Genomic DNA, 72,089 nt, shown 5'->3' on the forward strand with positions numbered 1-72,089 from the left:
AATTTGCTAATAAATAGATGCATATTTGTCAATAATTTCAAATTCCCAGATCATTAACTGTATTTAATATCCTTAAAGGAGAACAAATAAACAGTGTTTCTCCATTAGCTGCTTATATGTTTTTGCTTATGTGAATATTTTAGAGGACAAAAGAAAGATTGTGCAGAGAAAATTTTTTTTGATGAAATTTTCCCCCATCACTGCCAACAGACTGATCTCTTTTTTATGTTCATTTATTTGGCAAAACGCTGATTTAACCGCTGCCAATTTTTTTTTTCATGAAGAGCTACAAGATAAAGCTATTCTTTAGTTTTCTCATTTGCAGATGGCATCTCCTGGGTCCTTAGCAAGGCACTGCAATGAATTTCACAGGCACCTGCCATTATTAGTTTACTGTGGTCCTTAAAATGAAGCAGTCTTCAAAGTTGTAAATATTTTTATCCAAATGTGATGCAGATTCATTATCTAATTGAAACAGTGGTGAAATATTTAACTACAAAAGAAAATACCATGGTTGCAGACATGGTGTTATCTATATAATAGTCTATTTAATCAGTGATGGAAGAAAAATACAACCTGTATAAGAAAGCTTTTCAAAGGATAATGGTATAAGAAGGATTAACAGGAAGTGGATTTACTCTCTTGCTTCAAAAAACTAAGAGAGTGGACAAAATGCATAAAACAATGCTTTGCAAGACACTTTGCTTCAGGGAAAAAAGGACAGTGATCCCTAAGAGATCAGCAATAAATAATATGAGTGCTACAATCCAGGTCATGGCATATGCAGAGGGAACCCAGTCAGAATCCCGTGGAATTCTTGAGTTGGGGAGAAGAAGATCAAGGTATGTTGACTTTTCAGGACAATGTTCTAGAGAGATGAGAAAGTAGACTGTAATAAATTAACATTGTGTATTAAAAACACTAAGGTAACCCATTGAAGTCATATAAAGTGTCTTATCTATTAATAATTAATAAAAGAAATAGAAAATCAGTGAGGACATAGAAGACCTGAACAATCAAATTAACCTAATTGACACACATAGAACATTCCTCTCAACACCTGCAGAATTCATATTATTCTCAAATTCACATGTAATGTTTACAAAGATAGACCATATTCAGGACAATAATACAAGTCTTAATACATTTAACATAATTCACTTCATGTAAGATATATTCTCTGATGAATATAAAACTAAACTAGAAATAAAAAACAGGAAAATCTCTGGAAATGTCCCAATTATTTGGAAAGTAAATAACATTCTTCTAAATAATCCATGTGTCAAATGAGAAACCAAAATGAAAATTAGAAAATATTTTGAACAAAATAAAAATGCAGCATATCAGAGTAAGTGGGATGCTACTAAAGCAGTACTTCAGGTGGAATATGTAGTACCTGACCTCCATATTGGGAAAAAAAAGGCTTCAAATCAGTGATTTGACTTTCCAACTTAAGAAACTAGAAAATAGATACACAAATTAATCACAAAGTAAATAGAAGAAAGTAGTAATCAAATAGTAATCAATACAATAGAAAGTAAAACACAATAGAGAAGACCAATGAGCTAAAGCTGTTTCTTTGAGAAGATCAATAAAATTGATAACTCTCGAGAGAGAATGATCTGGAAAAATGTGGTAGAACCAAATTACCAAGTAACGGGAGAGGTGACATCACTATAGATACCATAGATGTTAAGAGATAAAAAAGAAAGTTATGAACAACTGCATGCCAAGAAACTTAGAAAACAGTGGATAGATTCCTTGAAAAACACAACCTACCAACATTCACTCAAAAAAAGTGCTTTATAGTGTAGTTAAAAACCATTCCACAAAGAAAAATTTCAGCCTCAGTGGCTTCACAAGTGATTTCTACCACGTATTTAAAGAATAAATTCTGTTCAAACTTTTATGTTCATTCTGTCCAAACTTTTCCAGAAAGTTTAAAAGGTGGAAACACTCCCCGACATGTTCTATGAGATCAGCTTCATTCTGATATCATAACCAAAGATATTTCCAGAAAAGAAAACAAGAATAATATTACTTAAAGGGAAAGATGCAAACTTCTAAACAAAATTTTAGCAAATCAAACACAACAATATTCAAAACAGGTAATACACAGTGAAGAAGAGGCATTTATCCTAGAATTAAAGTTCAGTTCAGTTTAATATTTGAAAATTAACAAATGCAGTTTTGCATATTAATAAATATGAATATATTCCTGATAAATACTCTTATCAAAGTTAGAATAGAATTGTCTTGATCTGATAAATGTCATCAAAAACAAGCAAACAAAAACAAACCTACAGTTAACGTAAAGCTCTAGTCCGTGAAATCAGGAAAGAAAAAAAATCGAGATTAGAAAATTATAGCTCTTTATTTATCAAAATTCCAGGCTATATTTTGGTAGAAGTTGATAAATGTTCTAAAATAAATATGGAAATGCAAAGGATCTAAAATAGTCAAAATAACTTGGATAAAGAAGAACAAAGATGGAGAGCTAACACTATCTGATTGTAAGACTTGTTACAAAGCTGTAGTAATGAAGGTGCTGATGTACTGGCATAAAGACAAATAGATCAAGGGACCAGAATGGATGTTCCAGAAATAGACCCTTACACATACTGACAACTCAGGTTTTACAAAGCTTCATAAACAATTGAGTGGAGAAAGGATTGTCTTTTAAACAAACAATGTTGAAATAATTGGGTATCCACATGTTAAAAAAAAAGATCTCTGATCAATACCTTGCCCCATAAAAAATATGAACTCAAAAATTGTCATAAACTTCAAAGTGAAACCAAGAACTATAAAACTTCTAGAAAAAATGCTTTGTAATTTTGGGTTATATGCAGATGGCTTAGAAATTACACCAAAAGAATGCTCAAAAAAAATAAATTGGTAAATTGGAATTCATCAAAATTAAAACTTCTGCTCTTCAAAAGATACTAGGCAGAAGAAAAGAAACCAAAGTTTAGGAGAAAATATTTACCAATTAATTTATCTAATAAAGATCTTATATCCAAAATAATAAAGAACTCTAAAAAATGAAAAAAAAAACCCAATTAAAAATTGGCAAATGATTTGAACATACACTCTACCAAAGAATATATATGGGTAGCAATAAGCACATTAAAAGATACTCAAAATGGTAGCTGCAGTGGGATACAGCTGTACACCTATTTGAATAGGTAAATTTCAATGCACTGGCCATGGAAGTTTTGATCCAGGATGTGGAGGAAAATAGAACTCTCATACACTGCTAGTATGAGTATAAAGTCATGCAGTTATTTTAGAGACTAGGTTGCCAATTGCTTAAAATTCTAGGTATTTCCCTGTAGGAAAATATATGTACATACATACAAAGACTTGTACAGAATTGTTCACAGCAGTTCTTTTTGTAATCGCCCAAGTTTGGAATCATCACAAGTGTTCATCAACAGATGAATAGATACACAAACTATGGTATATCCATGCAACGAAGTACTACTAAGTAATAAAAATGAATAAATTGTTGATACAGGCAACAATGTGGATGAATCTCAAAATAATCATTCTGAATGAAAGAAGCCAGACCAAAAACGAATGTGCTCTTTGATTCTATTTCTATAAAGTCTTAGGAAATACAAACTAATATTAGAGAAAGAAACATATCAATGGTCGTCTTGAGATAAAGGAGTCAGGGTCAAAAAGGTGTAGGAAGGAAGGTTTAAATGGGGCATGAGGAAACTTTTAGGGGTTATGAAATGTTCATTATCTTGATGGGAATGATAATTTTAAGGGATATAAAATGTCAAAATTTATTAAACGGTGCACTTTAAACATGTGAAATTTATTGTATATCAGTTATTCCTTAATAAAGCAGTTAACTAATTTTAAGTACTTTGATGACAATTTTTGGGCTTCATAAATATGGATTCATAAACAATTACCAGAATTATGGCTTAAACATCTCATTTTAGCATGTGATGTGATAAAAAGAGAAAATGCTAATTGCTGCAAAATGTGTGCCAGTGGAAAATTTGTACTTTTTTTTTACATAACCACACTTAAGGTTTACCCATAAAATATTTGGTTTAAGAGTAGTAACAAAATGCTCTTTTAAAGACCTTTAATCATTCATTCACTTACGCACACACCAAATTATGTGCTTGCTGTCTAAAAGGATGTATGTGAAGACATTATATATCATGTTTGAAAAAATATCACACAAAATTTTGCCTTCATGCCCTCATCTAGAAAAGGGGCCACAAGATAAGGACACTTAACTACATTATTTCAGTAGTTAAGTTGAATGATTTTTGTAAAATACGTCACACAGAGCTTGATACACAGCATGTACTCAGTAATAGTAGCACATCATTAATAAAGGAGAGAGAGTGATAAGTCGTATGAAAAGGATGAATAAAATATCATGGGAATTTAAAGAGGTACAAAGCAACAGATTTTTAACTCTCCCTTCACATATCTCCCTGTCTGTCTGTCTGTCTCTCCTTTCTGGACAAAAAAAATGTGAGTGTCCCATCTGCTCCATGACTGGGGTAACTTTGAGAGCTGATGGAAGGCTGCCCTGCAGCATAAGGCTACAAGTCATATGAAGATGAAGCTGGATAAATGGATGAGAAGAGGAAAAAACTGTTTAGGTCTGAATTCCATATTTTTCCTTAAATATTATTGATTTCGCCTTCCTCTTCAACGTAGCCTTTGTTAATAAAGGCAGAGAATGAATTGAAAATAAATAAATTGGCAGTTTTATAGAATACACCAGAAAATGGATATTTGGAACTTAATTATAGGTGACGAGAGAGCCACCTGCTCTTAAAAAAAAAGGAAAACAGAACAAAAAACCAAATAAGTCACTTAAGAAGTTCCCCAGACCAGGTTTTCTCCTGGCCTCCACACCTTTCTTTTCTCAGTGTACTCCCTCCTCTCACCTTGCCAACCCCGATTCATGATACAGGCCATCACCTGTAAACTAAGTTACAGGGAGAAATTCACATTACTCAGGGAGTTTGGCTCAGGAGTTTGGATAGGGTGTAAAGTTGTATTTTTTTTGCTAGTGTTTCTAGGCCTGCTACTGTGTACAAAGCACTCTTCTGGGCCCCAGATGGGAAATGAAAAATACTGTAAAACAGTCCCCCGACAAAGGAGACTGCATTACCCCAGTATGGAGGAGGGAGACAACAGAACTACATTCTTGAAAGGAGTAACATGCAGGGGAGGACGAAGGAGGTGCTGAGTAGAGAAGGTGCTTAGCTCAAGGCTCGGCAGCTCATGACTGCTGAAATTCCTCTTGCGTCTCTCTAGATGCCCTTTCTAAATTTCATATGTTTAAAGTATACAGATAGAGGCACTGTGAGGTACTTGAGAGATGGTGTTTCATGCTTGTTACTTTTTTAGAACGCTCTTTGAAAAGGTTCAGTGTTTGAAAGTGTTAGCAAGTGTTAAACAATGATTGCATATGTTTAATGAATCTCTCTGTATTGTTCAGTGATGTGAATAGGCCCTGCGTCCAGTGGATAGAAGATCCCATCTACGTTGTGGGACATGGATGTAGGTCCCGAGAGGTGGCCTAGTTGAAGGGCCATCTGAACACGCTTCCTCCCACTTCCTTACTTTTGACTTCTGAGATGAAAACAAGGTGCCCAGACTATATTTCCTCTTCCATTGGCTGATTCCATCACTGTCTTTTCAATTGAAGTTTCCTGTGTTTTTAAAATCATGTCATTGGTCTTCAATTTTATAATGCTCTCTTTGGCCAAATACACACAGCCAAAGGATACTGAGTGGTAAAGCAAAGGAGAGCACGGATACACTCCGTTCAAGTTCATCCAGATGTTCACCAGAGTGATATTTCATAGACTTTAGTGCTGTCATGTCACTCTCCCATTTAAAGCGCCCTGTCACACCCCGTCACAAAGCCTAACTCCTTAGCACGGCTGGGTACGTCTTTACCTCCCGACCTTTCTGGCCTTTCCCATAGCCTTCACTGTGGCAACAGTGGCACCCATACTGCATTCCTAACACTTCCAGAAACGCACCAGGCTCACCCCGCCTTTGCTCAGGCAGATGCCTCACTCCGGCGCGCTTTTACCTCCTTTGTCCCTCTGGCTCACCCCGCATGCCTTCAGGACAAGCCCCCTTCTAGTGTCAGCAAATTCTGAGCACTCCTTCCCGCCACGATGAGCCCAGTGCTCCTTTGTGCTCCCTTTTCACAGTGTACTTACAAAGTAACACCTTATATTGGCATCTGTGCCTGGCACACAGCACACACTCAGTGTTTATTGGATTGAAGTAAAGTACAGTTGGCCCTTGAACATGGCAGGGCCTAGGCGGGGTGACCTTCCGTGCAGTCAGAAATCCACATATAACTTAGAGTAGGCCCTTTGTAAATGCAGTTCCTCCTTATCTGCAGTTCTGCATCTGCAGATTCAACCAACCTGGGATCCTGTAGTACTGTAGTATTTACTACTGAAAAAAATCTGCGTGTAAGTGGACCCAAGCAGTTCAAACCTGTGTTCTTCAAGAATCAAGTGTAAATATTGTCTTAGATAATCAAGTACAAAGCATAGTTTTTAAAACCTAAATAATTCAGTACCATCATCTGTATCAGAAATTGTGGTTTAAAAAAAATCCTCTCTGAAAAGGCTGATAAAATAGGTAACCTCCAGTATGCAGTTTAAGTAGACACCATGAAATGAAAAGGCAATCTGTGTATGTTCAAAAATTCTTTCGGCTTATCAGAGAGGCATGATTTCTTTCGAAGACCCCAGTGGAAAAGGATGTATATCCAGATGCTCAGAGAATACCCTCGCAAGTCCAGGGCAATTCATCCTCTATAAAAAAGGGATCGTACAACCATGATGTTGAGGTGGGTACCAGCATCACGTTGCCTCAGGGCTAACCTGTGCCCTTAGTCAAGTTGTCTAGGCTTTCCCTCCAATTTTTAAAATTGTGATAAAATATACATAATGTAAAAGTTACTATCTTTTAATAATTTTTAAATGTACAGCTCAGTGGTTTTAAGTACATTCATTTTGTTGTTCAACCATCACTACCATCCATCTCCAGAACTCTTCTCATCTTGCAAAAATAATACTCTGTACCCATTAAACAATGACCCCTCATTTCCCTTCCTCCTTGGCTCCTGGAAACCACCATTCTACTCTTTGTCTCTATGACTTTGATGACTTTGAGTACCTCATGTAAGTGGAATCATACAGTGTTTGTCTTTTTTTTTTTTAATTCAAGTATAATTTACAATGTTGTGTTAGTTTCAAGTGTATGGCAAAGTGATTCCGTTATACATATATATGGCTCTTCAGATTCTTTTCCATATAGGTTATTACAAGATACCGAGTATAGTTCCCTGTGCTATACAGTAGGTCCTTGTTGTTGAGTATTTGTCTTGTTTTGACTAGCTTATTTTACTTAGCAAAATATCCTCAAGTTTCAGCCAAGTGGCAGCATATTTCAGAATTTCCTTCCTTTTTAAGGCTGAATAATATTCCACTGTATGCATATATCACATTTTACTTATCCATTTACCCATCAGTGGACACTTGGGTGGCTTCCACATTTTAGCTGTTGTGAATAATGCTGCTGTGCACACGGATGTGCAAACAATCTAGCCTTTTCAAACCACAGATACCACACTGTAAAGTGAGAGGAATTATAATACATAAAACATTAAATGATCTATGTAGAGAAATTAGCACAGCTCTGGCACATGATATGATGTTTAAGTAAAATGTTAACTCTTTATCAAAGTGTTGGCTCTACACTATTTAGCAATGTATACCTTTCCTAGACCCCCAGGAACTGAATATTAAATATCAGATAGACAAATCCAGTATCAACAGTGTATAGTGAGAGCCAACTGTGAGGTCACACCTATATGTTTGCTCAACTGAAATCTGTTTTGTTTTTTTTTAACCTTAATTTTTAGAGTTGTGTCTTTGTATTTTATCCTGTGGAACCATAATAGGCCAAATGGTGAAGCGGTCTGGAGAATTATGACTTCCCACATCTGGCCCTTTACAGATCTGATCATCTGAGTGCTTGACATCATCTATCTTTCCACTTATCTGTCCCTACAATAATAAAATGTGGGATTAAAGTGGCTCTTATCTGTAGTGGGAGAGTGGATATATTTTATACATCAGTTCTTTAAAGGGGAAACTCTTTCAGAGCTTCAGAAAATATCACTGAAGAGTTAGATGAGTGTTTGGGAAGAACATTTCTGAGTATTACCTGTTAAGATCACAGTTCTACTGCTTTAGAGGAATTATAATTTTCATTGCAGGATCTATTAAAACCACTTTCAACTGACAGTAATTTTTCTTGTAGTTACAGGTGATTATTAGAATGAAGGGAAGAAAGGAAGACATGAAAGGGACATGGGACTGTTTACCAAGAGTATCTTCACAGACAGAGGGAGACAAGAAGTGCTGAGAACCTTAGTGTCTACAGAGCATAAATCATTTCCGAGGTGTAAGAATCCGGCTGCGACCTCCCAGAAGCCTGCTTGTTCACGTGTGAGTACTCAACGTGATTTCACTTCATACCCGTATTTCTTTATTAGATAATTTTATTTCACATCTAACCTTAGATTTTATTCACACCCTGGGATATATAGCTGTTTTTTATATTATCATTTATGTCATCAAGGATGGAGAGAGATTCCTTTTTATTTTTACATTATGTTTAAAAAACTGTAGCTACAATTATCGAGCACTTCTAAATGCCAGATAGCACAGGCCACTTAATTTTATATGTCACTGTTAAGTGTCCTCATGACAAACATTTGAATCCGTTTATATGTGGAAGAGAGATTTGAAATTATGCAAATTATGCAACTTTTCCAAAGTTCCTCTAATATCTATAAAAGAGGTAAAATTAATTGCAGATCTATCTTCAAAGCCTATGCTTTTCCCCACCACACAACACTGAACATTCATGGGCGTGGAAATTCCCTATACCTCTTAAATAAACATCTAAACTTCACTTTTAAAGAACTTACATTCTAGATCCGTCATAGACCAAATGACCAAACATAGTCAGAGGTGTTTGTATGTTTGTTTTGGTCTCAGAAGAATCTTGAAACTTTCCTAGAGCCTTGAGTGTCTAATGGTGAGATCTGGAGGCTGCATGAATGGCGGTATCATTGAGTGAGCAAGGAAGGAAGAGTAGGAACAAGATTGACACCAAATAACTTGTTTGTCTTCTGAGGCCTAAAGAGGAAGGGAGCTTCCTCCAGACATTCAGGTAGCTGGTCCTTCATAACTGCTTACAGAGTTTTGTGTCTTCATGTCATGAGCTAAGTTACATTTTGAAGAAATGCTATATCGGCAGCAAGTATTTCTAATACTAGGAGATTGTCACAGTTTCTGAAATTTTGTCAAGTATCATTTTAACCAACCAAATCATCCTCTTTCCATGCATTTGTCTAAAATGAAATTTATTACATAAAATAAATATAGCACAGCTTCATTTGTAGTCATTAATGTTTGATAGGCAGTTACTGTAATCCATTAATAACCTAAAATCTCATTTAGCCACTTGTTTGAGCTCTCTCATTTGTGAATATTTTTAAAAAGCACTTCCAGAAACAATAAACTTAATACCTTTCCCCCATCTTTATGGAAGTACTGATACTGAAATAGGTAAAGGTAGATGGCAGCTTGTGGCTAGAAGCACCATGTAGGTACAGTGTGCAACCTGGATAAACAGCCTCTCAATTTCTAGAATTAGCTGTAAAAATCTATTGTTGGCTCCAGTTATGTTACGCCAAAAATCCTTAATTTTCTTAGCAAGTCTTATGAGTTTGATGGACTGATTTTTGGAAGGGACCCTAGAATTTCGGTTGACAATGTTTTCTGAGTAACTCAGTATGGACTAGAGAAACCATAGTAAACCGCAGAACGAAAACCTGGAAGGCAGCCTCTGATTTACATTGCATGTGACCTACTGTAATGAGGAGATGGAAATCATAAAATTAGCTTTTATCTAATGGTTTAAAACTTGGTTATGAAAAGTGTTGCCAATGACAAAGGAAATATTACCTCGTGCTGGTGGCTGGGAGACTTATGGGCACCTGAGTGACCCACAGCTGAATGAACAGTTGGCAACTGAAACCCGTCTTGTCAGTGTCAGGCATAGTCCCTCTTCCCGATTTGCCGGAGAAAATACAGCCACACTTTGCTTACAGTGTCTGGTGTCAGAAGGACCACGCTTTTGGCTCCCATCCCTTTAGGACCGTGGAGAGAAAGCCAAGGCGTACACTCAGTGTGCCCACCCCGTCAGCTGTGGGACAGAAGGAGATGGAGAATGCTGTCCATTATGAATCATTGCTTTCAAGTATTCAGAGGCCAAAATCGGACAAAGTGTTTTTTAAATATAATTATATAAAGCAGAAGAAGGAAAATAAGTCAAAATTATGCCTCCCCATACTTCAGTTTTGAACGTGTGGAGATTGGAAGGAGAATCCATTTCCTTCATCTCTTAAGCTTAGGGTTGAGACATGTAAGAGATAATCTCTTTTAGTAAATTATCCTCAAGACTCATTTACTCAAAAAAGGAAAGCAACTCAAGATACACTGTAAGCAGACAGCTCATAAGTGCTGCTATAAATAAGATTAAATGAGGGTAAAGATGAAAAGGGGTAGGGAATATCAAAGAAAAATAAAATAGAATTTTCCAGAGCTTACGAATACAAACAGTCACATCAAAAAGAGTTCACCGAAGACCTAGCATGTTGAATGTAAAGACTTATACTTAAAACCAACTCTTGAAATCACAGAAAATAACCACAAAGAAAAATATGGTCAACTACAAAAAATAGGAGTCAGATTTCCATCAAAAATTCTTCCTAGAAGATGAGGACGCTTTCCCTCTCTGGCATTCTTCCCACAAATCCATAACCCAAGTCTAATCATGAGAAAACATCAGCCAAGGCAAAAATGAGGTATGTTTTACCAAATACCTGACCAGTACTCTTTGAAATGTGAAGGCCAAGGAAAAAGAAGGACTGAAGAACTGCCTCAGATTGGAGGAGTCTATGAAGACATGAAGACTAAATGCATGTGGTGCAGTGGGTGGACTCCTAGAGCACAATAAAGGGCAACAGTGGGACAGCTAGCAAAATCCAGATAAAGTCTGTGTTTCAGTTAGTAGTGTTGTACCAGCATTCTTAGTTGTGACAAATGAAACACTGTTATGTAAGATGATAACATTAGGGCACACTGAGGAAAGGTATAGAAGAGCATCAGGACACTGACGAGGGCAGCACCGCACGGGAGGGGCACCGAGCCTAGGCTGCAGGAATCAAGAAGAGCTTTCCACAGGAAGTCTTGTCCATGCTGAAACCTGGAGGCTGCCTAGTCTGGGAGAAGGACATGGCAGTAGAGAGGATTGCAGTCAAAAGAAACAAAAAGCTGAGAAGGCCCACAAGTAAAAGAAAACATTCTGTGTTCAAGGTTCTGAAAGTAATGAACATTAATAGGAGTAAAAACAGCTCTAGGCATGGGGAAGCGCTGGTGAGAAATGTGATTTGAGAAGAAAGGGCTGTGTCATGGGGTAACATATATTTCTTAAGTTTTGAACCTATTCTAAGACTGATAACAAAGTGGTTAAGCAGGAGATCCACAGTTATGATACCACTCTTATAAAGATGACTTTGAATGCAGTGTGGGGAATGGTTGGAATTGAGAAAGAATGAAGGCAGAGAGGAGAGGAGTTACTATAACAAGAAGTCGTTTGGCCTAGATTAGAATAGGGCCAGTAAGAAAGGGGAGAAGTGAATGGATACGAAGGGCCTTTAGAGGGAAGCATAGGTAAGACTTAGTGATTGTGTGAACTTGAGGAACCAGGAAGATGCAAGGGTAAAAAAAGAGTATCCAGTTTCTGACTCGAGTCACTTTTTAGGTAGAGGTGCCAGTCTCTTCTCTCAGCACAGGTGGTGCTGGGAAGTGGAGGGCAGAAAAGCTGATGACTCCAGTGGTCCAGTTGTCAATATCTAAGAGATGCAGGATGAGATATAGGGCAGGGAGTTGGGTATGTGATTTCAAGCTCAGAATGGAGACTTGGGCCAGAGGCATTTTGGGGTAGCATCTGATAACGACTAGTGATTGAGGTCATGGCAGTCAGTGTTACCTCAGTGTTCTTTTGAGGGTCGGTCGTATCAATCCGCAGCTATCTGATGTCTTTTTTTAATGGGATAAAACAAATAGTAATTCAGAAGTTTCTATAGAGAAAGGTCAGCTACTCATCCCTTCCCTTTCATTCACAAATCAAACAATAAATACCTACTAAGGTGTTTGGGAAAACATAGGTGAAAAAATTCAAGGTGGCTACATATACAAACTAGTTAAGAATTCTCCAAAATGGGAATGTAATGTGTTCTATCAGAATGTGGAGAAACACAGATAAGGCAAACCTAGGCAAAAATATTCAATTTGGTTGTCATTTCATACTGAGACAGAATTTGCGAAGTATAAACTATATTGTTACAGATTTAGATGCTTTTGGAGTGGGTCTTCTCTATAGCTACACCTATACTGAGGTTGTATGTAACCTACTGTTCTGCAGCATTTGGCTTACAAAAGTGTTCAGACTGCCAACAGGAAACACCATAAGCCTGAGGAGAATCTGGCTCAGTAATTGCTCTGCTGCCTGAAATGTGCTGGTTGGGGTCTGTGTGCAGTGATGTGAACCGGGGAGCCTGGGGTGGGGTCTGGGCAGGAGCGGTCTTCTGTGATGCACATTTGCTTATCCATCTTTGGATGAAGAAAGCTTTGAGCAGTACTCTTTAAGTTTGAAAGTCTTATCTTTTGGGACCTAAGGATATATTTATTTGACCTATCAAATCTAATCTTCTAGAATGTTATTAACCTGAGGTTATTTCCGGGATCATATGATATCTGTTGAATAAGAATATCTCTGATATTATATACTAAGTGAAACAGCCAGAAAACGGTCTTTGCTTTGACTCACTACCAATTAATTCCAAACCACCTTTATTCAAGGGGTTTAGGGATGAAAAGGGCCAGTAAAGCAATGAGCAGGATCAAAGTGTAAGAGCAAGTTAAGTCCACGTGGCTTTGAGAGTTAGGTAATGCCAGATATTAACGCGATGAGAGCAGAATGAAGTCAGCCCAGGAGGCAGCATGTGAAGGAGAGCCTGACAGGAGAGGAAGGAGCTGCTTGAGTAGGCAGGTCGGAGGATTCAGGAAAGGTGTGTGGGAGAAGTTGAGGGAAATGGAGGGCTGGCATCAGTGGATGTGGGAATGAGACTGGGAAGATGAAGAAGAGGACTGACTTGTGAATAGAGTGAATTTCAAGTTATACTGTGGTAGGAGAAAAAGTTAAAAGCATTAAAACATGTTGGTGGCTCCTGAATTACATTCATGCTTAGTAATCCAATGTAAGAAATAATGGGAGATGCTCTAGGTTTTGCGTCTGTTTCAGGGAAAGGGCTAGGGAGATAATGAAATGAAAATGCTAAACAATACAGATGAAGGGGCTGGTTTTCTTCTTCAAAGGAAGCAACAGTGAAACTGCTAAGAGAGATAAGGTTTGAGTTGTTATAACCTAAATTAAGTCTGTGGTGATAAACCATTTTCATACAGAAGGAGACGAAATTATTTCCCAGCCAAGAAAAGTTTTTAATAAAAAACATGCATAAAAACATATAATAAAGTTACTACTGTGTTTATTTTCAATGTGACAGTTTTTAACTACACAGAATCAGAACAACCTCAGCTGAGGGCAGGCTTGCTCAGGTAAGTAAGAGAGGATTTAATTTGGAGCAGTAGGATCTAGGAGGCATTGCCAAGGTATTGAGGAAGACTGGTGAGCTTTGGAAGCCAGAGTGGTTTTGGCACAAGAATTGTGTGATAATGTAAATGCGGAATTGTGGAATGATGGTAATCAGTTATGAAGTGAAAGCCATAAGAGTGGAGAGAAATGCTTCAACAAAAAATCATTTTTTAAGGAAAAAACATGAACAAGTTGCCATGAGATTATGGGGAAAAAAAAGGTTGGTAAAGAATGATGATTCCAGAATGTACTGCAAGGACAGTGACACCATACCAGGGACAGAAATGAATTATTTTAAAGGGAAGCCAGTTTTTGAAGAAAAATGATGAGTTAAGAGTTTGAACACATTGAGTTTAAGGTGACAGTCAGTTAATCAAGGGGATTTTTATTTGGACAGGTAGACTGGTGGGGAAGGAATACCAGAAATAAAAGTAAAGTTATGGGTCCATTTACTGAGTGAATTAACACATAGAGTAAAATATGGGGGTCTCATATTTGGGAGCAGAAAAACTAATGAAATCAGTAAGGAAAGTTAGAAAGAGTGAGACAAGGCAAACTGAGAAACTTGAGATCCACGGAAGCCAAGGTAGGTGAGATTTGTAGGAGGCAAACATCATTCAGCAATTGGAACTTTCGCAGAGGTCCAAAGATGATGCTGGCCAAGAGGAGGTCCATGGCCTGGCACTCAGGTGGACATCAGTCATCTAGGAGCAACTGGAGGAGATAATGAATTGGGACAACAGAAACCAAGATAGCTGGGGGCTAAAAAAACAAGCAGCAGCTAAGGCTTATACTTCTGAGAAGGAGTTTTTGGAAAAGCTTTCTCTACATTTCTATTTTAGGCCAGAAATCTTTGAGGACGTGCTAGAAAGAAAAATGGATTTCTTTAGAAAGATGATTAAATGAGGTGGTTGACATTTTTGGCAAAGAAAGGTTTAGCTTTAGAAGACCAAAAAAAGTTAACAGCAATATTTAGACCCAAAATAGTGTGGCATGAAATGTTTGTCAAATTCCTGCTGAATTTGAAGAGAGACTCCAAATTAAAGTTTTGTTTTTTTGTTTGTGTTTGCAATAGGTTGTGTTCACAGTATTCTTAAAGCTAAAATGTGTGTCACTGGAATAATATTGATTATTTCATTATTGAATATTTAACACAGAACTGATGAGATGATCATCACCGATGGCACCACTAGGAAAAGTGGTGCTAAAAAACAAAATTAAACTGGGCAGATTTGAAGATCTACTTGCCTTTATTGAATGATTCATGAATTAGGCAGCATCCCATTAGCAAATAGAAAGTACCTCCAGAGATCTGTACAAAATGGAAGACTTTTATAGGCAGAAGGCGGTGAGGCAAGGAAGTTACTCTTGCAAAGAGTGGGTTGTTTTAGGCAAGGTCACCTTCCTTTGGGGAAGGCAGGGATCTGTCAGGCAGATTATCTTGCTAGTGCTGACCAGGTAATTCCAGATTAACTGGTTGAAGGTTACATTCCTGGAAGAGGCTGAAACTGCAATCAGTTTAGGTACTAAGTCTTGGTTTGCTGACATGGGTCTTAGCACAAGTGACTCCATTTTGGACTTATTTTCTTTTTTTAACAATGGTATAGTTCCAGTTTAAACTCAAACTTTTCAAAGTAGGATGAAGTGAGTACCTTCTATGAGGTAGACATAGAGTGGTGTTGCAGATATCAACAAATAAAATGAGAAAAAAGTTGGTTTTAGGTTATGCAGTTTATTACTGACACAGGCATACCACCGAGGTATTGCAGATTTGGTTCCAGACCACCTCAATAAAGTGAATATTGCAATAAAGCCAGTCACACAAATGTTTTGATTTCCCAGGGCACATAAATGTTATGTTTTCACTATACTGTACTCTGTTAAGTGTTCAATAGCATTATGTCTAATGTCTATTACATTCCTTAATTGAAAAATACTTTATTGCTAAAATATGCTAACGATCATCTGAGCCTTCAGCAAGTCATAGTAGTAATGTCGAAGATCACTTATCACAGATCACCATAAAAAATATAATGATATTGAAAATGTTTGAAATATTTCAGGAATCACCAAAATAGGACACAGAACTACAAAGTGAGCAAATGCCATTGGAAAAATGACACCAATAGACTTGCTTGAAGCAGAGTAGCCACAAACCTTCAATTTTTTAAAAATGCTGTAATATCTGTGAAGTGAAATTAAGCAAGGTGCAATAAAACAAGGTATGCCTGTATTTCTTATGTACATTCAAGGAGGGCTAGAGAATTATATTCCCCACCATATCATAAAGTGATCCCAGTTCAAACCCTGTATATAGCAGAAGCTGCCCAAGAACCACTATCAAAAAGGTGCAGGGAGTATATCCAGTGTCCCACTGGACTCTCTGCCTTCCTTCTCCTGTCTCCCTCTACTTCCTTCTCTCTGCCCATCATCTTCTCCAACCTCCCCCAGTTCTGAGGGCTCAGCTCCCTTGAGGTTTGCCTCAGAGGCATCTGTTCATAAGATCACGCCCTGTTTCTCAGAGCAACAGAGGGAAGCCGTTTGGAGAAAGGACAGTGAACCTCAGGTCTTTTCCTTGCTTTATTTGTGGCTCCTGCTTGCTAATCCCCAGCCAACGGGCACGGTGGGGACACATAAGGAATCCCTCAGAACTCGGGAGCGCAGGTGTACTCCAGGCCAGAGAGAGAACTGTCACCATACCAGCCGTTAGACATGACACCCCTGTCCTAGGTTCTTCCAAACTCTTGTTTGAAGTTACAAATGGCTCCTTGCAGCGCTCTAATCAGCTCTGTGGATTTTATTCATGTCCTAGACAGCTACCGAACTGTGTGAATGGCTATTTTGGAGAAAACAAAGAAAGACTTACTCAGAAAATCCAGAAAGGGAAATTCCATTGTACTTTGATTTTTCCTTTTTGGAAAAGACAGAGGAGTTACCTTTGCCCAGGCGGGGTGGCTCTTGGGAAGTCAGACTTTATCCATATAATAACCCACTGTATTGATCACCAATATGCACAGGTTATCATGCTTTTACTAAAGAACTATGCTAATACGTGTTTTTCCGTTGGAGTGACTTTTAAACCCCACAGCGTCCCTTATTATATATTTGTTAAGGAAACTCCAGTGTGATTTAAAGGGCCACCATGAATCACTGGGGAAAAGGAATTGCTTGTAAGACATGTGGATATCTTTTGAAATACCATTTCTTCCATAGAATTCAGTGCTTCTCTGCTGTCTTGAAAAGATGATTTCCCCTCAGATGGGTGAAGTAGTTATATATATATTGTATACAAAGTAAATAAATTCAACAAAATAGATGTAAGGAATCCAACAACTTAAAACATTACTTCTTTATTCTGTTTGCTCACAGAGAGAGTGTTCCCAGGATTATATGACAAGAAAACACTTTATTAAGTGTATTCTATGTACTGGATAATTTGTAGAACCCTGCAATTATTGTCCAGGTTTTATCAGTGCCAAATCCTAAGGTTTTTTTTCAAGCCACTCTTGTGCTGTCTGAGGTCTGATCCCCATTAGTGTGTCATATATACAGATGTGTGTAAACATGTGTGCATACATACACTGACACACATCTTTCGCATTTGTAATTTTTTTTTTTACCCAGTCGCTTCATAAAAGATTACAATGGAAGATTAGACCCCATTCAGAATTTCACAATGCCCCAATAATAAATCAGTCCTCATCACTTGAAGAACATTTCAGAACTATGAGGTGGGACAAAAGCTGACTTGAGATTCATACCGTTGTATACCTACTCTTAAAAAAAGAACAAGCAATTTACACATCTGCACATCTTAGGAAATGGCTGGGAGAATTTGCATTTGCATGATTTGGGCGCATGCAGCCATTTTAGCGCACATCCCTTCCTCTCGCCTCTAGAGGGTGTCGGAAGGGAACGAACACGTTTTCTGCAGATGTTGGGGATTAGTGACTGGCATAAATAGCAACTCACGCTAATGCTTCGGGGATTTTTTTCAATTGAGTGAAGATGGCATATGGAAAATATATGTAGGAGAAACCATATTTTATGAGAGCTGACGATATGGAGTGGGCTATACTATTTTTTTGTGTGTACTGTAAATGACATTAATGTTGTAGGTTGACCTCTGTTGCCCATGTAATGTGTATAGCCTTGGAGGAGACATTTATTCTCAAAGCTGATAAAATAAATCATAAGTAAGAAAACTTGGAAATTGTTCACTAGACCTTCACAGTCTACATTAAGTGAGATGAACTAAAAGGTAAATGTGGGTTTTTACTTACTAAGGGAAACTGTTAGAAGTCTGTTTCATTTTTACAGTGCTATGCGGTGTATTCTAAAATAATCCCCAACCGATTTTCTGTTAAAGGCCTACGTTAGTCAAGGCATTGTAAATAGTCTCCCTGAGAGTGAAACTTTTGCACCATAATTCAGACCATCCAAGAACTGTAAGCAATAAACTGAAGTGCAAAGTCCATGAGCTAAATGAAAAGGTCTTGGTGTTCATTGGGTTCAGTCACACTTTTACACGTGGAAAGTGAGCACCAGGGCGTCCCAGTGGGTAATGGAAGCTTATACATTATGATTGTGACAAAGCCGTGGCTAAATCAGGTAGTTGAAATTCTTTTGATCCACCATTTACTGGTCTTTCCACCGCATATGATATACTACCTCTTTAAGAAGATAAAGTAAAGCTTTGCACCACTGGCAATCTGTAATACAGGCATATCTCATTTTATTGTGCTTCACAGATATTGCATTGTTTTACAAATTAAGGTTTGTGCAACCCTGCATCTAGGAAGTCTATCAGGGCTATTTTCCAGTAGCGTTTGCTCACTTTGTGGTTCTGTGTCACGTTTTGCTAATTCTTGCACTATTTCAGACATTTTCATTATTATTATATTTGCTGTGGCGATATTTGATCAGTGATCTTTGATGTTATTACTACAACTTGCTGAAGGCTCAGATGACGGTTAGCATGTTTTAGCAATAAACTATTTTCAAAGTAAGGTATGTTCTCTGCTTTTTTAGACATAATGCTATTGTACACTTAATATTTATAGTATAGTGTAAAAATAACTTTCATACGCACTGGGAAGCCAAAAAATTCATGTGACTCACTTTATTACTGTATTTGCTTTATTGTGATGGTCTGGAACCAAACCTGCAGTATCTCAGAGGTATGTCGTGCCCAGGTTCTTGGTCTTGAGGTCTGTGTACCCCAGGGAGCATCTCAGACATAGAGACTAATCTTGGATGCAGCAAGTGGGATTGAATGGTAAATGGTATAAATATTGATAGTTCAGCTTATACAAATGCAAGAGAGTCTGTTGTGATCAAAAAAAGTTTGTCATTTTAACATGTTGAGTCTAGTTTAATTGGCTCTGTGAATGGCAGGAAATTCAGAAATGCTAAATCTGTTATTTGTTTTTTGCCTATTGGTTAACTATAGTAAATCAAATTGTCGGACTGAAAAGTCTCATGAAGGTAAGGGACAGGTTCAGATGGTTTTAGTTTCCTGCCCCAGGACTTGCACATTGCCTAGTGCATAATGAACTTTACCATTCTCTCCCCCTCTCTCTTTCTCTCATACACATAGTTGGCTCTCCATATCTGCGGATATGGAGGGCCGACTGCACTATGCCATGATATAGGGTTTTATATAAGGGACTTGAGCGTCCGTGGATTTTGGTATTCACAGGGGTCCTGGAACCAGTCTCCCTTGGATACCAAAGGACTACTGTATACACACACACACACATATATATGCACATATATATACATATACACATATATACACATGTACATACACATATACACAATGAATAAATAGTTAAATGTATGTGTAAGTGACTAAATGGAAAACGTATTTAGTTGTGCCTTAGGGCTATAGTGAAACCCAGGGAATTGCACAGATTTGTCAGAAAGCCCTGTAATTGAGTTAAATTCTTGAAGTAAAATTCCAGATCTCCTACAACCCAATCATTTCACTCTAAGGTATTTATACAGCAGAAATGTGTAAATATGTGCACCATAAGACACGCACAGAATGTTCATGCAGCATTACTTGGAATAGCCCAAAGTTGGTAACGGTCCAAATGTTCATTAACAAGAGAATGGATTAGTTGTAATATATCTATAGATGGATATTCTATAAGGCAATAAAAATGAATGAATTATTGTTGTACCCAACAATATGGATGAAACTCAGAACTTCTTGAGGGGGTCAAACCAGAAAAAAAAGATTGCACTCTATATTAACAACATTTATTTAGACTCAACTACAAGCTTAACTATACTGTGATGGTAGAAGTCAGATAGGAATTTTCCTTTAGGGATTAGTGTCACCAGGAGAAGGTCTGGGGGAAATTTATAGGGTGATAGTGATACATTGTTTCCTGATTTGGGTGTAGTTACACTGATGGGTTTACTTTGAAAAATTCATCAGGCTGATTGTATGCTTTCTGTATGTTCACATAAAAAATTCAGGGTCATCCATTTTGTGGTTGTGTGACCTGATACAAGCTACTTTTCTTCTCTGTGCTTCAATTTCCTCATCTGAAAAATGAGACAATAATGCTGCCGTGACAAAATTTGTTGTCGTAATCATTTCTAAGTGTAGAGCTCAGTAATGTTAACTGTATTCACGTTGTATAACAGATGTCCAGAACTTTTTCAACTCTTAAAACTGAGACTCAACACCCATTCAACCACTGCTTCCCATTTCCCCTTTCCCTCAGATCCAGGAAAATACCATTATGCTTTCTGTTTCCTTGAGTTCACTTATTCAGATTCCTCCTAGAAGTGAAATCAAGATTTTTGTTTTATTTTTTAACTAAGACCAAGATTCCGCCATTTCACATCAACCCATATTGTTAACTTCTGTGATATTTTTTAGCATTTTCAAGTATTGGTTTACAAAAATGTTAGATAAATCTAAGGGTTCTTGTGCTGTGCTGGATTTCTGATGGAAATCTGGATAATTGGCTGACATCTCATGTCAAGGAGGACTCCATGTTCTTCCCCACCTGTCCTTTTGGTGTCTCTTTCAGAAACCCAGTGCTGGGTAGATGTATCACAGGCTTGACTCGTTTCTGGTGTGGGGAGGATTAAACCAGAAGAAAGAATCCAGTGGACACCCCCCCTAGTGCCTTTACTCCCCCAGAGTCTCTTTACTGCTTTTCCTGATCTCTCAACTGAGAACAATGGCATTTAAACAATTTTAGCAGCAGAAGCTCCTTTTACCTGAAGCAGAAGTTGTACGCATAATCACATTATCACACAATTTAAAACATATCAAAACAATATCTTATTAGTATTTTTATAAATTCAAATTTATAAAATTGGCTTATTTCAAAGTCAGTCAATATAAATAGCGATTAATTTCAGTGCATTTTAACAGGCTGGAATTTGGTTTATAACTCATTTTGGGATTACATGGTCTATTTAATTGTACTTTTAAGAGTATGGCTTATACATAAAAAATGTTAAATAAAAATTTGAAGACACCTTAAGAGCAGTTGTGAAAAGAGTACTTGTGAACCTTTAGAAATAACAGACACATTTTAAGGGCAGAGAAGGAGTTTATTTATGTTAAGAAAAGGGCAGTACAGCTAAAGAAGTAGGAAAGAGCTTAGTGGGTACAGGGAACTGTATGCAACTGTTGGGTCATTGGTGAATCTAGGTTTCTCAGTTGAAAACCTGGCTGGATAGTCGCATGTATATAGGTTGTGGTTGAAATCATAGGAATGGATAAATCATCCAGGGGATATGTGTTACAGCTTCCTGTCCTCCGTTTGCCCCTCAGAGCTGCCTTGTTACTGTGCTCTGGACCCCAGAACACTGACCCAAGTGGACTGTGTCAGTGGGCTCTGCTGCCCTCTGATTTTTGCTGAATTGATCAGTGGGAGACATTGAGAGAAAATTGGGAGATAGAAAGACAGTGAAAACATATCTGTCCTGAGCTCCTTCCCTACTGGGTCAGTGAGGCACAGAAGGTTGAGTATGATTCCCTGTCAGAGACCACAGCTCCAGCAGGTGGGCCTCTTCGTACAGCTCCCTCTGGGGAGCCTCGTGACTTCTCACTCCTTGATTTCCTTCAGGCCTCGGGATGCTGAAGTCTCCCAACTGTTACCAGCCCTACCGTTCTGAACTACCCTCTGTTGATTTCCCAAAACCTACCTATCCCTATGTGGATAGTACCTTTACTAAACTCTCCTCATTAATTAAAAAGCCATGGCAGTGTGCCGTCTGTTTATGCCATGCCCCTGGCTGATGTGGTAGCATAAGGAAAGCTGTGGCCTGAGGATGGAACGTAGGGGAAGGATGACCTTCAAAGGATGAGTGAAAGAACAGCTCAGGAAAGAGGTGGAGAGGGAGCCAACAGTAGGGAGGGAGACCAGGGACGCTTATGGGGGGAGTCAGAGGGGCCAGAGGGTTTAAATGTAAGGAAAGGAAAACGTCCATCATATTGAAAGGTCATGAAATGTTTCTTCCTCAGAAGTTTTGTGCTCTGCTGAGAGCAAAAAAACAGATGACAGGGGACCAGGGCATGAATGCAGCTGAAGAAGTGAAGACTAGTTATTTGACAAATTGATGACAGGAGGAAGAAAGTGTATGGAATTTATTAAAGAGAAGACTTAGAGTTAATCAATTTGTTGGTATTGTTGAATATCAGTGAAGACTAACTATGCTCCATCTCCCATTTTCATGACAGAATACTACAATAACATCATTAAGAGTCTCTGTAGGTGTGTGTGCAATGTACATAATTTGTGCTCTCAAGGTTTAGATTTTTGTTAGTCATTCAAGGAAGAACACCAAAGTGTTAAATCTTGATTTAGAAATTGAGCAAAGACATAAAAAGATAAAACACGGAAGATGTACAAATAAAACCCAGTCTATCCTACCTATTTGGAAGTGATTCCTGGATTAAGTCAGAGTGTCAGAGAGCTGAATATCTAGACATCGTTTCGTGCCCTTCCTCTCCCCTTTCCCAGAAAATGTTTCGCCAAGTTGGACTTTGCAGTGATATTGCTTTATCTGGAAGGGTATTTAAGAAATCAACACAAGATATTGTTAAAGACGATAGTCATTATATCACAGAGTGTCTTTAGTGGAGTGAATCTGAAAATTGTTTCCTTTAGTACTTATAGCAGCCTCTTTCATTTCACATCAGCAGGCTTGCTTTTTACCCAGAGACTGTGCTCTTGGTAACTGCTTGTATTTTCCAGTTCCCCTCTGCTGCCAGAAGTTGAGAGTTGACCTTGAAACTTCTTGTTAGGAAAAGCAATGACTTCACAGGCAAATTTCATGGATTAACTTTGCTACTGGTTTCTTACTTTTTAAACTTTATTTCACTTGCCTCTTTTGTCTGATTTTTTTAAGACGTATTTTATTTTACTTCTTTATCCGTAAAGCAAACTAAGTTTTTTTCTACTTATAGGAAAAGACTGAATTTAAAGGCATAAATAAATAAAAATAAGAATAATGAAAAGGCAAGAAGAGCGTAAAGTAGTAGATGCTCCTTGTTTGGCTTTGTGTTTTGATATGTGTGCTGTTGCTACCCCACCTGTTTCCCTGTGTATACTTTCCAATCAGTCACAACTTCAGTCACACCTCAGGCCGCATTTGTATATCACCAAGTGAAGCAGAGAACTGACAATTTCCTTGATTTAACTGCATCAGTTGAAACAGTCAATCTTGATAATTCAGCCTGCTAATTTAATTTTGTCTATGTTGATGAAATTAACTGACCTGTTGCCAAATTCCTCTACCTTCTTTCTTTCTTTGCTTTAGAGAATTCCAAAAGAAAGAAAGAAGGAAAGAAAAAAGGAGGAAAGGAGGGAGAGGAAATATGGCTCTTCTGTTCAGCTTACAGATACCATTTAAGATCTGGGCAAAAAAGGAGTATAGAGTCATTTGAAGCTTTATAGATTTTTTTATTACAAACTATGGGCATAGGCTACTTAACTGAATGGCCACCATGATATGGCACAAGTGGATAAGACTATAGACTCTGGGAACTTGTGTGTGTGTGTGTGTGTGTGTGTGTGTGTGTGTGTGTGTGATCCATTGGTTTTTCATACATATTTGCTTTAACTAAAGAACATATATAAAGTCATATAACATGGATGCCATTAATCCAGTTTGAAGGGAGATAACACTAATGTTAAGGTAGGCATGAGGGGGTTTCTGAGTTGGACAGGGACCCAGCAGCCTGGCAGAGTCATAGAATGTAGTCATCAGCTATAGGCATATATTCCACTGACAGGAGAGACACTGCCAGTGAAAGATTTTGAAATGGGAAAAACAAAACAAAAAAAGTCCAAAAGAGCTTCCTAGCTATTTCAGGGTAGCCGTTCAGGTTATCTGTTTTAACTGTTTTTGAACTAGGTAGAAATTCATAAAGTGTGAATAACCGACAGTTGTTAAAGTGACACCTGTCCATGGAAACGCAAATGAATTCTCATTCCTGGATGTCTCCCCTCCCTGCGCCCCACACACACCTCCACGGAAAAGCCAGTTTTGCATCTATTTGTAAATTTATCTCAGCATTTCTGACTTCCCTGTGTAGGGGAGGAAAAATAATTTTTCCTCTTCCCTATTAGGTTTTTGACTGAGATACCCCTGAAATAAAGGCAGATTAACAAGAGAAAAACAAATAGACATTTAGCAACATATATACCTCCTATATACATGCAAGAGACCCCGGAAAACTACGATCTCCAGCTAAAGGCAAGGGAAGAATGCTGGGGGTTGGGGGGCATTTTTGGGGGGTTACCAGGGAGGGCACAGTAAACAGGGTATGGTTTCTTTGCAGAGCTAAGTCATTGCCTTCTTCATTGAGAAGAGGTTTTATCCATTTAGTCATCCTTCTCTTCCTGGTACAGAGAAGGAGACACCCTTAAAAATGGAGAGTTCCCTTATACATGAAAATGTCTCTTACAAAAGGGCAACTTCTACTCCATTTTCAGAGTTTTTCCTGTCTCTACAGCCTCTTGAATATGATCAATATGCCAAAGAGACGTATGTTAGGGCGGCAAATTCTGCTTCCTTTTGTGTGTGTGTGTGTGTGTGTGTGTGTGTGTGTGTGTGTATGTGTATGTGTATGTTATGTTGAATTCCACTTTGAACCGATTGTACCATCATACTAGTTCCCTAATTAAATGGAAGGTTAAATAAAATATAAAATATTTGGTGGGTTCTTTTGATATGTGTATGAGTTTCATGATATTATCTTTTTTTAAAAATTATTTTTTAACACCGATACACTTTCTTTTCAATAATGGCCCTCTTTGTACTTCTTAAATATTATGTTTAAGGGGATTTAATAACATTACAGCAGAGAGTTATTTTAACTGTTATTTTATATGTATCTATGTTTTTTAGTTAAGAGCAACTTATTGTGAATAATCAACGGCCCCAATTATATGTACAGCAGTATCTCCTTAACCAGTGGGGGTTATGTTCCAAGACTTCACATGGATACCTGAAACCACAGATAGTACCTGTCGACTTAAAGAAAAACACACAACATAAAAGTAGTGAGTTTAGGTTTTATTCAAGGTCTTGATGAAGACTATAGCCCGGGAGTAGTTTCCTCAGAGCTGAGTGGCTGCTCCTGGTCTGTCGTCCTCAGCAAGACTCACAGCTCACAACCCTTGTGTTGTGTGTTGTCAGTATACTGAACCCTATAAGTACTATCTTTTTTCCTATACTAATGGGTAGGTAGCGTATACAGTGTGGATACAACGAAAAAAGGGATAATTCATGTCCTGGGCAAAATGGAGAGGAGCATTTGGTGCGAGATTTCATCACACTACTCAGAAGGGTGCACAATTTAAAACTTATGAATTGTTTATTTCTGGAATTCTCCATTTAAAATATTTGGACTGCAGTTGATATCAGGTAACTGGAACTGCAGAAAGAGAAACTGTGAATAAGGAGGGGGGGTACTTTGTGTGTATGTGTGTGTATCTGTATGTAACAGATACATATATATACACATATATGTATCTGCTATGAAATAATGCCTTAAAAATTCAGCATTCGATGACAATAGATGGCCTTTTCATCACTCATATTCTATGAACCAGTGGCATTAAGGAAACTTTAAAAACTGAAGATAAGTGGTGACTTATAGTGCTGAAGAGAGCTTCCTTAAGGCAGAAAAAACCTGGACAGGAGAGTGTGGCTAGATGAAAACAGAACTTCAGTGAAACAATTTTTCCTTTACTAGTGTCAGTATGCAAATACTAAGCTTTCTTGGGTAATTGTTGGAAATTTCCTTGAGGAATGGCTGTCTTAGTTTAATCAAATGATATACAGTACATTTTAAACTAAAATATATTTATATTTATGCTTGAGATTATTAGAACATAATTGTATAAGAATTTATGTACTGCATCCCCAGAATCGCTATTCAACCATACTAAAAAGGATGCAGAAACATGTATTATTTATTCCATTGTTTGAGTGCCTGACTAAGGAATACCCATCAGCAAGTCAGATAAGGGTTTAACAACAATCCTATTGTTGGTGTCTAGTTTTTATTTGTTCTTATATTAACAGATAATTTCTATAATGTTGATCCAGTCAGTTTCAGGGTCTACATGACAAGGCTTTGTGTGGCCTGCAAAGTAAAGTTACTGTTGTTTTAACTGAATTAGTTGCTTTCCATGAATTAAAAATAACAGATGATTTTACATAAAAACCTGGATTTCCAGCCTCTCTTTAAAGATTGTAAAATTTCCCAACACTAGTCCACATCCTCCCATGGTGATGCTGTGTACAGAGGCTATCTTTCTAAGACTGGGCATGTCCCTCTGCTTCCCTGCTCCCTGTGGCCTCCTGGACTCTGAGATGGACCATATAGCATTTCCAGTTATCACCTACTTACGCTTTTATTTTTCCTAAAGTTAGGAAAAAGAGTGAGATATTTCTTTATCCATGTCACTGTTAAAAGTGAAAAAAATGAAAAATGAAACAAGACTCCTGGGCATAGAAAAGATGCACTATGCAAAGTTTTATGAACTAATAAAGAAATTTCAATAGAATTGTTCTTGAATCTAGTAAAATTAATGATGCTACAGTGAAATGCTTTAAGACATGTTGGCAATGATGAATCTATGACTCTCCTCCTTTGTTGATATGGACCCTGCCTGTCCCCTGAGGCCGCTGAGTTTGCAATTCCTAGTGGAGGACAATACTCCTGGTCTCTGTGCTGAGACTTCTTCTATTAGTTTAATTTCATTTGCATTTTTAATGAATCATTAGTTTATTTTCATCAGGTTAAAATCTGATTTTTAAAAATTAAAAATATGTTTTATTATTAGTCTTCTTGGGCTGCCAGAACACAATATCACAGACAGGGTGACTTAACATAAGTTGATTTTCTCACAGTTATGGAAGTTAGAAGTCCTACATCAAGGTGCCCCAGATTCAGTTCCTGGGAGGATTTCTTTCCTGCCTTGTAGACAGCCACCTTCTTCTTTGTGCACCTTGACCTTTACTTATTTATTTTTTGTGTGTGCTCAAGGGAGAGAGAGAGCAAGTGCTCAGTGTCTTTTCTTACAAGGGCACTAACCCCCTCATGGAGGCCCCACCCTCATGACTCCATCTCACCTTAATTACCCCCCAAATGCTTCATCTCCAAACACCACCACATTGTGCAGTAATGTGGGGGCTAGGCTTCAGCATATGAACTGTGGGCGGACACAGACATTCAGTCCATATACATTAAAATTTAATGCATTCAGAATGTGTGAATAAAGTCTTGTTTTTCTTATCTAGAGTGGATTATTATTTCCTTATATTTTAGTATATTTATTTAAATTAAATAGGCTTGGATTGCTTCTGTCTTGCTTGCCTTCACCACAGATATTCCAGCTTCTATACAGAACCAGGGCAGAATATGTAAATACCAAACTACCACAAAATTTTTATCTAGCATAATAAATGGTAAGTGGTTAGAACCTGCTCCACTTTGTTCTTTTCTTTAGCATCAAATTAATTAAACGTATTTCAGTAAATTCTGCTGCTGTTCTCCAAGAAATGGAAATAGTTTAAACTGTGCTGTACCTTCAAAAAGTATTTTTTCTTGATTTGATTTATTGAATTCAAAGTTGAATGATTAACCAGACTTTTTTTTACATGCTTAAAGTTCCAGATAACTTTTCATAGAATCAGAGTACAAATACAGGGATGATTTTAATATAAATGCCCAAGAAATTTCTAAGTAGCCACTATGACATTTTTCACGCTCTTTCAACCAAAGTCACCTTGAATACCTCCCAGAACAGGACCTCAGTAACTCTCAGACAGTTCATTTCATTAATGCATATTTGTGGTTGTTAGAAAATTACTTTTATATCCATTTGAATCAATTGATCCAAGTTCTGCCCACTAAAACAACCCAAATCCAGTATATTCCATCTCTACGTAATAGCCCTTTACATCTTTAAAAGCAATTATTATGGTTCCTTGAGTTCCTGTTTCTCCCTGTTTTCCCCTCAGGCTGCCTGCCTTTCCAGACTCTCTCCTGGGGCTTCCTCTGACTTTGGTCCACCACCTTTTACAGAAGCCTGTGCACTGCTGTGTAGATTCTTCCCACTGAGGTCTGTTCAGGCCAGCCTACACTGGAGCTAAGGCTTCTTCTGATGTGGACTTTGCCATTGTCTCCTGTCATAAAAAGGAGATTCCATTATTGGTCTTTCAAGGTATATTTCTAGGTGCTGAGCCAGAGCTCCCTGATTCTGTATTTTAAATTGGTTTTCGAAGTTAAATTGAGAACTTTCAAATTTTATACTTTTTAGAGTCAAAAAGAACCTTGAAATCATCTGGAGATTAGGATTAATATTCCAGTTTCACTGCAAAATACTTATGTGACTTTGGACAGGTTACTTAACTTCCTGGAGCCTCTCTTTTCTCTTCTGTAATCTGGGAATAGTAATGTTATCTCCCCCTACCTTACAGCATTTTTGTGGGAATCAAGTAAAGAATACCTATTGTTGAAAAGGATACAAAACACAAGATCTCCCTGGCTTATGCATGTATTCCTTGATCCTATATTTCCATTCCACTACTGCGGTATCCTCATCTCCATGAAAACCAGACTTCCCAAAAAAGCTGTTGGGTGGTTTCTTCTAACATCAACCAATTCTCTGACACCAACTGGGTGTCTAAGAATTCAGTTCAATTCTGACACGAACAATCCAGAGTTAGAGAAGACCTCACAGTACAAGGGCTCAGGCCCACAAGACTGCCCCCACTTTAGATGCTGGGTGCAAAAGTGGTGCCCAGGCTACCCACACTTCTGCCCGGCCAACTACAAATTTGGGGTTTTCATGGTTTCCCTTCAGGTTTTATTTTGCTAGAGCGACGCATAGAACTCAGGAAAACACTATACTTAACAATTTTCAGTTTATTTTAAAGGATGCAAGTCAGGAACAGCCAAATGGAAGAGATGCGAAGGAGAGTGTATTGGAGGGAGGAGTGACTAAGAGCTTCCATGCCTTCTAGGACTGAGGCAGGAGATAGCTGGGCCCCCCAGGGTGAGCAGCTGGAGTTCATTCCCTGTGGACCAATTCTCCAGGATGAAAATAGCAGGACAATTGAGAGAAGAGGCTGGGCCCTGCCCAGAGAAGAGATAAAAGACCACATATTTCTCATTCTCGAAGTCAAGGAGAACTTCCCGACTAAAAAGCTCCTTGGAGGTCACAGGGGAGTGATACTAAGCTACCCATAGGCCTCTTCACTGGAATCCATCTTGGCTGAGAGATGCACACATGGGAGGACCATGGGAGGACCCTGAGCTATACCAAATACGGATTCAGAACCAGGCAAAGCAAAATGATTGGCCAGAGAAAACCCAGAAGAAATGCCCCATAAAAGTAATTCAAACTACCACGAGTGCACGACTCTCTCTGAGCCACACGTACTGTACTCTTTTTCCTCCTAAGAAACTCTTTACTTGTTTCACTACTCTCTCTGTGGGGATTCTTTTCTGCAAAGCTGTAGGGCCAGGGCCTTGTCACTGACCACTGGTCTAGTGGCTAGGATTCGGCACTCTTACTGCCACAACCGGACCTCAGTCTCTGGCGGGAACTAAAACCCTGCTTCAAGCAGCTGCAGGCCGAGGCCACCTGAGATCAGGAGGAATGTGCCACCTTCCTGACACATCAGTGTGTTCACTGACCCAGAAGCTCTCTGAATCTTTTTGTTCAAGAGAGTCTTTAGAACTCAGTATTCCTTTATAATCCAATAACATCCAGGGAGGGGAGAGAGGCTTGAAATTGGGTTATAAAAACTCTTGAATAAAGAGTTCTATTCCCCCCGCCCCCATCACCTCATTAGCATAAACCCAGGTGTGGTAGAAAGGGGCTTATAATAAATAACAAAAGGCACTCCTATCTTTCAGGAAATCGCAAGAATTTTAGGAGCTCTGAGCCAGGAACTGGGGACAAAGACCGAATATAGTTTTTATTATACCACAGCTGTCAGTACCTGTTTCCAGCATTTTCTTTTACTCACTCAGCTGACATAATCTCCCTCTGCCCCTTCACTCCACTAAAACAGCTCTGTATTTTTCTCTTCTCATCCTACATAACCTCTCAGGAGCATTAAGAGCAGTTAAGCCTTCATCTTTCTTGAAAGCACTCCCTCTCTTTGGAGACATTAATATCACAATTGCCTTGTTTTCCTGCTACAGTTCTGACTATTCCTGATTTGTCTCCTTGGAGACGTATTAATGAGGGAAGAAATAAGATGTTACAACTGGTTCCAATGAGAATTTGACGTACAGAGATATATATCCCCCAGGGGACACAATGCTGTTGTACTACCATTAACAGTAATTATTTGCACGCCCATGGAAGGAAACATTTGCATTACTATTAATTTTTTACAACTTGAGTTCTTTCTATACAGAACTGTAAAACAACCGAAGATGTGCACTCTTAAAGAATCAGACAGTCACCCAGAGGCTCTGCTGGACCAAATCTCAGCATCTCACTGAAAGGACACCCAGCAATCCTGCTGCCCATTTCCTGACAATTGCCCTATCTGTGATGAAATTAGTCTCCAAAGATAATTCCTGATAACAAAAAGACAAGCCTCATTATATTTGACCTGATTATTTACATAGGAGCAACAGAATTTAAATTAGCTATATGGGTATCCTTGAGTTTGCTTTGTAGATATAAATCAGTGAATTGCTAAGCTACTGCTGAGGCCAGGAAATAAAGTTATATCTGGGAGTTTTCACTAAGAATCTTGTATTGGGCTTTTAAAAGCCTCTATTTGCGGGCTTCCCTGGTGGCGCAGTGGTTGAGAGTCCAGGGTTCGTGCCCCGGTCCGGGAGGATCCCACATGCCACAGAGCGGCTGGGCCCGTGGGCCGTGGCCGCTGGGCCTGCGTGTCCGGAGCCTGTGCTCCGCAACGGGAGAGGCCACAACAGTGAGAGGCCCGCGTACCGCAAAAAAAAAAAAAAAAGCCTCTATTTGCTATTCCAAAGCCAGAAAACCAGCCTTAAGATACCCTTTTTACCAGACTTCACTTGTACAGTATTTTCTATACATTTGGGTGAATACCTCAAATTGGCTAAGGTTTGTGATGGGCCAGCAAGTGATCCTTGTTACCACCTGAGGCATAGACACTGTAAGCCAGGTATCTGGATGAATTTTTCAGGGAAGGCTTTGGGCTTGGGCTCCGCACATAATGTCGGCCTTGTTACTTAATAGTGGGCTTGTCAGGCCTGATTAAATGAGAATCATTTTCAAATATGGCTCTCCAAGTCAAGTCTTCATTGCACAATGTGTCCATTTATATCCTATAAAGAGGAAGCCACATTCTTAGAGAGTCTATGCAAATATCTATACAGCACTTCCATAAATCATTAGGAGACTTAATAAAGTTTCTGACTTCTGGGGAGTCAGTGAGAATCAGACCTCTGAAAAATGTTTCACCTTCAAAAGCAGAGTTATGAAATTAAGGGTTAAATTTGCTTCAAAAGAGTCATTATATATCTTTTAGAACATTAAAAAATATTAACAATTTCCCAAAATCTTCCATTTCTCTTACCAGTTCACACCCATGTAATTAATTCATGTTCTGTAGGATCTTGCTTTCATGAAGGAAGTTTACTTCCAGATTATCAAGTGGCCTGCAAAGCCTGACTCTGTTTATGGATACTCTCTCAGAATTGTTAGGTAATGTCATTTCAGAAGTCTGTATACAAGAGGCCATTCTGGAGGTTATCAGTAGTTAAAAATCCTTGCTGCAGACCTTTCCACCAGGCTTTCGGACTGTTTTTCTTTATAGAGAAAACTCTAGTGTGAGGCTTATATCAATCTTATAATAAGCATCAGTGTAAAAAGAAGGTACCTATAGCTGGTAAAGAGTGAATGGCTGTGGGTATTTTATTGTAATAGCCGATCATCTCAGAATGGAGCAGAGAGGAATTCTCTATTGGGGTATACTACACAACCGTTTCATCAGGGTTTGGTAATGTAGCCTCTGAGCTAAGAATATATCCTGGATAGCCAGAACTTTGACAGATCTCCAGGGCCTTCCCATAAGTTGTATAATTTCTGAAATATTTATATTAATAATTACTGTGAGCTGAATTATGTCCCTCCCCCATTCATACGTTGAAGGCCTAATCCTCAATGTGACTGTATTTGGCAGTGAGAGAGGGAATTCCCAAGAGGGAATTCATGAATTTTCTTTCCAAACATCTTTCGCTCCTCTTCTAGTATTTCCTGCTTCTGGTAATGGTTCCACCTTCTGTAGAATTATTTATGTCAGAAATCGAAGACTAATACTGAATGCCTTCTCTCCCTACACATTTGCCTGTCATCATAATCACTTTATTACCAAGCTCTGTTGGTTTCACTTTCTAAATATCCCTCACCTCTGTCTCCTTCACCTTAATCACCTTCACCAGTATTCTTGTACCACCATCACCATTTCCCTAGACCAGATCCCATAGATGGTGGCATTGGCCTTGCTTCTGCCCATTGCTTCCACTACCTTAGGCATCCTCTTAGCCACCAAATTATTTCACATATATCAGTCAGAGTGATATTTGCCAAATGCAAATCTGGTCATTTATTGCACTACTGAAAGCCTATAATGATTTCCCATTGTTCTTAGGATAAAGATCCAAGCTCTGCGCCTGGCCTGCACGGCTCTGTTATTCTGCTGCTGTTCACCCTTCTCTCCTCTTCAGTGTTATTGTGAACCAGGTCCCCCTTCGCTTTCTGGTGCAGACTACACTAATTACACGTCTTTCAGCTTCTTCCCACCGTGGTATCTTAGATGTGCTATTTTCTTTCCCTCTGTGTTTTTTTCTAACTCTCCCATCTTTCTTGGTTCATACCTGTAGTCATCAAAGTTCATCTCATTTACTACTTTTTCAGGGCTCTTTTTCTTGACTTAAAAACACTTAAAAACCAGTGTAATCTTACACTGATGTTTGTGATTATTTGAGTGTTTTCCCTCCCACTGCACTGTAAGTCTAGGAGGGCAGGGCCATGTTTATTTCTCTTTATCATGATGTTTCCTAGAGCATAGTGTGTAGTTGGCACACACTTTGGGGTGGTGAATATATATTTACTAAGGGAATGAATGAATACATTGCTATTATGTAATCTATTTCCAAGACAGATTCTATCTTCTACTCTACTAAATAAATTTATTACTTCCAAATTTGATGTACACCTGTTACGTGTTCTGATTCCAATAAAAATGTATTAAACGATATGAGGCTTCCTGTTTCACATCACAAGAAGGCCAGAGGTAGAGATGATGCAGCTGTTCAGCCTCTGAATCAGAGTAGATGGGGGTCACAAATGAAAGTCCATCTCTCAATCAGTCACCAGCTCTGTGAGCATAGTTCTATATTTACAGATTACTGTGACTATCTTTTCAACTCAGTCTTAGTAAGAACATAGGGATGATAATATCACCTTTCACACAAAGGTTCTTTGAGAATTACTGAATGAATTCATTCAAGTAATTATTTGAGTACTGTTCAAGCACTTCAGTAGTACCTATTGTTCCAAGTTCCTTTAGTATCTTGGATTTTATTCATTTAGAGTGTTAACCATTTAAAAGACATCACTGACTTTTCCTATTGCCTTACTTATCTCATCAGTTAGGACTAGGTTCACCTGCTGGAAACACGCGATACTACTGCTATTTATCTTGTGCTGCAAGAAGTTCAGGGATAGGCAGTCAGAGTCAGTGACAGCGAGAAACCAGACCCTCATGACTTCCTGCTGCAGCTGTGGCACCCTGAGCAGGAAAACCAAGACAGACAGGAAGTAGCCGTGGTAGACTTTGGCTTACACAAAGTGGAGGGGAAATCAAGTTTTTAGCTTTCACAGACGCTCCAGTAGAGGCAGACTAGGCAGCAGGAAAGGAAAGAGGAGTTGGGTCCATCAGGTCAGAGTGCTTGCCGCATATATCCGGGTGCAGGAATTTTCTTTTTCCTGGAGGTGAGGGCCATGCTGGCCATTCAGTGGTGTGTGTCACCAGCTCATCTCTGGGAGGTGTGGGAACTTCACTATGCCTCAGTTGTTATTCATATACCATTGCAAATGGCCATCTTGAAGATTTTGTGAAATGCGCATCACTCCCTTTCTGTACAGGGTCAGACCTTCCGAGTGATCGAGCCACACACTTAAGGACAGACACCAACCAGTTCAGAGCTGATATGAAGTAAGCATTTTCAAGAAAAAGAAATACTTCTCATTCTTGGACTCAGGCAACTCTTTACTTATTTTTTGAAATCCGAAACAGCGATTTGAAAAGAGAAAAATATTTTCTTTTCTGAAGGCTGCCAAGAATAAAAGCTATTCTTATTTGTTAAAATAAGGAGAGGTAATAAGTTAAAATAAGAATACTCTGATCTTATCCTCAAGCCCAGCTGCCTCTAGGAAAACATTTCAAGTGAAGGGAAGTTCAGTTATTTTTGCAGTCATTGCCTTTTTGTAGGTTCTAGTTGTCTTTCAAGTTTTATCGCTAACAGAATTTACTGTTGCAAGGGAACTTTTGAAATCTATTACTGAACACTTAGGAGTCTCTTAGGTCATTTGGCATTCTTAAAAGGGAATTGCTTTGTGGATTTAAACCATTCTGGGGTGCAGGCTCTTTCATTCTATCAGTTAGACACATAAGGTTGCCTGAAGATCACCATATACTATGTTCAGAGGAAAATGCAGACCATGGTAATTTAGTAACTACAATGTTGTATGGACTGACAGCTTCCACTTTCCTCACTTTTCCTACCTCAACACTTTGCTTTCTGAAGCTGTGATACTCCATTCAAAAAAATCACTATTGGGCTTCCCTGGTGGCGCAGTGGTTGGGAGTCCGCCTGCCGATGCAGGGGACACGGGTTCATGCCCCGGTCCGGGAGAATCCCACGTGCCACAGAGCGGCTGGGCCCATGAGCCATGGCCGCTGAGCCTGCGCGTCCGGAGCCTGTGCTCCACAACGGGAGAGGCCATGACGGTGAGAGGCCCGCGTACCGCAAAAAAAAAAAAAAAAAAAAAAAAAAAAAATCACTATTTTTAGCTAATAAGCCAATATTATTGAAGGCTTATTGAAGGACAGACTCTATATAAACATCTGAATAACTGGGACAACAAAATCCAAAATATTTATTATGAAGCAGAATTGTTGCGTTTGACTCCATACGCTGCTGCTAATAACCCAGAATCGTTTGGTCAATGCAGATACTCCTTTAGGGCTCAATATTTCTTATAAACTCAGATTAAATGTCTTTGACTAACCCCATAAGAGTAGAAGAATGAGAAGAGATTACTAAAAATAATCCCATTCTTTGGTCTCTTTTCTGAATAATTTTCCCCTTTCATAGTTATACCACTTTCTGAATTTTTATCTATATTCTGATTTTAATAAAAAGAAATGCTTAAGTTTGGAGTAGACAGTAGGGCATCATATCACAGATGCATGCTATCAACAAGGCTTCCCACCACCTGTGTTAACAGTGGTTGCCTGGTTGATGTACTGTTTGTCACGTGTCCCCGCCATTACTGTTTTCCTTGTTTCCATTCTGTATGCTTTTGGAAGGAAATCACTAAAGCTTAAGGAGTGGAGAGTTTTGCTTCCTATCCTTGGGAACAAAATATCAACATAAGTATTCGGAATTCATCTGAATGAGATATGTAGCTATTCTCCACAGTTTGTTTACTTACTTAATCATTTACTTATATTAATATGGTTCATGAATATTATTTTAATCTTTGGGTTAAAAGTCCAGTCCTACTTTATTTTTGCTCAGCTTGTTCTGGCTTTGACCTTTGCTACTATTTGGCCCTTTCATTTGGCCACTGTGTCTCTTTGACATTGGCATGGATTTGGGGGATGCACTTACTGCCTGACATTTTAAGGTGTTCCATGCTCATGTTGTATATTACCTAAGCCAGCCTTGGGGTTAGCCATTTCTTCAAGGTTGTGACAAATGCATAGTGTCATAAATCTGCCATTACAGTACCATACAGTGTCATACAAAATAGTCTCACTGCCCCCTCCCCCAAATAACTGTGTACTTCACCTGTTCAACTCTCCTCTTCCTAGACCCCCTGGCAACCGCTGACCTGTTACCATCTCTATAGTGTTGTTCTTCCCATAATGCCATAAAAGTAGAATCGCATAGTATGTAGCCTTTTCAGACTGACTTCTTTCACTCAGTATATTAATTTCAGATTCACCCATATCTTTGTGTGTGTTAATAGCTCATTCCTTTTTTTTTTTTTTGTCACTGACAGTATCCATCGCATGGATGTACCACTGTTTATTTTTCCGTTTACCTATTGAAAGACATCTCAGTTCTTTCACATTTTGAGTGATTGTGAATAAAGCTGTATACCCATTTGTTTGCTGGGTTTTGTGGGGACATGATTTTTCAAATAAGTTGGTTAAATACCTCGTAGCATGATTGCTGTAGTGTATGTTAAGACTATCTTTTGCTTTGTAAGAAACAGCCAACCTGTTTTCCAAAGCAGGTGTACCATTTTGAATTCTCATTAGCAACACACGAGAGTTCTTACTCCATATTCTTGTCAGAGATTAATATTTTCAGGTTTTGTGGGGCTTTTTGTTTTAGACATTTAATAGATATGTAGTAGTATCTCTTTTAGTTTGCATTTCCTAATGACAAATGATATTGGATATTTTTTGTATGCTTATGTTAAGTCTGTATGTCTTCTGTGGTGAGATGTCTGTCCAGATCCTATGCCCATGTTTTAGTTGTGTTGTTTGTTTTCTTTTTGGTTAAGTTTGAATTGCTTATCTCTATGTAATGTAAAATTCACAGAGGAAGAGAATTAGCAAATATAAATAATAATTATTAGAGTTCTAAAGACAATTGTGAATGTGCCCAACAATAAGTGATGTCAGTAATTTGGAGGCAAGTTTTTATTTAGACAGCATGGACATTCCCATTTTACTTTTTTTTCCCAATGAAGCCCAGTATGAAGTCTTTGGAAACCAGGAAAAACACTTCCTGTCAACCCCTGAGCTATTCTTATTCTTGCTTTTAGAGTGGAATCTAAAAGCAGCTGGGACCAGTGGAGGAGATAGTTGAGAAAAACAGGAGTCAGTTGTTGGCCACATTGGACAGAGGACACAGGCACACACATACACATACTGAAGTGATTAGCACCTTAGCTGAGCTCACATAAGGGGGCAAGGAACAGCATGGAGACAGTGGGGCAGGGGCAAACCACTACTTACTCTGCCATGGGTATTTCTCTTCCATTTGGCCCGAAATGTCAATGCAAGAAGCATTGCTAAAACACATATATTTCCACATAGAATCTGTCCTCAGTCACACATGCTGTGGTACAGTAAGGATGACTGACTTTAAGATGAGAACACATGGAGCCAGTCTTTAAAGCCTGCATGCCATGGGAACATATGTATATGTATAACTGATTCACTTTGTTATAAAGCAGAAACTAACACACCATTGTACAGCAATTATACTCCAATAAAGATGTTAAAAAAAAAAAAAGCCTGCATGCCATATACTGTTCTCCCCTTGAAGTTTCATGAAGGCTGTCCTGGGCATTTTTCTGCCTTTGCGTCCATTTTAACAGTTGGAAAGAAGGAGCATCAAAACATGTACTCATGGGGCAAGAATGACTGTGGCGGGGGGAATGGGGGACCATGTTAAAACCAAGCAATATAATTTAATGATTTAATAACCATAATGAAATTTGCTTTACATCTCGTAATTTTCATGTGTACATGATTTACCATATTGTATTCATAGCTATGCCATTCAATCCTAATCATTTTGTTTTTAGACCAACATAGAAACCATAAAGACAAATGCAAATAATGTAAAATCTAATAATTCTATAGCAATAGAGTTACTAACTAGAGCTACTCTAACTTAGTTACCCTTTTAAAGTGATCAGACTATTGCCATTATAAATCCGTTATAAATTATATATTGACAAAGTTTTTCTTCTTTATACACTGTATATAAAGTATATTTGAAGACACTGCCAAGACTTACTCCATGAATATTTCATGGATTCTATTGCATAAGAGAATTCTTTCCCTCTTCTCCCTGTTAACCATGAAATGTTGTGTCAGGCTGGCGGCTTGTGCTCTGAAGCAGTGGTAGAGAACATCTGCAAAATGGCAAATGCCTCCTGTTACTGAGAGCAGTGATTACAAAGTTACTTTTATATCTGGGTTATTTGTGTTCAGAGCAAAATAAAGGACTGGTGTATAGTTTGTCAAAAGAAGGTGGGATCAGAGGAGCTAGTAGTAAGTTTAAATCCAGCTTTTGCTTTTAGTGGCTGTATTAGTTATCTGTTGCTGCATTACAAATAATCTTGAACGTTCGAGTTTCTTAAAACAGCCAGTATTTGTCATCTCTTATCGATTCAGTGGGTCAGGAGTTTGGGGATGGCTTAGTTCGGTGATTCTGGCCTGGAGTCCTTCAGGTTGCAGTCGAGCTGTGAGCCAGGGCTGCAGGCATCTGAAGCCTTGACTGGATGAGACCATCGGCTTCCCCAGTACCCCATTTGCAAGGTTTCTGGTAGGAGGAATCTGTTCCTCACTGGCAGCTTGAATGTCTGCATACCTGACAGCTGGCTTCTCCCAGAGTGAGTGATCCAAGTGAGAGAGATCAAGAAAGAAACCACACATCATCACTTCGACATATTCCATTCATTGGAAGCCGGTCACCAAGGTGAGCTGACGCTCCAGGGCAGGAGAATTAAGCTCCATCATTTGACATGAGGAGCGACAAAGAATGTGCGGGCATATTTGAAACCACTGCAGGAGCTATATGATCTTGAGCAATATCACCTCTCTGAATATCAGTTTCCTTCACAAATGAAAATAATGCCATCCCCCTAGGAGAAGTTTTGAGGTTGTTAAATAAGATGGTGCATGTGGTGTGTCTGTAAGATGCTGACTGCCGTATGAATGTGGCATGTGAGCAGATAACATTATCAGTGCCGGTCAGCGCTGTTCGTCACGGACCTGACATGTGCCGAGCACACCAGGGTAATGACCTCCGCGGTGCGCAGAGAGTAGCACTGTGTGTAGAGAGCAGTCATTTGATAAGGGAAACTTAATTTCCAAGGAATGGGGCACAGTAAAAGAAATTAGACTTATTTCTCATTTCGTCAGTGGCTTGATCAAGTATACGTTGTTGTTGGCCTTCCCACTTGACCCGGTGCTGGAGACAGGCAGGCAGGGCCAGGCGGGAGCAACGCAGGCAGGACCAAGGGCCTTTGGGGACCCGCTCTGTCTCTCCCTGCACAGTCGTCCTTGTCGGGTCCTTGTGACCTTGCCTCTGCTCCTCTTGCGGCAGTGGGCCTGCATTCCAAGCGGACAGAGGAGGCCCTCTGCTTTTTTTTCTAACTTTTATTTTGAAAGAACTTTAGACTTACGGAAAAGTTGTAAAAATAGTAGATACTTCCCATATACCCCCTTCCCAGCTACACTTGTTGTTAACATCATCCTTAACAGTGGTAAATTTATTGAAATCAGGAAATTAGTGTTTATTGTAAACCAGTTGCTACTACTTACATTGGAACTAATTAACAGCTATTACCATTAACTCAAAGTACCGTTATTTATTCGTAATATGGTAATACTAGTAATATAAAGTAATGTAACAAAGAATATAAAATATAGTAATATAGGGTCTTAATTGTAATACTCTTTGTGTTTTTAGTTAATAATACTACTAACTAAGTTACAGACCTTTTTAAAATTTTACCAGTTTTACCACTAATGTCCTTTGCCTGGCTCTGCTTTCCACAGTGCATTTATTCATCACGTTTTCTGTTTTCTCCAGTCTATGCCAGTCCCTAATTTTTTCCTTGTTTTTTGTGACCTGGAAAATTTTGAAGAGTACAGTTTTGGAGTCTACAATTATTTGGTAGAGTGTCCCTCAATTTGGGTTTGCCTGATGTTTTCACGTGATTAGATTGAAGTTATGTATTTTTGAAAAAATACTGCAGAGGTGACATTGTGCTTTTGTTGTCATGTGGCATCAGGGGTACATGAGATGTAAACCTGGATTATTTGGTTTTGATGGTGTCTGCCAGCTTCACATAATATGTACCCCCTGATACCATGTGATGAGAAAAGCACAATTATTTTTGACTTAGTAATTTATAAGTGTCTTCTGGAAAGATATTTTAAGGCCATGGAAACATCTGTTTTTCATCATACATTTTGCCCACTACTTTTAGCATCAATAGATAGCTTTTGCCTGCAACAAGTATTTCTGTAGTATTGGTTTAATTTGGTGACTTCTCTAGGTACAGATAAATGAATCAATGAGAAACCACAGAAATTACAGAAATGAAATTCATAGCTTAATACTGAAATGTGAATGCCTACATGGCAAAAAAAAAAAAAAGAAAAGTTGGGGGAATTTGGTTTCACCAAGGGAAGCAAAGAAAAAGTGAATAGTTTGAATTTCTGATCCTAGGACAGTATTCTTGAACCTTCTTCTAAGTATGAAAACAATGAAATATATTTACAACAGGAAGAAGTAGATAGACTTGCAAAATCCAAAGATACCAAAACAATGTAGCTAAATTCTCAGGTCCAGGTCCAGGTCCAGCAGATCTACCAAAAATGAAAGAGTTGCTAAAGGCATGTACTTTTCAACCTGGGCAGAAAGGTGGAGAGGAGGAGTGGGTATTTGTGGTGGCTAGGCTACAACAGGGAGCAGAGGAGGCTGTGATTCTTTATCCCTTCTGAATCACCCTCACATTGTTTAAAAAAGTCAGATGATTGGGGCTTTGCTTTCTTGTTGGCCAGTGAATTGAAGTGGAGAAAAGGGGTGTGCAAATGAAGACTGTGTGACGGCTGTCAGAGGTGGTAAATCCACTCTGGACACCAAGGTGGAGTTTTTAGATTGGCTATCTGTGCAGAAATGGGTCAGCATTTGAGAAGCAACCCGGCAGCGTCAACAAAGAATGGTTAAACACACTGATCTGGAAGTCAGAAGGGTGTGTGTTGCAGAGGGCTGGTGGTGTTAATTCTACATGGATTAACCACGGTTATTTCCTGAAACAGAAAAGGTGTGACACAGTGTGTGACCCAGAGTCCTTTCTTGCATAAACTCTAGAGCAGGCATTTATCGTTTTCTTTGGGCTCTCTCACCAGTGAGCCTAAATAAATAGCTTCTGAATGGATCACAGAATCCAGTTCTGCCCTTAGGTCTCAGGAGAGGGGGATGTACCCTGGACCCCATGTTGCAGAGGGCCCGCTCTGACCCTCCTGTGGACAATCATTTCATCCTCTGCCACAGAGCAAGGAGGCCATGCCCACAGGCCCCCAGGGGGCCATGCCCGCAATCAGCCTGTGCCCACTTCAACATGTGCTCCCAGAGTTTCCTGCTCACAGAGTCTAGAGCTCATTTGCAAGAGCAAGGAGCCCTCTTGTGTGGATTTCTCATCTTGAGGTCAGACCACACGGTCACCAGTCAGTGCCTCCGAGGGGATAATGGTGGGACCGAGTTGCATACATGTGATCACAGAGCCCCCAAGGTGAGGGAGAAGCCAGGGTAGGAAGAGCAGAGAATCGGCTTCATGTGCACGGAGGTGGGTAGCACAGGGAAGGAGGCTGCCCTGTCTATACCACCACATTCCAGATGGGAGAGAGAAATCGACCACACCTAAACCCAAATTATACCAGAAGTTCCATTTATCAAGATAAAAGATGAGGGTATAACTCACTTACTTAACATACTGTCTCCTTGTTTTTCTAATACTCTATTTTTTGAAGAGTAAGATATACATTAAATATACATGAAATGTACATAAAGTTGAACACTTCATAATCTTTAAGTGTACTAGTCAGCAGCATTAGGTACTTTCACAGTCACCACTATCTATTTCCAGAACTCTTCCGTCTTCCTGAAGAAGTATTCTTATAGCGTTGGACACTTACTCCCAGCTCTCTGCTACCCCCTGGTAAACTATTTTTTATGACCTTAGGAATTTTGCTGTTCGAGGTACCTCACATAAGTGGAATCATACTATATTTTTCCCTTTGTGTCTGGCTCCTTTCACCTTTCACAGTGTGTCCCAGGTTCATCCATGTTGTAGCATGTATCAGAGCTCCATTCTTTTTTGGCTGAGTGACGTTCCACTGTACAGATCTACCACATTGTCGCCTATCCGTTCATCTGTTGATGGACACTTGGGTTGTTTCTCCATTTTGGCTATTGTGATTAATGCTGCTATGAACATTGTTGTACAAGTATCTTTTTGAGTCTTTGTTTTTAATTCTTTTTGGGTATATACTTAGGAGTGGAATTGCTGGATCATATGGCAGTTTTATGTTGAACATTTTGAGGAACTGCCAAACTTGTTTCCTTGGTTTTAACTTATGTTCTTTGCACGTATGGTGTGTGGACCGCCATGGTAGTCCTGGGCCCTACAGATATTAAGAGTAGGGCCTTATGGGTCTGTAGATATAGTCTGTCCATCCTTATAAACATTGTTCTCTTACCTCTTTCTTTTATGCTTCTTACATCACAAAAATGAGAAATCTGGGTTTCCGTCAGTGTTCAAGCTTGGAAACTTTTGTGTCATATGAAAAAAAAGAATCCAAGTCAAGCTGTTTTGTGATATTTTAGATCTGGCTTAAACCAGGAAGTAATAGGAATATAAAAAGAAAACTTGATCTTCCGAAATTTTCTGCACTACAGTACCTTGGATAAAAGTTAAGCCTTTAAAAATCTTGAGGTTCATCTATCAATGCCACTGATTTAAAAAATAATATTCTACTGCTAGCTTCTTTCAAAAGTAAAGAACTCATTTCCCTTGCAAGGCTTTGTAGAAATTCTTTGTCTTAAATAATATAGCTTAAAAAATGTGTCTTTTAACACTGAAGGATGTCAGAAAGAAACGTGAAGAACGAAGAAAAGCAGAAATTAAAGGAAACATGAGCGCTACGCTCGCAGGGAGACCCAACTCATACCGTTTGGGTCCAGCCAGAGCTTTTCAAATCTTTTGAAGCTCGTACAGTATTCTGATCCCTAACAACCCATATTCTTGAAAAATTAACCAGAAAACTAGCATGAGAGAAAAGTCTTTCTGTTTGACTTCGGGAACAGAGACCAGGCTTGCTGCCCTCAGGGAAGGCTTTTAATCAGACTATCTCTTCATCCTAGCTTTTGACCTTTCCTAACATTCAATTGTTTTTTCACACTGGTCCTGAAAGAGCCTTGGCTCTAAGAAAAGAAGGATGGGTGTCTTCATCTTGCTTAGCATGGTTTATGACAAGATTTTGCCCTTGTAAAAGCCCCCATGTGCGCTGGTGACAGACAGCAATGGTGATTTGAAAGTAGTTTCTGCTCTTGTTAAACTTTTATTTCAGGCTAACTGGAGACACATCCCATCACTGCCATGAAGATGTCTACTCACATTTTTCTCTAACAAGTTTCCTTCCTCATTTCTAGTAACGACACCACCCCCCACGTAATCTTTCTGTCCTCCTCATATGTCTGAGAATATCAAGTGGTATTTTCCTAGGACTGTACTGACTTAGCAGCAAATTAGCCTGTTTTTCACATACTGAAAGCCATAGTGATGAGCCTTAAAAAATTCTGCATAATATCCACAGGTAAGCATTAGAACCCGGAAGCCTTCCCACCCCTCTTACTCCTGGGAGCCTCACCTTGCTCTTTTCCTGTGGTCACGTAGCAGCATTGATATGTACGTGTGATCAATCCATTAGTAAATCTGTTATTCTCACCTGACTTTAAGGATCTTGAATGTAGGGCAGTAATCAATTTAAACGTTTTAAGCCATCTTGCTTCTGATGTTATTCTACCCCTTGGCATTCAATGTATTTTGTTGGTGACTCCATAAGAGAAGTTGTGGGCAGTGGAAAGAAGGCGGGTTACAGAGGTTCAAATTATAGCCACTGACGAACTCTGAGAACTAGGGCTGTTGTGTATTAGATCTATCTTTCCAGTGCATCTATTTTAGAAATAACCAGTGAAACAAAAACAAATATCAATAATTGTTCCAAGATATGGAATGTAAAGTGTGATGCCTAAGAAACTGACAGAACTGAGAAATGAAGAAATTTCAGGGCTTCCCTGGTGGTGCACTGGTTGAGAGTCCGCCTGCCGATGCAGGGGACACGGGTTCGTGCCCCGGTCCGGGAAGATCCCACGTGCCGCAGAGCGGCTGGGTCCGTGAGCCATGGCCGCTGAGCCTGCGTGTCCGGAGCCTGTGCTCCGCAGTGGGAGAGGCCACAACAGTGAGAGGCCTGCGTACCGCAAAAAAAAAAAAGAAATTTCAGAGAATCACATGCCTAAGAGCAGAAATTATATGTTATAGAGCAGACACGACATCAGTTAGTTTGAAAAACTCTGCAACCAAAGGGAACGAAGGGACCATTTATTGTTTTCTAATATAGCACACTTTTTAGGAAATGGTTCTGTTCTCAAACTTTATATTTCCCATACGTTTTTATGTATCAATTTTATCAATTCAGTGATATTTGTATAAACATTTATTGATCTCCTACTGTGTTCCAGGAACTTGTTATTGATGTAGCTCGTATTCATATAAAACAAGTTAACAAGGAGATCTAATGCACACACAGACATATCCTCCTCTGCTACTCATTGTGTAGAACTAAGTAGAATCTTCAAGTCTGATATGGATAACAAATAATCTAAATTTCTAACACAAAACGACCTTTCAGAGAAAGCATCGTTGAGATGTAGAATAATTTACAGATCATTTGGGACATTCTGAAAATTGCGACTTCATTCTAATAGAAGAAGCTGTTGGCCTTGGATAATTTTCAAACAGGTTGTCTCCTTTTCCCCATTGTGAGCTCCCATGTATTATGCAACAAATGCATTATGAATTGCAGCCCTGCTCCTTGCAGAAAAGCCAATTTATAAAAGGCATACATTTTATATCCTATTCACCTTTCTCACCTAGATCACACCGCTGCTGTTTCCTCTCACCTTTTCTGGACCCACACCTGGTCTTCCACCACTTTTTTCTTCGTCTCACAAAACTTTCCACCTCCTAACCTGCCACTGAAGCTTAGAGTCTGGCTTTGAACCTGAATGACCTTTTCTTCCTATTTTGAAGACATTGCTTAACAATTTTAAAAGTCAACTCTCTTTGCCCTACACTCTGTATTTCTTCAGTCTCTTTTTAAAAATAATCTTTAATAAAATAGTTATAGTCAACATTGTGAGTATTCATTATACTGATCTTTTTCTTACATAGTCCTTGAACTAAATCATGGGTGGTTAGCTTTGAAAATGAAGTATAATACGACATTTTCGACACTATTCCTGGCACTATGCCAGATATAAGTATAATCCACGAGCAGAGTGCAAGTTCTAGATCATGTGATTTTATGAATTTGACTGTCATCATGGTGTTTATACTTAATAAATGTTATACTAAGTGTTTACACTTAATAAATGTATGTTCCTCCTCTTTCTGAAATGCACATGCGCACACCCTACACGTGGCAGCGTAGGATGAAGATACAGCCAATAGGGAAGTCACAGGTACTGCAGTGACTAAATATACAAAATATATTCTTGACCTGATTTGTTAATCAACTCGTGGTTAATAAGATGGTTGAAAAGACCAATTACGAGGGCCACAGCCAATTCAGCGGAAGTATGTGGTCATGCTTAAACCCTCATCAGGGGAAAATGGTTAGCCAAGAACTGCAGATGTGTTAGAACCCAAGCTTGTTCGATTGTTTAAGTCACTGAGGCAAAGTCGATGTGGCGTCTGAGATGTCTGCTGGTGGTCTTACTTCTCTTTCCCTTGGGAAGGTTGGTCTGGCCTCATAGTAGAGGAAATCAAGTAGGTTTTCTGAGATTTACTTTTGGACAAGATAGAGTTTTCTAGGAAGATGCAAATTAATCTTTAGAATTCGAGTTAAAGGAATCTAAAAATGCTTATATATACTGTGATTTTACCACTTTGCCACTGTGGGGTGCATGCCATGGGATTTTGTAAGTAGTTCTAAAAATCGTGTCTTGTTGGACAGTACCCAGAACAACCACATGCACAGTGAATCACGCTCACATGGTAGCTTTTCTATATAGAAACATGGATATAAAAATGGTTTTATATCCATGTTTATACCTCTATCTTTAGCTAAAAGAGAAGATCCACACATTGATAAAGATATATAAAGGCACTAATGTTTGGTGGTTTCTATTACGATACTGTGAGTTAAACAAAACACACGCAAAACAAAATATTTTTGTTAAGGTACTAAGCATGCATGGGGAGAACATTTTGGTGCTTAGGAGGATCTCTGAGAATAGAAACAATTATTTTTTTGTTAGGGACCATGTATTTAGGTGCAGATCATTACCATTGTTTTGTTTAATATTTATTCAGTGAATGGTACATGCTAACTCTGTGGGCAATTAAAAATTCATAACTATAATATGAGATACTCCTGCTTCACTTAAATTTTTATTATAAACGTGGTAAGCATTGGATATATTTCATGTAATTTGCAGGCTCAGGGAACATCTGTTATAAAAAGTTTTTCCTGCAGAAAACATTTATCAGCGTCCTACCTTATCTCTAGTTATCCTTGGTTATTAAGTGTTGTAGTAATCATAAAATTTAAACCATTTTAATTTACATTTTTGCTGTTCTAAGTTTGAGGAAATTATATTTTAGAATGCTTATAATTATTTCACTATATACTTTACAGAAATAGTAAATAGCATGGTGTGTGATTTCAGAATGAGACACTAGAATTTCTTCAATACCTGGAAGGTAATAGACTCTGCTATCTTGGGTGTATTGTTTCATTTGTGGGTTAATTAACAAGTAGCATGGACATGCCTATCATTTGATAATCCAGTTATTGTAGACCACATGCCTCCTTGATGCCACCTCCTTTATTAGTCAGGATGTGCTGTTATACTGTAGTCACGTGACCTCACATCTTAACAACTTACAATGGAGGTTTATTTCTCACTTAGTTTACGTCTTCGTCACCAGTTGGCTTAAGCTCTGCCTGACGTCACCTTCACTCCAGGACACAAGCCAGCTGAAGGTCTTCTCTTTAGAAAGCTACTGATGATCAAAGAGAAAAGGAGCATGGTGGATACATTTGTGCTGTCTCTCGAAAGCCCTCCTTGGAGGGGACACATCACTTCTGCTCACATTCCATGGACAAAACGAGTGACATGCTAAGCCTGATGATAATGGTGTCAGAGCAAGGAGAACAGTAATAGTGTGAACAATACTACCATCTACCAACGCATCATAGAATGATATTAGAGTCATTGATTCTCATTATTCCTTATATTTGTTTTGTTTCTATATATTTTTCAGAATCTAACATAAACTAAAAAACAGAAAACAAGGAACGAACATTCCAGACAAATTGTTTTCTCATGTCCAAAATCAATGTCCTAAATTACACTCACTTTAACCAGAGTATTAAAAAAATCAGAAAGCTGAGGTTTTAATGGACTAGTAATTTTTGCCTAATTATTTGCTATAATTGTTTTATTTATTTATTTTATTATAACTTTTTAAAACATTTATTTATTTATTTTTGGCTGCGTTGGGTCTTTTTTGCTGCGCGCAGGCTTTCTCTAGTTGCGGTGAGTGGGGGCTACTCTTCGTTGTGGTGCGCGGGCTTCTCATTGCGGTGGCTTCTCTTTTGGGGGGAGTACGGGCTTCAGGAGTTGTGGCTCACGGGCTCTGGAGCACAGGCTCAGTAGTTGTGGTGCACCGACTTAGTTGCTCCACAGCATGTGGGATCTTCCCGGACCGGGGCTCGAACCCGTGTCTCCTGCATTGGCAGGCGGATTCTTAACCACTGTGCCACCAGGGAAGCCCTATAATTGTTTTATATTGATCATATTATCTAGAAGGAGAAAGCCTCCTCAGACGTTGTAAAATACACACACACGCACACACAGCAGCAACATTAGAGAAGTTGCCGTGACTTATACGTTTTGCTTAGCGAGTTATGTTCCGATATGCAGGTAGGGGAAAACCAGTGAACTGCCATAATTATGCTGGTAGCTTCTTTGACAGTTTCTTATTATATTCTGGCCATAGCCTTTGCAGAGCAATTATCTCATCAAATATCTGTGTAGTGGTGCCTCTCCTAGAAGAGAAAAATAATCTATCCTACTGATTATAGTTCACTAAAATGTCCTTAAAAATTAGTGATTTTGGACTTTTCCGGGAGAAAGATTTTGTTGGAAGTGGTTGAACTCCCTAATACTCTTTAAGATGTTAGAAAACAGTTTTAACCTCCCAAGATAACAGAATTTAGCTGAGAGTCATCCTACTATTGAAAGCCCAAGATATTTTCGTGGTATAGTTATGAATATTGGGGTTATTAAGTAGTATTAGTTCAAATATTTTTCCTCTAGCAGTCTCATTTTAGTAGGCCTAACATTTTTTTGTGGAATCATATTTAAATATACAGTTTTAATCAGAGGATTTAACGTGATATATATTTAATGGTTCTAGTTTTACAGCTATAACATAAGAGGTTTATTCCATCATTTCCAGAGTCATCAGTTTCTTTATCAGGCTTTGAGAATTTATTTTTCCTTTTTTTAGGCTTTCTAAAATATCTGATAACCAAAACACAAAGGGTTATCATTATATGTGTGATGTGGTTTACTCTGTGTAATGTATCACATACAATATCTTCTTCCAGCTGAAGGTAATTATTTTTTTTAAAGCAACTAAGGAAAAAGAAATAGGGTTGCATTGACATAAATAGACAGTAGTGAATTCAGAATGCATAGTAGATGTTCAAATTAAAGCACATGTTTCCATGCTCAATTACCTAATTTGTAATTGCAACTATTCATTGCACTTGATTCTTCTCTTCAACTTCTTTCTTTCCCTCCCCCAACTTCTCCCTCTCAGTTATTGTGTGACAGCTTAATAATAAACTCAGAATGCTTAGCTGTTTCCTCCCCAAGTCACCCCACCTTTCAAGGCCCAGGTTCAAGAATACATGTTATAAAGATACTTTCAATAGGAAACTAAAATCTTTGTAACCTCATATTTCTCCTTGAAGGTTTTAGATGTGAATGACTGTGTCAGCCTTAAGCAGAACATAATTTTTGTGCTCAGAGACAGGTGAGAGATGCATAATGTGTGTGTTTGTGCGTGTGTGTGAGAGAGAGATGGAGAGAGAGAGATAGAGAGAGACAGAGACAGACAGAGACAGAGGGACAGAGAGAGAGAGACAGGCAAAGACAGAGAGACAGACAGAGACAGAGAGAGACAGACAGACAGAGAGACAGGTAGAGAGAGGGAGAGAGGGAGAGATTTACAGAGACAGAGAGAGAGAGCACCCTACTGCTAGCATTGATGAGATGTTGTGTAGAGAGGAGGTATAAAGAATAAGAAAAATATAGGGAGAGTGGTCCTGGAGAAATAATAAATCCTTGCTCAGAAATGATGATTGAAAGCTAATACCATTTAGTACTTAAAATCACAATGATCACATTAAAGATATATTCAAACACTTTTCAAAAAGTATATTGACTGCTGTGGAGCATGGGAGTGTTAAATATTACTACTATTTTCAGCATTCAAGCCGGTGACTACTCAAGCACATGTTGGTCCACTTAATAGCGTTCCGCAGGTCCCTGAGGCTCAATCTTTTTATTTCTGTTTCTCAGACACACTAATTTCCATTGTTTTATCCTCGAGTTCACTGATTCCTTCTTCTGCCTGCTCACATCTTCCTTTGACTCCTTCTACTGAATGTTTCACTTCAGTTATCGTACTTTTCAGCTCCAGAACTTATTTTTGGTTTCTTTTTAGATTTTCCTTTTACTGATGTTTTCATTTTGTTCATTCATCATTTTCTTGACTTTCTCCACATCTTCCTTTAGTTTTTAAAGCATCTTTAAGACAGTTTTAAAAAATTTTGTCTAGTAGATCCACCATCAGAGCTTTTTCAGGGACAGTTTATGTTGGTTTATTTTTTTCCTCGGAGTTGGCCATACTTTCCCGTTTCTTTGTATGCCTTGTGATTTTTGTTGTTGTTGTTGAAAACTGGACATTTGAATCTAATAATGTCATAACTCTGCAAATCATATTCTCCCCCTTCCCTGGGGTTTGCTGTTTTTATTTTTTTGTTTTTTGTTTTTGTTTTCTGATTGTTGTAGGCTGTCTCTGTGCTGAGTATCATCCTGAGGTGTAAACTCAGGTTCTTCTGAGGTCTTTCCTGGGCCTGTGCCTTCCCCTGAACATGCATAGCGATGTTCTAATTTCCCTGTTCAGATCTCCCTCACCTTACAGTGGGGTCACATCCTGGTAAACCCATCCTAAGTTGAAAATATCTTAAGTCAAAAATGCATTCAAGGCTTCCCTGGTGGCGCAGTGGTTGAGAGTCCGCCTGCCGATGCAGGGGACCCGGGCTCGTGCCCTGGTCCGGGAGGGTCCTGCATGCTGCAGAGCGGCTGGACCTGTGGGCCATGGCCGCTGGGCCTGCGTGTCTGGAGCCTGTGCTCCACGGCGGAAAAGGCCACGGCAGTGAGGGGCCCGTGTACCGCAAAAAAAAAAAAAAAAAAAAAAAAAAGCATTCAACACACCTAACTTACTGAACATCATAGCTTAGTCCAGCCTACCTTACATGTCTCAGAATGCTTTCATTAGCCTACAGGTGGGCAAAATTATCTAACACATCTGTAGTAAAGTATTGAGTATCTCATGTAGTTTATTGAATACTGTACTGAAAGTGAAAAGTAGAATGGTTGTCTCTGTACAGCATGCTTGGAAGTGTATCAGTTGTTCACCTTGTGATCATGTGGCAGACTGGGAGTTGTGGCTCACTGCTGCTGCCCAGCATCATGAGAGGGGATCAGACTGAATATCTTTAGCTCAGGAAAGGTCAAAATTCAAAGTACGGTTTTGGATGCGTATTGCTTTCCCACCATCATGGAGTTGAAAAATCATAGGTTGAATCATCCTAAGTCAGGGACCAGCTGTATGTACAGTTGCTTTTGAATGCCCTGGTCTTCAATGACCTGTTTCCAAAAGGGAACAAGGAAAGAACTGAAGGAGGGTGAGGGGGAAGTATGTTGGCTCTTTAAATCCCCTGGAAAAGACTCCAGCCAGAGGGAAGGTGGGGGAGGTGTGACAACCGTGACTGCTGCCTCTTGGACTTCAGTTCTGTGATCAGAAGCAGCAGTCATCATCAGAGCACAGGTCCTCAACATTGGGTGGACAGGGTCCTTTTATGCCCCTCCCCCCCGCCTTTTGCAGGCTGTGTGCAAGCTGCTCTAGGAAGATACGCACAGCTGTGTGCCATGAGCTGAGGGGTGGAGGATGGGATGTTTCTGTTGTGCTAAGAACCTATAGTGACTGAAGTTAACCACAATTCACTGTCCAAGCCTCCCCCTGGTTGCAAGCCTTCCGTAGATTGCAGAGCTCCAAAGCAGTTACATCAGGTAGAGTCTACCAGTGCAACTGTTGTCTGTGCAGGGTGACAGATTTCTAGTACTTCCTACTGCATACCTTCCCCAAATCCTTTCTCCTCAAATGTTTTATATCATGATATTTAAGACTGTTGCCCAATAATCTATATTTAAACAACTTCCGTAGGTGATTCTTTGCTGCTCTGTTTGCCAGCCAGAGATCGTATTTAAGTATTCTCTATCCTCCATGTAGAATGAGGCACCGTGAACATGTTTGCCTCTGAGTGCAGGTACCACATAATTCATTTTCTGAACCGGAGCAAAACTGAGAGTAAAAGGAGATGGTATTAATTGTTTTTCTGCAATAAAAGAGATACAGTGGGACTGTTTAAGGCAATTGTTTGAGGAGCATTTAGATAAAAGTGTGCTCTGGGAAGTTTCTTTAAGGGATGTCCCTAATATTCTTTGATGAGTTTTTGCATCAAAATCTTGACTTTCACAGTGAGGTGACATCCACAAAGTCCAGTTATTCATATGTAACAATCCGAAGGCATTTCTTTGTTAAGGATTTTATGTAGATCACAGAAGAATAACTTTACACGTATTGAATCCATACTATGTCATATGAGTTACAAACGGTTTACTACTTTGTTTTTATATATACAATGTATGTGGTATATAATGGGTTTCTGATGCCACCTTCCAGTTACTGCTTCTCACTGGACTGGAGAAGTCTCTCACCAGGGCATAGTGTCTTCTCACCTCATCCAAGTTCTGTTGTTTCTCTTCTGTGAGCTACTTACTATTCTTGTTCCATGTCATCCTGCAGGGGACTGATCTCTTCCTTGTGTTAGAATCAGTATTATTATTTTCAGACAATCTTGGTTTTTCCATTGGCAAATGCTCAAATAAAACTTTAAAACCAAGTCTTTATAATTCTATTGCCACCTTTGCTTCTTCTGATAAAATACAGTTACTACAGGGCGGTTGTGCAGTGGGATGGGTGTGTGTGTGTGTGTGTGTGTGTGTGTGTGTGTGTGTGAAAAAATGGCATTTTAAATGCTTTTTGGAGAAAAGCAACCAGTCTGGATTGAACTGAAAACTAAAGTGGCTTTCCACTTGGAAAATATTTAGATGTTATTGTAATTCCTATATAAGAGCATTAACCTCTTACCCTAAGTGAAGCACCTCAGGGGATGTCGTGATCTCTATAATGTTTATGGAGGAAATATTCAGTCTCAGAAAACGGGTACAGCAGGAACTTGGGAAAGGAACGACCACAGATGTCCAACTGGGTGTCAGCAGGGGAAGTACAGTTATGTTCCTGGGTCCCTGGACTCTTGTCATGGGTTTCATTGTCCAAACAATATAAATGGCCATAACTAAGTGTAATCAGAGCTCTGTGAAGTGTGACTGTTCTGTTTGAACTCATCCTGTAAACAGTGCGCCCCAGGTAGGTTTGCTAACAAATCAGTGTTGTAGCTGTCAGCCTACAAGTTATCTAAACTTTGGTATTCTGCTTCGCCCTCAGTTAGTAGAAACTAGGCATTAGTGCACTCTTGCCCCAAATCTATTTTTGTCTGCTGTGTCTGCTATAGCCTTTCTTGTGTCTAGGCTATTCCTGGTACACCTTCTCTATTTCATTTTAGTAGAAGGGCTGAGAACCCCTTTGTAGTCCTAAAGTTGCAGCAGACTGGCTGCTGTCCAGTGCCTCCCGTGGGTGCTCAGCGTCACGGAGGGGCTGTTTGCTGAGGCCCAGGTGGATGTCTGTGGTCCTTCCTTTCCCAAGTCCTTGCAGCACCAAGTTTTCTGAGAGTGAATGTTTCCTCCATAAATTTGATAGTGATCCTGGTGTCGCCTGGGGGTGCTTCATTTAAAGTAAGGTGCTTAATGCTCTACGACTTGCAATAACATCAAAATATTTTCCAAACGGAATGCCTCTTTAGCTTTCAGTTCAATCCAGACTGGTTGCTCTTCTCCACAAAGCATGGTCCTGAGTAAGTGTCATCTGTCACCTCACCAAAAGTTAATGAGCCCTTGTCGTCCACGGAAGAGGAAGTGACTTCCAGCATTGCAACTGGCCTCACTGCCAGACGCCTCAGATGGGAGTTCTTCATTACTGTGACATTTTAAAGTCGCCTTTCTCGCTGTATAAACATCTATCAATAGCTGTAAAGCTTTTGTAGTTTGGCTGATTAAATGCCAAAACTCCGTGTGCTTGCTTCTGCTTTGATGAGCTACTATATGTTGTGTTTAACAGTGGAAAAGAGATTGCACTGGACAAATATAGAAAGACATACTTGCACTAACATGAAAGAAAAAGGAAAATATGTGTCTGACAACAGACAGCACCTGCGTGAACGCACCAAAATTCCGGCTGCCATCCAGAACATGTACTTTAGCAATATGACGTCAAAGATGTTCTGGCTGCCATCCAGAACATGCACTTTAGCAATATGACGTCAAAGATGTTCTGGCTGCCATCCAGAACATGCACTTTAGCAATATGACGTCAAAGATGTTCTGGCTGCCATCCAGAACATGCACTTTAGCAATATGACGTCAAAGATGTTCTGGCTGCCATCCAGAACATGTACTTTAGCAATATGACGTCAAAGATGTGGATGTTTCACCGGCTTTCCGTTTTATTATGTTGGTTTTGTTTAGATGTAGCTTTTGACCATTTCTACATAATTTTAACAAAACAGATCTAACTGCAAAAAAAAAAAATCCTAAAATCAATTTGCCATGATGTATTTTAAAGCTTATGTCACCCCTGATGACAGCGTATTTTTGTAGTTCTGTCTTGAGAGAGACAGCAAGGAGATCTGGGATCTACCGCCAAGTGTGTGCTGTGTGCTCTCCGGCTGGTCATTTAGCCTCTGAGTTCTAATTTTCCCCTTAGCTCTAATACCTGCTGTTTTCCAAAGCTATCACCAAGCAGAACGTGGAGCTTGGCATCTTCTGTTCTGATAGAAGAGCTTACTTCCATGTAATCTTGCCTGTGAAAATGAATTAGCACAGCTTCAAACAACTCTTTTACAGAAACTCAGCCTTTGGGTTTAGGGCTATGTATAAAGAAATGGAATTCAGATAATAAATATAAAATTAAACTTACAAAAATTATCCTCAAGTAATTCAAAGGTACCAAAGGTTCAAGTATATAAAATATCTCTTTAATCTTCATGACGAAGACAAGCAAAACGGCCCTGAGTGGTGATGTCAAATCCAAGCCTGGATTTCCATGAAGCTAAACATTGTGGTGAAAACTCGGAAAGGCTTATTTCTTGATATCATTCTTCTGTATTCCATACAATTAAATGCATATTTTCTTCCAATGATTATCCATGTACAACTATAACTTTAGAAAGGCTGGCTCTTGTGTTTTCTTTTTTTCTCAATTGAATCAATTTTCCTTTTCCTTGGTGGAGAAAGTTTTTAAATATAATGGAAGCAAGTGGTATTCATTTAGAGGGTTTAATGAAAAGTGGGGAAATATAGATAATACAATCTCATAACATCAAGGTAATTCTTTTCTGTATTGTATTAGACCTTTTAGGCCAAATGAGGCTGAGCATTCATTAGTGTAAAGGACCTAAAGGAATAAGCAAAGACACTAAGGTCAAGACATAGCAATGCATCAGTTTGGGTTTTTTTGTTTTTAATAGTGGAACCACTGTGGAGGGTTTACTGCACAGGGTTGCATTTCCTTTTTGTTTGATATGCATGCAATCTCACTAGGAATAGAAAGAAAGACAAAAGTAGAAGGAAAAAGAAAGGAAAGAGTGAAGGAAGGAAGGAAGGAAGGGAGGAAGGAGAAAGAAAGAGAGAAAGAATCTTTCATCAAAGAGAGATTGTTTGATGGTTAAAGATCACGCTGAAGTCATTTTTATATTGAGCTTGGTCCTGATCTATAGCTCTTGCCAGTTACCTCTTGAAAATATGTCTGTTTTCTTGGCTGTTACTCAAGTGTAGAAACCCAACTTCTGCTGTACAGACATGCAGACATATAGGTGGACATACTATGCTTATTTCCATAAAGTTAGTAGGTGACAAAGCTCTTTTCTGCATGCATCATTGCTTAGATGTTTTATTTGAAATTCTGTTCACAGTCATATGTGTGCATTAAACGAGTACAGCAATGTATGCATTAAATTAGCTCCAGTGATGTCCACATTCATCAGTGTGTGACTGTAACTCTTTTTTCCTCCTGAGGTACATGATGTTGGAGACAAGGAGAGCTAGCACTGTAAAGCTATGAGGAAGTTTTTATCAGGACCCAGAAAATTTTTTTAAATCCACATCCCTTTCACCTTCTCAGTTTCAGTAATCCTGGAAGAGAACAGAATCAAACCTTGTGTTTTAATTAGAAGTTTTCAGTGCTATGGCCTTGAGGAGCAAAAATGAGAAAGAAATTCTGTGGGTGTGTGTGAAAGAAAAGAGGACCAAGGTTGCTTCCTTTGTGAACAGAATTTATATTGTCTAAGAGTAGATAACAAACTTGAGATTAGATTTGTAATATGGAACCAAATGAATTAAAAGGGAAGTATAGTATTTTAAATTAGAGATAGTAAATCAATGCCTCATGTAATATGACCTGGTGAATAGTAAAACAGAATATGTAAGAGAATAAAAAGCACTAGAAATGATAATTCTTAACTGAAACATTTGCACTCAGACTTGTCATGTGCCATCATTTAAATATTATTCAAGACTAAGGTATAAGCAAGTATTTTTCATTTTTAAGGGCCTTGGCAAAGCAGGGGAGCTTGCCAATAAATGAATTGGCTGGCCTTCTAAATGTCTTTACTTATAACTACAATTATAATTTTCCCATCACCATGCTGTGAATTATTTTAAAAAATTGGCGTTTTGCTATATATTTTAATTATCTTTAAATCATTTCTCATAGTGGGAATAATATTATAGTAATTAAACTTTTGTTACGCAAATTTTCAATCTGGGCTAAGTTTTAAAATCAATGCTCATTTCAGTTAACATATAACTTTAATTTTTTTTTCTTCTGTGAAGTCAATGTTCACATGATTCCTTATAGATAAAGGTGTTCTATTCCTGAAATAAGAATGAACAGTCTGTAATTTTAATATCAACTAAGTTATTTTAATGCTTTTATGGATATGTATTTTAACTTGAACTACGTAGACAGAGATATATAGACATATCTACATATAGAGCCATACACAGTGAAAAAAAAAGAATCCATCCCCAAAGACCCATAGAAATATATATCCCATATGTGTAAAGTACATTAAAACTGCCTGATCAGAAAAGATATACTGTATTTATAGATCTACTTACATTTCTGTGTCTGCCAAATTTTCACATCTTGTTGTTGCTATTTGTTTAACAAGACTAAAAGGAAATTTAAAATATTTAGAACATCATCTTTAGGATTCATTTGGAATGCTATAAAAGGCATGAAAATATTGATCTTGGACTTCTGCATAGGTCTGAGGGACTTTAAATTTACGTACTTGAAGTTTACTGCCTTGTAGGAGACAATACATTAACTCTTTTTTTTAAAACATTATGAAGCTATTTTATTTTACTATTTTTTTAGTTTTTGGCCACACTCCGTAGCATGTGGGATCTTTGTTCCCTGACCAGGGATCGAACCTGCACCTCCTGCCTTGGAAGGCAGAGTCTTAACCACTGGACCGCCGGGGGAAGTCCCAGTACATTGACTCTTACTTACACCAGCACCATTTCTATGAGGTTTTGCTGACAAAGTGACAACATGCCTCTTTGCCGCACTACCGATGGGGTGCTGGGGAGGTGGCCTACCCTGACTCATCCAAAAATGTTTCCCCAGTTGCCATTGGACTTATGAGTTTCTAGTATCTTTGTAAAAAATTCCCTTCTAGAATTAATTTGTTCAGGGTTGATTATGTTGCATGAAACTAAGTAACTCTGACTGCTGCAACAGGGTGCTGTCTGCATCATGGCAAACGCACTATGTGAGCGAGGGGCGCGTCCTCCCACCCTGTCCCAGCACCCTCATTAACTAAGGATGGCACACTTTTCCAGTGAGAGCAGGCGTAAGCTCGGGATCCGTCTCAGCCCTGGGCCCCAGGAAGCATTACACATTAAACTGCGTTCGCTCAGGAAAGAAAACTATTTTGCCTGACTGCCAGATAGAGCTCATTTTCTTTTGTCTCTCACCAAAGGTTCTTTTTAAAATGAAATTGTTGTCAACTAATGGATATAAAGGTAACTATTGTGGTGATAGCTTTAAGATTCGTATTTTGTGACACACACCCCCCCCCATAGAAAAAGACAATAAGATAAAGAGAAAACTTAAATGGTCAAAAGCAAAATGAGCATGTCAACGAGTGAGACCAGGAAGAAGGGGCCAAGGTAGGCAGAGCTGAAGGGTGTGGAAGGAACAAAAGCAGTGGTGCGCCTGTCTCCTCTGGGTACTGGAACAGAAGCACCACGTCCAAGGCGAGTGGCCAGGGACAGTTTCACTGCTTAAAATAGTAAACTGGGTTTGGGCTACCCAGTTTGAGAAAGGATGCTGGAAAAATGATGTGCTGTTGGCTGTTGGCTGGGACTAAGGCTTAGGTAGTGAGGTTTATGTTGGGAAGAGGAGGGAGCCAGGAAGGCGCCAAGTTGTCTGTTGGATGTGCTGCAGGACCTGAGATCCCAACATACCGGTGAAAAGGGGGCACGGTTCTAAGACACAGTTCTGGAATAGGGACCTCAGGATGGGCAGAATGGAGACAGAAGCAAAACTGTGAGACCCGTATCTCTAATGAGACAGAGTAGGATTTTGGGAAAAGGAGAAAGAGTGAAGATGCACCTACTCCAGATAGAATAAAGATAATAGAACAAGTAGATAAAAGGATTCTAAATATGTTAAACATCCTCAAAACAAAAACGAAAGGCGTAACAGAATTAGTTTCCCGTTCCTGCTGTCGCAAAGTATCACAAATGTAGTGTCTTGAAACAACACAGATGTATTATCTTACAGTAGGTTAGAAGTCCAGCATGGGTCTCTCTGGGCCAGACTCAAGGTGTCAGCAGAGCTGCTTTCCTCCTGGAGGCTCTAGGCAGGGGCGGGGGCGGGGGGGGGGGGTTGTTATCTTTCCTTCTCCAGCTGCTAGAGGACACCTGACTTCTGTGGCTCAGGGCTCTTCTCTCCATTTAAAAGAGCATCACTCCAGCCTCTGCTTCTGTCATTAGATTAGTAATTAGTAATGTCACCATTACTCTTTGTCTCCCATATTTCCGCCTCCTTTATAAGGATTCTTGAAATTACTTTTGACCCACCTACGTAACCCAGGACAATCTTCCCGTCTCAAGATCCTTAACTTAATCACAACCACAAAGTTCCTTTGGCCATACAAGGTAACATATTTACGGGGTCCTGGGAGTAGGGCATGCACATCTTTGGGTAGTGCGTAGGGGTATATTGATTTGTTTACCACAGCATCCATATAGAGGACAAAAAAGATTAGGAAATAAGCAGGTACAGAGATAAATTTGTGGCTACAGGAAAAAATAGACATAGTAGAAATGAAAGGTGTATCATTGTCATACAAATACTTGATAGATATTTTCTAGACTGGACACAGGTGTGAAAGAATTCACCCCAAATGACAATTACTTGCACGTGTGCACACACACATGCGTGCACACACACAGACTGTGTATAAAAGAGCAATTCAGAGACAAAGAGGGTAGATTGAGAGACTCAAACATAGGGCCAAAATAGGAGGAGAAAGAGAATAAAAGCGCGATTTGAAAAAAAAGTGGGGAATGTGCCACAATTGAAGAAAAACATGAACCTTCAGATTGAATATGCAGGCCTAGTACTGAGAAAAGGAAATGAAAATAAATCCACACAAAGGCCCAGGATAATGAAATTGCAGAACATCAAAATATATATTCTGAAAAACTGCAAGAGAGAAAAACCCTGTGCAGAATAAAATAATAATTAGACTTCTCTTCTGCACCCTAATTTGAAGAAAGAGAGAGAAACACCTGTGACTCCAGAATTCTATACTCAGATAAAACATCACTTAAGGTTAAGGTGGGGGACAAGATAAATATAGTGTGTCCTGCAGCCTGATTTTTTTCATCTGGGTTCACTTTTCTTTTGCAAAGGTATACTGTTTAGTATTTCTTCCAGTAATATTCAACTCTTTGTACATCTGAATATTTCTGTTTCTCTGGTAACTAATCTGAGGTACAGCAGGAGTGAAGACATTAAGAACAGAAATGAGGATAGGGTCTGGCCATGAGACAAGAGGAGTCCCCAACCCTCTTTGCCGTGGAGTACTTTTTTTTTTTTTTACCATATGAACACTTGATAATTTATTTAACCATTCGCCTATTTTGTTTGTTTGTTTGCTTTTAAAACATCTTTATTGGAGTATAATTGCTTTACAATGGTATGTTAGTTTCTCCTTTATAACAAAATGAATCAGTTATACATGTGTCCACATATCTCCTCCCTCTTGCGTCTCCCTCACACCCTCCCTATCCCACCCCTCTAGGTGGTCACAAAGCACCGAGCTGATCTCCCTGTGCTATGCGGCTGCTTCCCACTAGCTATCTGTTTTACATTTGGTAGTGTATATATCTCCATGCCACTCTCTCACTTCGTCCCAGCTTACCCTTCCCCCTCCCCGTATCCTCAAGTCCATTCTCTACGTCTTTATTCCTGTCCTGCCCCTAGGTTCTTCAGAACCACTTTTTTTTTTTTTTAGATTCCATACATATGTGTTAGCATACGGTATTTGTTTTTCTCTTTATGACTGACTTCACTCTGTATGACAGATTCTGGGTCCATCCACCTCACTACAAATAACTCAATTTCATTGCTTTTTATGGCTGAGTAATATTCCGCTGTATATATGTGCCACATCTTCTTTATCCATTCATCCATCCATGGACACTTAGGTTGCTTCCATGTCCTGGTTATTGTAAATAGAGCTGCAATGAACATTGTGGTACATGACTCTTTTTGAATTATGGTTTTCTCACGGTATATGCCCAGTAGTGGGATTGCTGGGTTGAATGGTAGTTCTATTTTTAGTTTTTTGAGGAACCTCCTTACTGTTCTCCATAGTGGCTGTATCAATTTACATTCCCACCAACAGTGCAAGAGAGTTCCCTTTTCTCCACACCCTCTCCAGCATTTATTGTTTGTAGATTTTTTGATGATGGCCATTCTGACTGGTGTGAGGTGATACCTCATTGTAGTTCTGATTTGCATTTCTCTAATGATTAGTGATATTGAGCATCCTTACATGTGTTTGTTGGCAATCTGTATATCTTCTTTGGAGAAATGTCTGTTTAGGTCTTTGAGCGTTTGATTGGCTTGTTTGTTTTTTTGATATTGACCTGCATGAGCTGCTTGTAAATTTTGGAGATTAATCCTTTATCAGTTGCTTCGTTTGCAAATATTTTCTCCCATTCTGAGGGCTGTCTTTTCATCTTGTGTATGGTTTCCCTTGCTGTGCAAAAGGTTTGAAGTTTCATTAGGTCCCATTTGTTTACTTTTGTTTTTATTTCCATTTCTCTAGGAGGTGTGGGTCAAAAAGGATCTTGCTGTGATTTATGTCACAGAGTGTTCTGCCTATGTTTTCCTCTAAGAGTTTGATAGTGTCTGGCCTTACATTTAGGTCTTTAATCCATTTTGAGTTTATTTTTGTGTATGGTGTTAGGGAGTGTTCTAATTTCATTCTTTTACATGTAGCTTTCCACTCTTCCCGGCACCAGTTATTGAAGAGGCTGTCTTTTCTCCATTGTATATTCTTGTCTCCTTTATCAAAAATAAGGTGACCATATGTGCATGGGTTTATGTCTGGGCTTTCTATCCTGTTCCATTGATCTATATGTCTGTTTTTGTGCCAGTAGCATACTATCTTGATTACTGTAGCTTTGTAGTATAGTCTGAAGCCAGGGAGTCTGATTCCTCCAGCTCTGTTTTTCTTTCTCCAGATTGCTTTGGCTCTTCGGGGTCTTTGGTGTTTCCATACAAACTGTGAAAATTTTTGTTCTAGCTCTGTGAAAAATGCCATTGGTAGTTTGATAGGGATTGCATTGATCTGTAGATTGCTTTGGGTACTATAGTCATTTTCATAATGTTAATTCTTCCAATCCAAGAACATGGTATATCTCTCCATCTGTTTGTATCATCTGTAATTTCTTTCATCAGTGTGTTATAGTTTTCTGCATACGGGTCTTTTGTCTACTTAGGTAGGTTTATTCCTAGGTATTTTATTCTTTTTGTTGCAGTGGTAAATGGGAGTGTTTCCTTAATTGCTCTTTCAGATTTTTCATCATTAGTGAATAGGAATGCAAGAGATTTCTGTGCATTCATTTTGTATCCTGCTACTTTACCAAATTCATTGATTAGGTCTAGTAGTTTTCTGGTGGCGTCTTTAGGATTCTCTATGTATAGTATCATGTCATCTGCAAACAGTGACAACTTTACTTCTTCTTTTCCAATTTGGATTCCTTTTATTTCTTTTTCTTCTCTGATTGCTGTGGCTGAAACTTCCGAAACTATGTTGAATAATAGTGGTGAGAGTGGGCAACCTTGTCTTGCTCCTGATCTTAGTGAAAATGGTTTCAGTTTTTCACCATTAAGAACGATGTTGGCTGCGTGTTTGTCATACATGGCCTTTATTATGTTGAGGTAAGTTCCCTCTATGCCTACTTTCTGCAGGGTTTTTATCATAAATGGGTGTTGAATTTTGTCAAAAGCTTTTCCTGCATCTATTGAGAGTATCATATGGTTTTTATCCTTCAATTTGTTAACATGGTGTATCACATTGATTGATTTGCCTATATTGAAGAATCCTTGCATTCCTGGGATAAATCCCACTTGATCGTGGTGTATGATCCTTTTAATGTGCTGTTGGATTCTGTTTGCTAGTATTTTCTTGAGGATTTTTGCATCTATGTTCATCAGTGATATTGGCCTGTAGTTTTCTTTCTTTGTGACATTTTTGTCTGGTTTCGGTATCAGGGTGATGGTGGCCTCGTAGAATGAGTTTGGGAGTTTTCCTCCCTCTGCTATATTTTGGAAGAGTTTGAGAAGGATGGGTGTTAGCTCTTCACTAAATGTTTGGTAAAATTCGCCTGTGAAGCCATCTGGCCTTGGGCTTTTGTTTGTTAGAATAGTTTTAATCACAGTTTCCACTTCATTGTGATTGGTCTGTTTATATTTTCTGTTTCTTTGTGGTTCAGTCTCGGAAAGTTGTGCTTTTCTAAGAATGTGTCCATTTCTTCCAGGTTGTCCATTTTATTGGCATAGAGTTGCTTGTAGTAATCTCATGATCCTTTGTATTTCTGCAGTGTCAGTTGTTACTTCTCCTTTTTCATTTCTAATTCTATTGATTTGAGTCTTCTCCCTTTTTTTCCTGATGAGTCTGGCTAATGATTTATCAATTTTGTTTATCTTCTCAAAGAACCACCTTTTAGTTTTATTGATCTTTGCTATCGTTTCCTTAATTTCTTTTTCATTTATTTCTGATCTGATCTTTGAGATTTCTTTCCTTCTGCTAACTCTGGGGTTTTTTTGTTCTTCTTTCTCTAATTGCTTTAGGTGTAAGTTTAGGTTGTTTATTTGAGATGTTTGTTGTTTCTTGAGGTAAGATTGTATTGCTATACACTTCCTTCTTCGAACTGGTTTTGCTGCATCTCATAGGTTTTGGGTTGCGTGTTTTCTATGTCATTTGTTTCTAGGTATTTTTTGATTTCCTCTTTGATTTCTTCAGTGATCTCTTGGTGTTTTCGTAGTGTATTGTTTAGCCTTCATGTGTGTGTATTTTTTACATTTTTTTCCCCTGTAATTGATATCTAGTCTCATAGCATTGTGTTCGGAAGAGATACTTGATAGGATTTCATTTTTCTTAAATTTACCAAGGCTTGATTTGTGACCCAAGATATGATCTATCCTGGAGAATGTTCCATGAGCACTTGAGAAGAAAGTGTATTCTGTTGTTTTTGGATGGAATGTCCTATAAATATCAGTTAAGTCCATCTTGTTTAATGTGTCATTTAAAGCTTGTGTTTCCTTATTTATTTTCATTTTGGAATATCTGTCCATTGGTGAAAGTCGGGTGTGGACGTCCCCTACTATGATTGTGTTACTGTCCATTTCTCCTTTTATGGCTGCTAGCATTTGCCTTATGCATTGAGGTGCTCCTTTGTTGGGTGCATAAATATTTACAATTGTTATACCTCTTTTTGGATTGATCCCTTGATCATTATGTAGTGTCCTCTTTGTCTCTTATAATAATCTTTATTTTAAAGTCTATTTTGTCTGATATGAGAATTGCTACTCCAGCTTTCTTTTGATTTCCATTTGCGTGGAATGTCTTTTTCCATCCCCTCACTTTCAGTCTGTATGTGTCCCTAGGTCTGAAGTGGGTCTCTTGTTGACAGCATATATATGGGTCTTGTTTTTGTATCCATTCAGCCAGTTGATGTCTTTTGGTTGGAGCATTTAATCCATTTACATTTAAGGTAATTATTGATATGTATATTCCTGTTACCATTTTCTTAATTGTTTTGGGTTTGTTTATTGTAGGTCTTTTCCTTCTCTTGTGTTTCCTACCTAGGGAAGTTCCTTTAGCATTTGTGGTAAAGCTGGTTTGGTGGTGCTGAATTCTCTTAGTTTTTGCTTGTCTGTAAAGGTTTTAGTTTCTCCGTCGAATTTGAATGAGATCCTTGCTGGGTAGAGTAATCTTGGTTGTAGGATTTTCCCTTACATCACTTTAAATATGTCCTGCCACTCCCTTCTGGCTTGCAGAGTTTCTGCTGAAAGATCAGCAGTTAACCTTATGGGGATTCCCTTGTATGTTATTTGTTGTCTTTCCCTTTCTGCTTTTAATATTTTTTCTTTGTATTTAATTTTTGATAGTTTGATTAATGTGTCTTGGCATGTTTCTCCTTGGATTTATCCTGTATGGGACTCTCTCTGCTTCCTGGACTTGATTAACTCCTTCCTTTCGCATATTAGGGAAGGTTTCAACTATAATCTCTTCAAATATTTTCTCCATCCCTTTCTTTTTCTCTTCTTCTGGGACCCCTGTAATTCTGGTGTGTTTAATGTTGTCGTAGAGGTCTCTGAGACTGTCCTCAATTCTTTTCATTCTTTTTTTCTTTATTCAGCTCTGTGGTAGTTATTTCCAATATTTTATCTTCCAGGTCACTTATCTGTTCTTCTGCCTTAGTTATTGTGTTATTGTTTCCTTCCAGAGAATTTTTCATTTCATTTATTGTGTTGTTCATCGTTGTTTGTTTGCCCTTTAGTTCTTCTAGTTCCTTGTTAAACATTTCTTGTATTTTCTTCATTCTATTTCCAAGATTTTGGATCATCTTTACTGTAAGTTCTCTGAATTCTTTTTCAGGTAGACTGCCTATTTCCTTTTCATTAGTTTGGTTTGGTGGATTTTTACCTTGCTCCTTCTTCTGCTGTGTATTTCTCTGTCTTCTTATTTTGCTTAACTTACTGTGTTTGGGGTCTCCTTTTTACAGGCTGCAGGTTCATAGTTCCCATTGTTTTTGGTGTCTGCCCCCAGTGACTAAGGTTGGTTCAGTGGGTTGTGTAGGCTTCCTGGTGGAAGGGACTGGTGCCTGTGTTTTGGAGGATCAGGCTGGATCTTGTCTTTCTGGTGGGCAGGACCGCATCTGGTGCTGGGTTTTGGGGTGTCTGTGACCTGATTATGATTTTAGGCAGCCTCTCTGCTAATGGGTGGGGTTGTTTTCCTGTCTAGCTAGTTGTTTGGCATAGGGTGTCCAGCACTGGAGCTTGCTGGTCATTGAGTGGAGCTGGGTCTTGGAGTTGAGATGGAGACCTCTGGGAGAGCTTTCACTGTTAATATTACGTGGAGCTGGGATGTCTCTGTTGGACCAGTGTCCTGAACTCGGCTCTCCCATCTCAGAGCCACAGGCCTGACACCCGGCTGGAGCACCAGGACCCTGTCAGCCACACGGCTACAAGGCTTGTCTTGGGTGAGTGCAAGACGAGCAGATCTCGGCATCTGCTGTGGAGTTCTTGACTTGACCAGAGGATTTGAGACCCTGTGAGCTCTCTTGACCAATGAGGCTAGATTTACATGAACCAAAGGAAGTGTGTAGTGTTGAATAACAAGGTCATAGTCTCTGGAACTTACATTTTACAGGAATAAGTTTATTATGGAGTGTTTTGTTAAAGGAAGGTCATTGTCAGACAGGCTAAAAAAAATAATTGGTAAACAACCTGATTTCTTTAGCTTGAAAGTACCTTTGAAGCCCCTGTTGTTCTTCGTTGAAGTAAAACACTTTCCATGTTACTAGGGATATAACAATAGAGAAGTTTCCTTTGGATCAGGATCAGGGACTTTCACGTATTCTGCTATCTATCTGGATGTTCATTATTTATCCAAGTTAGTGTCTTTTATAAATTATGTATACATATTAAACTGCCAAGTAGTTTTACACTTAGGAGCCAACTCTAATCATCGTGGAGCCTTGGTTTTGGAAAGATATTTTGCATAATCAGAAGGCAAAGTCTAATGGAGTCTGGGGTCAAGTACAGGTATCTGTTGTCAATGAACTGGAATGCAAAGGATGGTCACAGGGCTGTTGTGCATTTGTGGCCCATACAGTAGATCGCTGATAAGTGTTTAACAATAGGCTGTCATTGCTTTTGGGCAGGGCCTGATTACAGCATTTGCTAATTCCTCTTGTGTAAATATTCCTACTGTGGCTGATTTACAGTTACTCTCATGATATCATTCAGTTCTGAGAACAAATGGTTGTTGCTAATGGGTGTGAACTGGCTCTAACACATCACTGAGCTGGTGACTTATTTCTTAAACTCCGAATCTGCAGTAGTAACCTGTTGGTCACCCACAGGTTAATCCTAGGTAAGCAAAGTATGGAGATAGGAATCTGAATTTAGGTAACATTTTTTATATATTATGAAGAGGGTTTGAAGAAGTCTGTGCTTTTATCTTGGAGGGGAGGCACCTGAAGGATGAAATGGTCTCAGTGTTCATGCATGGTTTGTTTTTTTTTTTGACAGCACATAATTTCCAGTTGCTTTCCATCCCTAAGGATCAAACCCAGATAAGCACAGTCTGAAGCATTCCCCTTTCTCAGTGTGCATTGCTTCGAAAAAGATTTCAGAAAAAAAAATTTTTTAGAAAAAAACCTTTTTTATTGGTTGTCAGTTGACCCAGTTTTTACACATTAAATCCTGCTTAACCCTTTATAGTATATGAAGGATTAGGCAGTAAGTAGCGAAGGTCCAAGGAGAAAATTTTTGAGGCCAAATAATTCAACAGAGTTTGGAAATATAGAAAGGCTAGGGTTATTTTACTCAGTCACTCGAGCTAGGTACTTCATTTCTTTCCTGCTCCCTGACATGGAATTCATCACGCTGCTGTATGAATTCTAACTCTAGAAGTCCTCTTGAATTTTCCCTAGCCCTTCCTCTGAAATCACTGGCCAGTTCAAGCTCATCTCTTGTGGTATTGTATTCTGTTTTTATTTCAATCGAAATAAGCAGGATAGAGAATTGCTGGCCATATGTATTAAATTTAGTCACCAATCTGACAATTTTCCCCCAAATAACATTCTCTCTTAAACTGTACTTCTTGGGGGAGGGAGATACTTTTTAAGTCAATCCATGATGTTAGCAAAACGTATGATTGAATAACTTCTGCACATGTTTCTATTGGTCAAATCTGAAAGATTATACTATTTTTAAGAGGTTACCAAATACCATTGCCATGGAAATTCTTGTGTTGCAATATTCATCAGTTTAATTTTCCTGAATCCTTTGCATAGAATGCAGATATTATTTTCTATGAAAAAAGGCATGAGATTTTACATAAAACTTCTCAATTTTTCTATAAATTTTTTCTTCTCTAAATCTTGAAAACAACTTAGACTCATCAAACCTTTAGGGAAATCCCTAGTGAGGAAAATGAAATTTGTAGTTCATGGACAAGGTTGAAGAGGAAAACATCTGTTCAACTTAAAACATTTTATCTCAAATAATAAATTAGTTCACAAATGATGATGGATTAAGTAACTGCATTAATTTTTTATTGATTCATTTATTAACCCAACTCTTTAAGGACATTACTCTGTGTGAAGCGTATGTGTGAGGGGTATAGTGAGAAAGAAAACTAACATTTGATAATCTCCTAATATGTGCTGCTGTGTTTTATATTATTATATTTAAACAAATATTTCAAACAGATACTACCCCCCTTTTTAGAATGAGGAAACTGAAGCTCAAATAATTTGGTTATAGGGTTTAAGTGTGTCACAGAACTCAAGTGTGGAGTAACAACAATCTATATCCAATTCTTACTAGCTTCAGAAATCTTTATTCTTTCTCTGGTTCCATGTAGCTTCCTGCAGGGAAGTGTAATATGAAGATACAGCACATAGTTCCTGCTTTCAAAATTTTAGTCTAGATAAAGAAAAAAGACATGCCCAATTACCAATATTGCTTAAAAACAATGTTTTATTTAAAATATGTTAAAAATAAGTAAGCAGAAATGAAAGTAAATGTGCCTTTAGAGCTCAAAAATAAACTTTGTAAGCTAAGGAGTTTCAGAGATTCAGTTTTATTTACTTATTGAATATAATGAAATAGCCAGTATCCCATCTGTCCATCTATCCATCCATCCATCCGTCCATCAATCCATCCATCCATCCATTGATCCATCTTTCCACGCATCCTACCATCCATTCTTTCAACCAGCATTCACACATCAGTAACTATTTTTTAAGGAAGAAGATGAATTTATTCAGATTTCTATATGAATAGAGGTATTCTGAGATTAAATGTGGATAGTTGTAATTTTATTATTACTTCTTTCCAAATGTATGCAAATCATATATTCATAAAAATTGGACTAATAAAGATAATAAAATTTATGAAAAGAGGCATATTTTAAGGCTGATTTAGATCTACTACTACTACTAAGCACACACAACTAGAAGAAAAAAGTTTGCTTTAAAATATTAACTTAAAATAAGGGAGGGATTGGATCAGCTGGACAAGAAAAGTATCAGTTTTGCTGCAATAACATACAATGCCAAAACCTCAAAGACTTGAAAGCACAAAAATAATTCCGTTTCACACATTATCCACTTGGGTTCCAGAGATGTACCAAGGGAACCAGGTGTCTTCTACATGTTGGCTCAGATGATCAGGATGTTGTAATCTGTGGCGCCTCCATCTGAACACAGTACTTTAGGGTTCAAGGAGAGGAAACCTGAGTAATCAAGATTTGGCTCTGAAATGCCTCCTCTTAGAGATGGCACACACCACTGACGTTTCATTGGCCAAAAAACATTACTATGCATGGTCATGCCTCATGTGAGTTAGAGTAGGCAAGAAAGTCAATTTTATCATCTGTCCAGGAGATATTGATGAGCACTAGTAATGTCCACTATGACAAGAAAATGTGGCATAAATGTTAATATTTAGGACCCAAAGAGATATTCACCAAGATAAAAAAATATTTAAGACATAAAAGATGTTTACCAGGAGAAAAACGTAAACCTGGGAGTGAAATTCTGAGTAGCATTAATTTTTCATCTTTTCTTAAGCTAACATTACTGCATTTCCCAAGACAAACACTCCCTTTCATTCAATGTCTTGGAGAACAGGAAAGGAAGCATTATATTACACATACATGTGTGTACATGTATGTATGTAGGTACACATATACATATATGTGGATTGTATATATACTAATGCATGTACTATTGCTATGCCAGTGCATATTTATTAAATTTTTTTTTTTTTTTTGCGGTACGTGGGCCTCTCACTGTCGTGGCCTCTCCCGTTGTGGAGCACAGGCTCTGGACGCGCAGGCTCAGCGGCCATGGCTCACGGGCCCAGCCGCTCCGCGGCATGTGGGATCTTCCCAGACCTGGGCACGAACCCGTGTCCCCTGCATCGGCAGTCGGACTCTCAACCACTGCGCCACCAGGGAAGCCCTATTATAGTTTTGTCTCTAACTCATAGTGAGAGTTTTTGTAATCAGTTGTTAATATCATGTATTTTTTTAAAGCACTAAATTCTCTTAGTTTTTTCTTTGAAATAAAAATAGAATAGGAAGATTTTTACTGTTGACAATTGTGCCCTCAAGTGTTAACGTTATTCACAAGTGTTTAAAGGAATAATTAGCTTCATTTCATTCCATCCTCCCTGTACTATAATTATAACATGACCTTTGTTCTATTTATACATACAAGTAGTATATTCTAATAGGATTTTTTGTGAAGAAGAAACACTTGGTAATAGCCTAATTTCCCAACAGTATTATACAATAGATCATAAATGACCTTACATTGGAGAAAAAATTAAATGAAAGACACCTGCATTAGAGATCGGTTTCCTAATGTTCAGTTTAAATTCATCACGCTGAGCTATCCAAGGACACCTTTCTTGTCCTATCATTTGATGGAAATGATTTCCATGTGTTTTGCAATTCAACTCCATTCTGCCTTAGATAATGCAGTGACATCAAACATTTCAACTGGCTGACTACGCCTTGGAAAACTGGCTTTTTATTGTCAGAGTACTGGAAGTTGTAAATAAGAAGAGGAATACATTTGGGGCAAGAATAGTAGCACTCACATTTCAGAGTGATTTTGCATTTCAGTGTTTGCAAATATGCCATCAAATATTAGTAGTTTTATTTCATTTAATATCAGAGGGATTCTAAAAATGTGATATTGACAACCTTAACTCTGAAGTTCTCTGTTTTTGTCAGTTTAATCCAGATCTTTGCTATGCAGTTCTGAACACTGCCATGCTTCTCACTTGTAAACAAGAAACACTTGGTTAAATACTTATATACAGCTCTGACAACTTGACCATAGCTTTGTATGTACTCTTTGGGTAAACCTTAAATATCATGCTTGTAATTGTCAAGAGGCAACTTATTGTCCCTTTATCAGTTCCATTAAATAGCATATTAATAGGAAGTTAATTAAGATGAATATTAATAAAATTTCAATTTTCTAATCAGTGTCTTAAAAGATAATATTTTCAGTTTTGTTATTCATTTGGTGTCAATCACACCTGGGTTCCATGAGCAGCCGTTTGGAGGATACTTTGAGATTCATCTTTCTTTGACACACCTCAATTTGTACTGGAATCATGAATGCATGATCTGAAATTGTGACCCTTGAAGTGAAGTCCTGGGGAAACTTGGAGGCATTTCTCACTGTTTTATTGCCCCAACTCCAGTTTTTGGCAGCACACTTACACTGGGTGAAGTCTCAGCCTTGACCAGAGAGATTTCTCGGGGTTCTCCCAAACTTTGGCTTCAAGTGGGCTCTGTGAGCCTCAGTGGGGATTTTTTTCAGATCTCCTACCTTGCCTCCAAACCTGGGTATGTTCTTTGCATGCACTCAGTGAGAGCCCCATTTGGAAAGAAAGTGGAGGTGGATACAGGTTCTTCTTTGTCTGGGCTTCTTCAGGAATTTGAACCACCACACCAAACCTCATGGACCTTTAAAACTTTGTGGATAATTTGGCCTGTTTCCTCACACCCCCTCCCCTGGTGAGTCCATCCTTCTCCCTTCACTCCACTTAGGATGCAGGCAGCAGTCAGTCCTTCTCTTACAGGGAAGACTCACCACTTTCTGGATTTTAGTTCACTTAGTGTTTTTTTTGGCATCCTCAGTTCTTTAAGAGTTTTTTGTTCATTTGTTTTGTGTTTCTCTTTGTTTGTTTTTAAGTTATCTATCTTGTTCTCAATTTTAGGTCTTTTACAGATTTCTAATTCCTAACCAGAAGTGAAATCTAGTCATTTTTATCGATATTTACAACGTGGTCCACTTGCTATTTGTAGCACTTATGTATGAATCCAGTGTGAAAAGAGCCAGAAAAAAAAATGTTAATGATAAGTATTATTCTATGTTAAGAACTGTCTTGCCTTTACCACCTGTGCTGTGCGGTTCATCGAATCTTCTCATGCCTGGTGCCTTCTCATCACATGAGGGCTTTGTCTTCCAGGAATGCCATCCATATAAATAAGCTTCTTGAAAAGCTTGATCTGCTGTCTCAAGACATGTGTAAATGCTAGTTTAAGATCCAACTGAGAGTCTCCTTGCCTTATTCTTTCCACAATTCCTCACCCACACAACGGATTTCAGAAACTGTCTTGACAAATTTGTACCTCAATCTATCTAATTATCAGGGAGTTTATATTGGGATGAATTTCCAAATCTTGTTTGATTTTGCCCAGGAGAGTAGATTTGGCTAGTCTGTGTGTTTCATGGAGAGGACAGGCAGATGCACGGCCAATGA

Source organism: Delphinapterus leucas, chromosome 18 (genome assembly GCF_059928025.1).
Source record: "Delphinapterus leucas isolate spDelLeu-1000000601 "Yukka" chromosome 18, BTC_Dleu_Yukka2, whole genome shotgun sequence".
NCBI classification, from domain to species: Eukaryota; Metazoa; Chordata; class Mammalia; order Artiodactyla; family Monodontidae; genus Delphinapterus; species Delphinapterus leucas.